This window comes from Centroberyx gerrardi, chromosome 17 (assembly GCF_048128805.1).
Source record: "Centroberyx gerrardi isolate f3 chromosome 17, fCenGer3.hap1.cur.20231027, whole genome shotgun sequence".
Taxonomy (NCBI): domain Eukaryota; kingdom Metazoa; phylum Chordata; class Actinopteri; order Beryciformes; family Berycidae; genus Centroberyx; species Centroberyx gerrardi.
The window spans coordinates 334295-401794 of NC_136013.1; the positions used below are offsets into that span (position 1 = coordinate 334295).

The 67500-nt window shown below is 44.3% G+C and overlaps 3 protein-coding genes across 3 annotated transcripts in view; all 3 read left to right on the top strand.

The window, feature by feature from the left end:
• tyro3 (TYRO3 protein tyrosine kinase) overlaps positions 1-13820 on the top strand; it is a 42546-nt gene extending 28726 nt beyond the window's left edge. Inside the window, 7 exon segments of the mRNA XM_078289604.1 lie at positions 243-323; positions 4827-4919; positions 5501-5622; positions 6455-6564; positions 8075-8234; positions 9584-9720; positions 11954-13820. Coding sequence (XP_078145730.1) covers positions 243-323; positions 4827-4919; positions 5501-5622; positions 6455-6564; positions 8075-8234; positions 9584-9720; positions 11954-12398 — 1148 coding nt within the window. The 3' untranslated portion in view covers positions 12399-13820.
• A 2747-nt stretch (positions 13821-16567) lies between these two features.
• On the top strand, positions 16568-53338 carry mgaa (MAX dimerization protein MGA a). The gene is made up of 30 exons (XM_078289606.1): positions 16568-16638; positions 20126-21306; positions 22456-24349; positions 25997-26108; positions 26222-26332; positions 26557-26685; positions 27593-27715; positions 28254-29215; positions 30144-30420; positions 30607-30734; positions 30933-31010; positions 31518-31614; positions 31978-32558; positions 33277-33556; positions 35371-35619; positions 38177-38491; positions 39344-40257; positions 40433-40555; positions 41066-41177; positions 41312-41568; positions 42398-42513; positions 44551-44671; positions 44900-45011; positions 45260-45865; positions 46240-46377; positions 47476-47601; positions 49421-49542; positions 49743-49895; positions 50027-50135; positions 52209-53338. The coding sequence occupies exons 2-30, from the start codon at positions 20201-20203 to the stop codon at positions 53336-53338; spliced, it is 10581 nt and encodes a 3526-aa protein (XP_078145732.1). The 5' UTR covers positions 16568-16638; positions 20126-20200.
• A 10762-nt stretch (positions 53339-64100) lies between these two features.
• The window catches only part of mapkbp1 (mitogen-activated protein kinase binding protein 1), a 45026-nt gene continuing 41626 nt past the window's right edge, over positions 64101-67500 (top strand). Inside the window, exon 1 of the mRNA XM_078289607.1 lies at positions 64101-64384. Coding sequence (XP_078145733.1) covers positions 64271-64384 — 114 coding nt within the window. The 5' untranslated portion in view covers positions 64101-64270. The remainder of the gene's footprint in view (positions 64385-67500) is intronic.

The following is a 67500-nucleotide window of genomic DNA, read 5'->3' on the forward strand; positions in this document are numbered from 1 at the left end:
TCTCTGCTGGATCAGGCCGGACAAACAGGTCGCTTCATCCAAGCGATCTGATTGGTCAAAGACTCATTATTGTTCACTTCTTTGGAGGAAACTTCAGTCAGTACATGTTGTAACCTGTATTAAAGCCAAAATCCCCTAGATGGTGCTCTTACTGGGATTGTTGAGACTTCAGTGCTGTAACCATAGTAACCATAACGTGTGTGTGTGTGTGTGTGTGTGTGTGTGTGTTTGTGTGTGTGCAGGTGAGTTCGGCTCGGTGAGAGAAGCCTTCCTGAAGATGGACGATGCGTCAGTGCAGAAAGTGGCGGTCAAGGTTCTGAAATGTGAGTTTCACTCGTTCAGCTCCGTGTTTCTCTGCAGGTTTTCACTGCAACCAAACACTACAGCAACTACTGCAACCAAACACTACTGCAACTACTGCAACCAAACACTATAGCAACCAAACACTACAGCAACTACTGCAACCAAACACTACAGCAACTACTGCAACCAAACACTACTGCAACTACTGCAACCAAACACTACAGCAACTACTGCAACCAAACACTACAGCAACTACTGCAACCAAACACTACAGCAACTACTGCAACCAAACACTACAGCAACTACTGCAACCAAACACTACTGGAACTACTGCAACCAAACACTACTGCAACTACTGCAACCAAACACTACAGCAACTACTGCAACCAAACACTACTGCAACTACTGCAACCAAACACTACAGCAACTACTGCAACCAAACACTACTGCAACTACTGCAACCAAACACTACTGCAACTACTGCAACCAAACACTACAGCAACCAAACACTACAGCAACCAAACACTACTGCAACTACAGCAACCAAACACTACAGCAACTACTGCAACCAAACACTACTGCAAGTACTGCAACCAAACACTACTGCAACTACTGCAACCAAACACTACAGCAACCAAACACTACAGCAACTACTGCAACCAAACACTACTGCAACTACTGCAACCAAACACTACAGCAACTACTGCAACCAAACACTACTGCAACTACTGCAACCAAACACTACTGCAACTACTGCAACCAAACACTACTGCAACTACTGCAACCAAACACTACAGCAACTACTGCAACCAAACACTACAGCAACTACTGCAACCAAACACTACTGCAACTACTGCAACCAAACACTACTGCAACTACTGCAACCAAACACTACAGCAACTACTGCAACCAAACACTACAGCAACTACTGCAACCAAACACTACTGCAACTACTGCAACCAAACACTACAGCAACTACTGCAACCAAACACTACTGCAACTACTGCAACCAAACACTACAGCAACCAAACACTACAGCAACCAAACACTACAGCAACTACTGCAACCAAACACTACTGCAACTACTGCAACCAAACACTACAGCAACTACTGCAACCAAACACTACTGCAACTACTGCAACCAAACACTACTGCAACCAAACACTACAGCAACCAAACACTACAGCAACTACTGCAACCAAACACTACTGCAAGTACTGCAACCAAACACTACTGCAACTACTGCAACCAAACACTACAGCAACCAAACACTACAGCAACTACTGCAACCAAACACTACTGCAACTACTGCAACCAAACACTACAGCAACTACTGCAACCAAACACTACAGCAACTACTGCAACCAAACACTACTGCAACTACTGCAACCAAACACTACTGCAACTACTGCAACCAAACACTACAGCAACTACTGCAACCAAACACTACAGCAACTACTGCAACCAAACACTACTGCAACTACTGCAACCAAACACTACAGCAACTACTGCAACCAAACACTACTGCAACTACTGCAACCAAACACTACTGCAACTACTGCAACCAAACACTACAGCAACCAAACACTACAGCAACTACTGCAACCAAACACTACAGCAACCAAACACTACAGCAACTACTGCAACCAAACACTACTGCAACTACAGCAACCAAACACTACTGCAACTACTGCAACCAAACACTACAGCAACTACTGCAACCAAACACTACAGCAACTACTGCAACCAAACACTACTACAACTACTGCAACCAAACACTACTGCAACTACTGCGACCAAACACTACTGCAACTACTGCGACCAAACACTACTGCAACTACTGCAACCAAACACTACTACAACTACTGCAACCAAACACTACAGCAACTACTGCAACCAAACACTACTGCAACTACTGCGACCAAACACTACTGCAACTACTGCAACCAAACACTACTACAACTACTGCAACCAAACACTACAGCAACTACTGCAACCAAACACTACTGCAACTACTGCAACCAAACACTACTACAACTACTGCAACCAAACACTACTGCAACTACTGCGACCAAACACTACAGCAACTACTGCAACCAAACACTACTACAACTACTGCAACCAAACACTACAGCAACTACTGCAACCAAACACTACTGCAACTACTGCAACCAAACACTACTACAACTACTGCAACCAAACACTACAGCAACTACTGCAACCAAACACTACTGCAACTACTGCGACCAAACACTACTGCAACTACTGCAACCAAACACTACTACAACTACTGCAACCAAACACTACTACAACTACTGCGACCAAACACTACTGCAACTACTGCAACCAAACACTACTGCAACTACTGCAACCAAACACTACAGCAACTACTGCAACCAAACACTACTGCAACTACTGCGACCAAACACTACAGCAACTACTGCGACCAAACACTACAGCAACCAAACACTACAGCAACTACTGCGACCAAACACTACAGCAACCAAACACTACAGCAACTACTGCGACCAAACACTACAGCAACCAAACACTACTGCAACTACTGCGACCAAACACTACAGCAACCAAACACTACAGCAACTACTGCAACCAAACACTACTGCAACTACTGCGACCAAACACTACAGCAACCAAACACTACAGCAACCAAACACTACAGCAACTACTGCAACCAAACACTACTGCAACTACTGCGACCAAACACTACAGCAACTACTGCAACCAAACACTACAGCAACTACTGCGACCAAACACTACAGCAACTACTGCAACCAAACACTACTGCAACTACTGCAACCAAACACTACAGCAACTACTGCAACCAAACACTACAGCAACTACTGCAACCAAACACTACTGCAACTACTGCAACCAAACACTACAGCAACTACTGCAACCAAACACTACTGCAACTACTGCAACCAAACACTACTGCAACTACTGCAACCAAACACTACAGCAACCAAACACTACAGCAACTACTGCAACCAAACACTACAGCAACCAAACACTACAGCAACTACTGCAACCAAACACTACTGCAACTACAGCAACCAAACACTACTGCAACTACTGCAACCAAACACTACAGCAACTACTGCAACCAAACACTACAGCAACTACTGCAACCAAACACTACTACAACTACTGCAACCAAACACTACTGCAACTACTGCGACCAAACACTACTGCAACTACTGCGACCAAACACTACTGCAACTACTGCAACCAAACACTACTACAACTACTGCAACCAAACACTACAGCAACTACTGCAACCAAACACTACTGCAACTACTGCGACCAAACACTACTGCAACTACTGCAACCAAACACTACTACAACTACTGCAACCAAACACTACAGCAACTACTGCAACCAAACACTACTGCAACTACTGCAACCAAACACTACTACAACTACTGCAACCAAACACTACTGCAACTACTGCGACCAAACACTACAGCAACTACTGCAACCAAACACTACTACAACTACTGCAACCAAACACTACAGCAACTACTGCAACCAAACACTACTGCAACTACTGCAACCAAACACTACTACAACTACTGCAACCAAACACTACAGCAACTACTGCAACCAAACACTACTGCAACTACTGCGACCAAACACTACTGCAACTACTGCAACCAAACACTACTACAACTACTGCAACCAAACACTACTACAACTACTGCGACCAAACACTACTGCAACTACTGCAACCAAACACTACTGCAACTACTGCAACCAAACACTACAGCAACTACTGCAACCAAACACTACTGCAACTACTGCGACCAAACACTACAGCAACTACTGCGACCAAACACTACAGCAACCAAACACTACAGCAACTACTGCGACCAAACACTACAGCAACCAAACACTACAGCAACTACTGCGACCAAACACTACAGCAACCAAACACTACTGCAACTACTGCGACCAAACACTACAGCAACCAAACACTACAGCAACTACTGCAACCAAACACTACTGCAACTACTGCGACCAAACACTACAGCAACTACTGCAACCAAACACTACAGCAACTACTGCGACCAAACACTACAGCAACCAAACACTACAGCAACTACTGCAACCAAACACTACAGCAACTACTGCGACCAAACACTACAGCAACCAAACACTACAGCAACCAAACACTACAGCAACTACTGCAACCAAACACTACTGCAACTACTGCGACCAAACACTACAGCAACTACTGCAACCAAACACTACAGCAACTACTGCGACCAAACACTACAGCAACCAAACACTACAGCAACTACTGCGACCAAACACTACAGCAACCAAACACTACAGCAACCAAACACTACTGCGACCAAACACTACAGCAACTACTGCAACCAAACGCAACTACTGCAACCAAACACTACAGCAACTACTGCAACCAAACACTACAGCAATTCCAACAACTGTCGCCATAGCCATTTATTAAATCCAGTGACTTTGTTGCCCCCCCCCCCCAGCTGACATCACTTCCTCCAGCGACATCGAGCAGTGTCTGAAGGAAGCGGCCTACATGAAGGACTTCCATCACCCTAACGTCATCCAGCTGATCGGTACGAGAACACACACTTGACTTGGGTTCTGGTGACTTGGGTTCTGGTGACTTGGGTTCTGGTGACTTGGGACTTGACTCTGACTTGTACTTTGATGACTTGAAAAGGTTTCTAAAGTCTTGACTTGAGATCTTGTGTTTGTGTAAATGACTTAGATTGAAAGTGATGAGATTTGTTCCAGCGGACGACTGAATTTAAATTCTGTTTTCTGAATTTGTATGGAATGATTGAATTTATTGAAGTTGAAACTGATTATAGAAATCAAACTCATGATGCTCTTACCAAGTTTTTATCCTATTAAAACCATATTGCATTGAAAAGTCCTAGATATTTAGTTTTCTTTAAGATATTAAATTGATACTGGACTCTTGATTTGTTCTGACTTGACTTGCTGTTCTACATTTAGACTTGAGACTTGACTTTAATGACTTGGACTTGACTTGGATTTGACTTGATAATCTACATTAGACTTGGGACTTGACTTGAGACAGACTGGGGACTTCCAAGGTTAAAGGTGTCTCCACAGTGATTGGAGGAGCAGGTTCAGGTGTGGTTTGATTGACAGCCTGTTCTGCCAATAGGAGTGAGTCTGCACCGGCGGCCCGGCCAGCGGCTGCCGATCCCGATGGTCGTTCTGCCGTTCATGAAGCACGGAGACCTGCACACCTTCCTGCTGCTGTCCAGGCTGGGAGAGCAGCCCTTCGTACGACACACACACACAGAGTCATATACACACACACACACACACACACACACACAGAGTCATATACACACACACACACAGTCATATACACACACACACACACACACAGAGAGAGAGAGACTATTTCTCTCACACCAGTCAACAAGTCCACTCCATTCTGTTCAAGTTAACTGCTGCCTCCTTGTGGCAGAAGGCGTCACTGCAGACTGTTGTGAAATGATTCTTTAAGCAGCTGTGTAATATGTAATAAGGATTAACGACCATCATCTCAAAATAATCCCTCAATGCTTCTCATTATCCTGCTGATTGCATTTCATTCTGTCCTGTGATTGATTGTTGATCAGTTGGATCTAGTTCGGCTCGTTCTGTGTAAAGTCCTGTGACAGACCGGGATGAAGGACTGGACAGATAATGAACCTGAACTTCACATATGAGATTCAGTACAATATACTGTACTGGATCCTGTAGATTTAATTCATCTAACACCTTCCTGTCCACAGAGGAAAGGCTTTATAGACAGACAGAGAGACAAGTCACATTCAGATTCAGATTCAGATTCAGATTTATTGGCAGGTAATCAGGTAGAACTGAGTTTTGTCAAAGCATGTTACAGTACAGGATAAAATAAGGTACAATACAGATGGACATGGAACAATAAAGGATAGACACATTCAGTTATTATAGGAACTCCTTTTTTTGTCCATATGATAAATACAATTATATGCAATACTATGGACTTAGAGACTTAGTCATAGATTCATATGCAAAGATCTTCACTGTTGTCTCTCTCTCTCTCTCTCTCTCTCTCTCTCTCTCTCTCTCCCTCCATCAGGACTTGTCTCTGCAGACTCTGATCCAGTTCATGTTGGATATCGCTCAGGGAATGGAGTATCTGAGCAGCAGGAGCATCATCCACCGAGACCTGGCCGCCCGAAACTGCATGTCAGTCCAGCAGGAAACCGGTTCAGTTAGCTGACTGAGTTAAAGGATCAGTTGATTGATTTTTTCTGGAATATTCTGACAAACAGTTTGGACTCATTGTTGCAGCAACTGACAGCTGACTGGAGACAATACTGTCTGTGGGTCCAACAACTACAGACAATACTGTCTGTGGGTCCAACAACTACAGACAATACTGTCTGTGGGTCCAACAACTACAGACAATACTGTCTGTGGGTCCAAGACTACAGGAGGAGGAGAGGAGTTATATACAGGAACAAACTCACTGAACTGATCCTTTCAGTCAGTTATTAGAGCTCAGATGTAATGACAGAACAGAGTTAGCAGAACTTATTACTAAACTCAGTTGGACTTTATTAATTTCCTGCTTTCCCTTTTCTTATTCTGCCCATTTATACTGTCACTATGTTCATCAGCTGTTCGGTCAGAAACGGGCCGCTTTGACAGCTTCGTTTCTTTATTTTGGGTTTTTCATTTGTTTTTAAATTCAGTCCCAGGCAGCGTTTGTTTTTTCAGATTCTGTCTGCAGGGAGAAAGCAGAGATTTGTTCAGATTTAAAGAGGAACATGTGGAACATACTGGAGTTTCACTTCAGTATGAGCCAATACTGATTCAGAGAGGAAAACTACCAGATCACTTCAGACCGGTGTGGTTCTGGGAAACCTGTGTGTGTGTGTGTGTGTGTGTGTGTGTGTGTGTGTGTGTGTGTGTTGCAGGCTGAATGAGAACATGACGGTGTGTGTGTGTGTGTGTGTGTGTGTGTTGCAGGCTGAATGAGAACATGACGGTGTGTGTGTGTTGCAGGCTGAATGAGAACATGACGGTGTGTGTGTGTGTGTGTGTGTGTTGCAGGCTGAATGAGAACATGACGGTGTGTGTGTGTTGCAGGCTGAATGAGAACACGACGGTGTGTGTGTGTGTGTGTGTTGCAGGCTGAATGAGAACATGACGGTGTGTGTGTGTGTGTGTGTTGCAGGCTGAATGAGAACATGACAGTGTGTGTGTGTGTGTGTGTTGCAGGCTGAATGAGAACATGACGGTGTGTGTGTGTGTGTGTGTTGCAGGCTGAATGAGAACATGACGGTGTGTGTGTGTGTGTGTTGCAGGCTGAATGAGAACATGACGGTGTGTGTGTGTGTGTTGCAGGCTGAATGAGAACATGACGGTGTGTGTGTGTGTGTGTGTTGCAGGCTGAATGAGAACATGACGGTATGTGTGTGTGTGTGTGTTGCAGGCTGAATGAGAACATGACGGTGTGTGTGTGTGTGTGTTGCAGGCTGAATGAGAACATGACGGTGTGTGTGTGTGTGTGTGTTGCAGGCTGAATGAGAACATGACGGTGTGTGTGTGTGTGTGTGTTGCAGGCTGAATGAGAACATGACGGTGTGTGTGTGTGTGTGTTGCAGGCTGAATGAGAACATGACGGTGTGTGTGTGTGTGTGTGTTGCAGGCTGAATGAGAACATGACGGTGTGTGTGTGTGTGTGTTGCAGGCTGAATGAGAACATGACGGTGTGTGTGGCGGACTTCGGTCTGTCTAAGAAGATCTACAGCGGTGATTACTACAGACAGGGCTCCGTCTCCAAGCTGCCGGTGAAGTGGATCGCTCTGGAGAGTCTGGCTGACAACGTGTACACCACCCAGAGCGACGTGGTACACACACACACACACACACACACACACACACACACACACAGGCCAACCCCGAGTTTTGTTCCAAAATAAAATAGTTTGTTGCAAATTGACTGATGCCATTCAGCATGAAGTGTTGCCTCCCTCCTCACTCAGGTTCACTGCTCAGTTACTGCTTTTTGCTTTGTCAGCCAGTATAGTATACTATAGGATAGAATAGTGTAATATAGTATAGTATACTATAGGATAGAATAGTGTAATATAGTATAGTATACTATAGGATAGAATAGTGTAATATAGTATAGTATACTATAGAATAGTGTAATATAGTATAGTATACTATATGATAGAATAGTGTAATATAGTATAGTATACTATAGGATAGAATAGTGTAATATAGTATAGTATACTATATGATAGAATAGTGTAATATAGTATAGTATACTATAGGATAGAATAGTATAATATAGTATAGTATACTATAGGATAGAATAGTATAATATAGTATAGTATACTATAGGATAGAATAGTATAATATAGTATAGTATACTATAGGATAGGATAGAATAGTATAATATAGTATAGTATACTATAGGATAGAATAATATAATATAGTATAGTATACTATAGGATAGAATAATATAATATAGTATAGTATAATATAGGATAGAATAGTATAATATAGTATAATATAATATGGTATAGTATCGTATGGTATAGTTAGCATAATATAATACAGTGTGGTATAGTATAATATGGTGTAGTATAGCATAATAAGGTATAGAATCGTATAGTATAGTATACTGTAATATAGTATAATATGGTGTAATACAGTATGTAGTAGAATATGGTAGTATATATGGTAGTATAATGTGGTTTGGTATAGTATAATATGGTATAGTATGTAGTATAATATGGTTTGGTATAGTATAATATGGTATAGTATGTAGTATAATATGGTTTGGTATAGTATAATATGGTATAGTATGTAGTAAAATGTGGTTTGGTATAGTATAATATGGTATAGTATGTAGTATAATATGGTTTGGTATAGTATAATATGGTATAGTATGTAGTAAAATGTGGTTTGGTATAGTATAATATGGTATAGTATGTAGTAAAATGTGGTTTGGTGTAATATAGCATAACATGTTATAATATAACGTAAACCAGCTGTCAGTCTGCTGGTGATCTCACTTCCTCCTCCAACACGTCGCTCACTGAAGAGACTTGCAGGATCATGTGGGAGAGAAAAGCCCTTCAATATGTTTTTGTAAACACCCATTGACTGTGTTGTGTGTGTGTGTGTGTGTGTGTGTGTGTGTGTGTGTGTGTGTGTGTGTGTGTGTGTGTGTGTGTGTGTGTCTCAGTGGGCGTTCGGGGTGACGATGTGGGAGATCATGGCGCGCGGACAGACTCCGTATCCCGGCGTGGAAAACTCTGAAATCTACGAATACCTGATCAAGGGCGAGCGGCTGAAGCAGCCGGCGGACTGCAGAGACGACATGTGAGACTTAATATGAAGATTCATTTATTCATTATTAATGAGCAGCTGTATGGCTTCATCCCTGTGTGTTTAGCTGCATCTTTATCAACACAAGTACAGCTACTTGCCACTGCACCTCCCTCCTCCCCAAATATTAAATATGTGGGCTGCACATGGTGTGCTCAGCACACTGAGACTCCACTAAAGAGCAGATGTTACACACTTACAGCTTAACGCCACTTTATAATATCCCGTCCGGGTCGGTCGGTGCTTGTGAACTCTTCTCTCTGGATGGACTGACCCTTGAATCTGGCTCTGCTCCATTGACATTGAATGGGGCGCTGACTAGGTGGAGGTTTCTGTGTTCTTTCACCCAAATTAAATTCTGGGTCGTACCTGTTAGCAGCACTAGAATATGAATTTAATTTTGGTGCGACAACTCAACTCAGCATCTAAGGCCAAGTCTATTTCCATTAACAAGGAAATGTTTTTTTTTCCTGATGTTAATCACTGATGTTAATGTGATGTTTTTAGAACCAACGCTGCTGTCTCATTATATTACTGCTGATGGGACGTCCTGTATGAGGAGGCTCTCTCTTCTTCACTGTCTCCTCTACACGTTGACTGCTGTGTGGTTATTGTTTACCCTTGGGCAGAATAAAGATTTGACTTGATGGCTCAACAAAGTCAGATCCCCATTCGTTGTCAATGGAGCCGCCCCTGACTTTACATCCCAGTGACATCATCAGTCTAGAGGGTTCTGGGATTTCCAGCTTCAAGAAAGAGCGCTGCAAGTTCACAACTATCCACTGAACAGAAACATGTGAATTCTTTAAATGGGTGCCATTCCCCTTTAATTACCAGATGGATAATTGTAGTAAAGCAACACATCTCTTAAAATCTTAATGTTATCTTTAATAAATATGGAACAACCCAGAGGCTTTCCTCAGATCCCCATCAAGAAAACATGAATATTCCCTCACAGACTTCTCCTCTGCTGTCTTTTATTTCTTGTCTACGTTTTGGTAAAAGACCTTTAACCTTTAACAAGACATTTCTCACAGCAGATCCACAGTGATGACCCGACCTACAGTAAATACAGTATAGTGTATACAGTGTATGTACTGTATGTACAGGACCTACAGGGACACACCTATCTATCTAGTCACCTTCCTCCAGGTGTGACCTCATCACCTGAATTGATCTTATATATATATATATGTATATATATATATATATATATATATATATACATATATACTATATATATATACTGTATATATACTATATATATATATATATACACATTGGGTCGTCACTGTTTATGCCATGAGAAATGTCTTGATGAAGGTCTTGTATGAAACAAGTATAAATAAAAGACGCAGCGGAGGTGAGGTCTGATCTCTGATGTTCGGATGCTTTGCATTATGGGAGGATTTATGTGCACGTGATGACATCACACCAGGAGGCAGCCATGTTTATACAGTTAGTCCGTATGAATCATATTATCAGGTAGAATGCATGTGTTACTTATTTGTTTCTATATTATATTGTGTGATAAGAGTCTTAACATCACGGTCAGTATTATGGAACTGAAACTGAACCAGGAAATAATGGAGGAGAACAAAATGAGATATTCACCATTTGAAGGAGTATTTTGTAAGCAGAGGCTTCAGATGATTCCTAACTTGAGAATTATTTCTGGCGCAGGTCAAACACCTTCATGGTTACTATTCTGTTGGGACTCATGTTAAGACTTTTGATTACAAAACAGTTCTGTGGTTTGAGATGCTGACTGATGATGTTCAGGAAGCAACGTTTTCCCCAGATGGATGTAGAGCTCAGAGTGAAAGACTTCATGTTTATTAGAGCAGTTTGTGTTGTGTCTGTGGTCTGTCAGTTATGAGATCATGTGTTGCGTGACTGTCTGTCGTCTGTCAGTTATGAGATCATGTGTTGCGTGACTGTCTGTCGTCTGTCAGTTATGAGATCATGTGTTGCGTGACTGAAGCGTGACTCTGTCTGTCGTCTGTCAGTTATGAGATCATGTATTGCGTGACTGTCTGTCGTCTGTCAGTTATGAGATCATGTGTTGCGTGACTGTCTGTGGTCTGTCAGTTATGAGATCATGTATTGCGTGACTGTCTGTCGTCTGTCAGTTATGAGATCATGTGTTGCGTGACTGTCTGTGGTCTGTCAGTTATGAGATCATGTATTGCGTGACTGAAGCGTGACTCTGTCTGTTGTCTGTCAGTTATGAGATCATGCACAGCTGCTGGAGTCCGGTGCCGAAGTGTCGGCCGAGCTTCCAGCACCTGATCGACCAGCTGGAGGCGCTGTGGCTCGGCCTGTCGCCCGCTCCGCCGAAGGAGCCGCTGCTGTACGTCAACCTGGAGGGGGAGGAGGCGGAGGCGGGCGGGGCCTCCGGAGCGGGAGGCGGGGCCCCGGGGCCGGAGGAGGCGACGGCGGCCTGGGGCGTCCCCTGGCAGCACGGGGGGGCGGAGGACGAGGAGAAGGACTGGCTGATGGTGGCGTCCGGCGCGGCGCTGGCCATCGGAGGGGATTACAGATACATCATCGGCCCCTGCGGCGCCTCCGAGGAGGAGGAGGAGGGGGGAGGGGGGAGGAGGAGGGAGTCCGCGGACACCTTACGGGACGAGGCGAGGGACGAAGAGGACGATGTCGTCATTAATGTGTGAGGTCCGATTGGACCGGAGAGCGGCCTATCGCCACGCTCCCTCCTGTCCCGCCTCCTCTGACCCGGTGTGACTTCCTGCTGGGCGACAGACCGTCAGCCGGTCTGAGACAGAAACACTGAACCTGAACCTGAACAGAGTCCAGACCGAAGCAGAGCCTGAGGGGCCGGGCTACTTCCTGGGTACGTGAAGTTCAGTCTACAGCCACTGGAAATGGTTTTTATAATGTATGTTTGAATTTTGCACACGAGTGAAACACAGCGGCGGCTCCTCCCTCCCCCCCCCCCCTCCCTCCCCCCTCCACACAATCAGAACCTCTAATGACCGCACAGACGCACCGGCCAATCAGACGCCACTCTCTCCGATCCAAACAAAACTCTGTCCGATATTCCAGCGGCCGACTATGAGGATATTTCAAACCATCACCCAGCTCTGACGCATGTCCTCTTTCATGTCCTCATTTTGAATTCCTGTCACGCACGGCGGTGCTCCCTCTGAGCTGAGCTAAACGACGTGCTGTAGTAATGAGATTTATTCCTGGTTATGATTCTGACCCGGTAGAGGCTAACCGTCAGCATCACTGCACTGGACTGTTCCTGGACTGTGAATTCATCACCTGAACAAATGCTGCCGTGGTTTTTAGTGCTGTGGATGTTTGGATCTTGTTGTGCGTTTGAATTTTGCTGCTTAAAAAGACTCACTTGTGCTTTTCAGGCTCTAACATGGATTCCCCTGATGAAGTTTAGCACAGTTACTAATAATCTATTTTTAATTTAACTTGAATAAGCATTTCATGGGACCATATTGCCGTAGCCTTGTGAATGATTTTTTTTCTGGAGCATATCACTGAATTTTACACTAAATAATATGCAGACGTCTTATGTATTTGAGTCAAATGTACTATAAAGATGTAATTATGTTGTATTTTAGAAATCTGGGATGTTTTAGTGAAGCTCAGGGCTTGAAATGAACACAAGCTACCAGCCGAACGCTGCTCAGGTTTGGTTGTACCTGATGAGTCAGTAATTCATTTTAGCAGGTAGCCAACAGCCATTTGTTCAGTCTACAATATTTTAAAAGCCACTTCGGCGGCTAAGAAATTCTCAAACCGCTAGTTACTGTAGTCGGTCGACTAAAAGTTAGTTTCACGCCCTGACGTTTGAAATGACTGATTTTAATTTTTTAGCTTTCTGGAGCATTCCTTGTGTTGGGATATCAAGGGACATAAAGTTTTAATATTTCAGATGTTTTGTATATTGTTATAAAAATGCCTTCCAGAGATACAACCTAGATTTATCCAGAAGCAGACTGTCCGTGTTGTGATGTTCTTACCTGTGTCTGTCTACTGTGTTCAGATCTGTGCTGGTTCCTACAGAAGCAGATGTGTAATACTCATATGACAAACGAATAAAGTATTATTTGTGTCGTGTTTTATGTTTTCTCCGGCTTCATATCATACCAACATTTCAAATCCAGTGCAGAGGTAGACAGTCTGCCGATGAGCAGTCCTGAGAGCCAGCGGCAGGTTCAGGCCACCTGGAAAATAAAACCATGTACAACTAAAGAAACAAGGACAGATCCATACAACAGGGAAGAAATGAATGGGGAGCCACTAAGGACAAACTGAAGGTCGTTCTTATAAAAGCAAGTATTATATAACCTACTAAAAAAGCAGTCTTGTAGTGGCAAAAGAGGGTAAAGTAAGACCTCCACTCATAAATACCCAATATAAATATAAATCAATTATACTTTAAGAGATGATTCCTTTAAAACCCCTAACCTCAGAGCTTAGATCAGTTTCATGCTGTATAGTATGACGTTTATTTCAGCTTAAAGGTTCATTAAACTTCCACAGGCCTTCATTTCTGATGTTTAGATAAATTATTTGATTAACTTTCAGTCCGCACCGCCACGTCGAGACTGAAAAAACAGGATCTGAAGGTTACAGTCTAGGTGGATTTCATCTAGGTCGCGGGTAATTAAAAGCTACTGGATCGGGTTTTCCCCATCTGTAATCATCAGAGCTCCATCTTGTATTCCGGAGGAAAACTGGGTCAGGAAGCGCGAAATGTCCTCCAAGAAAACCCTTTCATCTGTTGTGAAGACGGAGAACAGACGCGCCGCCCACCGGGTCCGCGTGAGGGGGTTTTAATGCCAGTTAGTTAAATTCATAACCAAATCATTCGCAAATTAGAACATGTGAAACTGAAAAGCGTCTGTGAAAAGACCTGGAGGACATACTGTGATTATCACCGAGGAACCAGTTTTAATACCTCTAAACTGAATGCAACACCTTTCGAGGGTTTTTAGTTTCGGTAATATGATATGAGACAGACAGCCTGCCACAGACCGCACTGCAGTCACCTGGCTAACTCACACCGGCTATCTAGCTGCCTCCTATAGTTTATCATGGGCTAGCTGCTAGCTGTTAGCCTTGGAGCTAACTGAGCCTCAACGGCCTCTAGATGTCGCTGTATTTACCTCCATCTTCAGTCTGAACGCGGACAATGTGAAAACATTAGGCTGGTCAAAGGTGTTTTGATACCCTGCCGGAGACATATCTATTCAAAAGACACGTTCAAAATGTGATTTTTGTTGTAGAAAACTGAGCAGTCTGCTGTTTCCCATACTACGCATGCGCCGTTGTCCGCCCTGTGGTGGCAGCGTGCAGGCGCAGACCCACATTTAAAAGAAGACTGACGCGGAAAAATAAACGTCCACTGCTGCCAAATTATTAGTTCAAATCTGGATTAATACTGCTAATATTTGAAGGATTATAAAAGCTGCTGTGCCTTTAAATGTTTCCCTTCGTCTGTAAATGACCATAAATAAACTCCAACTGTCAGCCGGGGCGGCTTCCGTCGATCTAAAGTCTATTTCACTCTATTCTTTTGTGTTCTACTCTCCTGTTGTTCTACTCTCCTGTTGTTCTACTCTCTCTCTCTCTCACACACACACACACTCTCTCTCTCTCTCTCTCTCAAACACACACACTCTCTCTCTCTCTCTCTCTCTGCTAACGACAGCCGAGCCGCAGCTCTACAGCCTGACTGAGGCTCTTTGTCTGTTGTAGGCGGAGACCAAATGTTTTCCTCTCTGGTCGCAGTTCGATGAGAATCCATTATTATTACTGAATCATTCTCGTTACAGATCCAAACGTTGCATTGACACGCGTGGGTAAATTATATTAACGTACAATAATCCCGGCGCTGTTCGTCCCTTTCCAGTTTCCATCGGAAGGCTTCTTGATAACATCATGGAGTTAAAGCTTAATGAAAGTTAAAGCTTAATGAAAGCCTGTTGTTACACAATCATAACCCGCCCGACACGATTCATCTCACGCGTTTGAAATGCGGGATCCTGACGAATCACAACGGATCGATTTAATGTAAAACCATCATCATCCACGTCAAAAGCGTCCGACTTTGTCAAGTGGAGATAGGATTTGGGAAAAGACTGCTGGCTACAGACGCTGTAAACAGCCTCCATTACAGACGGCACTGAAACAGACCTGGGTAATGGCTGTCGGAGCGTTTCCCCACACGGCCACAACGATCCAGATGTTAGCATGGGTACATTCTGTCGGATTTAAGTCTATTCAACTATATTTAGCCTGACACTTAACAAACTAAAGAAGCCTATAGGCTTTACTAAAACCCGTCCACCAGCCCTGCCTGAAGCAGTCTGCCTGCCTCCGGTTACAGCGTGTACAGTGCTGACTACCACCGAGCTCACAGTCTATAGAGAACATCACATCCAGTTTATATTACAAAATCTTAGCCCGACCCTCATCAAACTGTATCTGCTATGCTAACAAAACCCAGCCAACAGCAGTCTATCTGATCCAGGTCACGGTGTCTCGTGCCGTCCCGTGCTCACGGTCTTCTCCTCAGATCCAGCAGGTAAACCTGAAATCACGTCCCAGAGGACATCAGACAGCGGTCCCCCTTGTCTCCCCAGACCGCTCTCCTTGTGGAAACAAATCAGATCCTCCAGCGTCCCGGTCTGTCAGGACCGGGGCTTGTTTTGAACCAGGTGGCGACAACAAGATGGCGGCCGAGGCTGCGCAGAACCGGAGAGGATGAGGACGGGCGGTGACGTTACCGTGCAAGGACGCATGCTGTTTTTTTCTCCCTGCTAGAAAATACACGATGTTGTTGGGGTGCTGGACGGGAAAGTACAGGATAACGATTGGATTTAAGTGACACCGTCGAAATACTCGATCTGTTCGGCAATGCAGAAGGTAATCCGTGCGCGTGCCAGAGCACATGGTCACGGTGGGACGATACAGACCGACCGAGAGCTTTGGTGTTTAGGAAGCCATTACTGGGCTCAGCCTGAGGCCTGGTCCTGCTAGCTAGCAACAATGCTGATTAAGGATCACATGTAATCTGTAATGCATTCATGTTTCTACATACTATCTGCAGGATCCACAGGCTCAAACATGTTGAGATAAAACTAATCAGACATGGTTATATTTACACCATCAAATTTAATTGACTTGTTTCACCAATGAGATGTTTAAAGCATAATAGAGCGCTGTTAAATCTGGGGCAAAACAACATTCTGTTTAGTTTATGCATGCATTATCAAGGGATAGTATAATGAATCCAATGCATACACACTGCATCACACCGGTAACTGATTCTGTCATTGGAAATGAATGGACCATTGGAAAGTAACGCATTAAATGCACCATGGAATTGAATTGTAATGGTATGGTGTGCTCATTGTGGCGTGAATCAGGTCATCTTCTTTGGGAATTTCTCTGCGGCTTGTTGGTGTTTCAACCAGGACAGCTAGCTAAACAAAAGAACTATGTAATTGATACTATTAATACAAATGTTTCACTATAATGTAAAAAGTAAACTGAAACAGGGAAAGTCAAACATGGAAGCCCTGCACTTTTTTGTTGGAGACTGTAGGTTGAGTAGTTTCTCACTCGGAAAATTGGCTCTGTTCTTGTCATGTGATCAAACTTCTAGAGCTGCAACATATCTTTATGCTTTGTGCTGCCGATGGAAACATGGCTGGTTCACGACACTTCTTTGTGGTATTTAGTAGCTGTGATGCCTGTGGGCGAAAACAGAAGGTCTACAGGTCAGTGGCTCACAGCTTGAGATATGCTCAACAGGTTAGCCTACTGGAAATTTTAACCCAACGCAACACCACTTCTATTTAACAACGCAACACCACTTCTATTTAAAAAACTTTAAATTTTTTCTGTCTTTTTGATCAGAACTGATCGCAATACTTATCAGTTGAATTACATTACAACTTCAATTTGGAGGGAGGATGCTAGCCTGCTAGCATAACACACGATAGCGATAAAGGTTATGTCTACATGGTGTTGCTTTACCTGAAGCCCCTTTCACACTGATGGAAGAAGCTGGAACCTTCCGACCTGTGAACTCGTTAGAGCCGGCTTTTTGTGCTGTGTGAAAGGAGTACGCCTACTTTAAAAAGCCGTCTTTCTTACACATTATGTGGTATACGTTATTATGACGTGTTACACTATATTGTGAAGATAGCCAATCAGAAACTACTATACGTCATCGCGTATGTTTACCTCAAGCCAAGCTGTTGAACAGCTGAGTGTGAGATACAACTGTTTGGCAGCTCGGTTGAATCTCCAAACCAAAGTAGTTGTAACTGTAACTTCCATTGCCTTAGCGCACTTTCAGACAATAGAAATTATATTAAAAACAAACAAAATTTAATAAAAAGGTGGTGCCATCTTTAACAGCTGATCCCTGTTAAGTCCAGTTTATACTTCTGGAGCTACACCATAGGTCTTTGCAGTGCCGGCATAGCCTGCAGAGGCTGTAACTGCGTGTAGAGCGACGCAGGACGCCGGCTTCCTATTTCCTCCTATCTGGTTGATGTCTGCCGATAGTGAAGACAACATGGAGCAGATCGAAGAGAGACGAGCTGAGAGGCTTCAGATATGTTCATTTGTACGACAGCACATCCACAAATTATAAAGATTACTGAATTTGTGATGAGAAATATCCCAGAACACAAGTTTCAGAGAAAGTAAACACTACTACTGTTGTTATTACTTCCGTATTAACAAAGCATGACACTGCCATCTAGTGTTTCGGTGGTCTATGCGTAGAATCACCAAAATAGAACAACAAATGCTCGCAGCTACAGCGGCACTTTAACACAAAAAATCAACCTTAAAGACGAGATGAAATGAAAAATGCCTTTTTAACCCTTTTAGATCACATCCCCGGTCATACTGTGCACCTATTTAACAATATATGCCAAAAAAAATACCAAAAATCAATTTCATTGTATTCTTATATCAAAATTCAATCATGTTTTCTTCCTGTAAAACAAAATATGCCGTGTGCTTACGTAAGCATGCCCGTAACTAATTTCAACCATTAATATCATGACATCCACCCATCAATCAATCTTCAACTTTTAGCGCACAGAGCTAAGAGGCTAAGATTCATTAGTTAGCTAGCTAGCAACAGCACGGTACTTCGGTGTGTCTTCGGGTGTTATGACACGCCCACTTTTCAACGTTCAAATCAAATTCCTCCCAACGTTACGTCCCGCCTGTCTTTCCTGTTTCACTCGGAAATACGTCACGATACGGAAGTTAGATACTCTCGAAATGCCGTCTCATCTCCACTTTAACAAGGAGACCAGACGCTATGCCAACGTCCGCCAACGTTTCTCCGCTTGTAGAAAATCCTAACTTCACTGGAAATGTTTTGCCAAACCTTAACCTTAAATAGAGAAAAAAAAAAAAAAATTTGCCACACCGTCAGAAAGTGAAAATCAAGTTGGATATAGAAGCTGGAAAATCACATTTTTATGCCGTGTTTGTAGATTTGTGATGTATTAACTTTTGACTTGTATATTTCATTAGCTAGGCTGCTCAAAATAAAGAACAAAAATGAAAAGAAACACCATTATTTACATTACAATGTGATGGGAAACCGCAATATGAACTTTTTAAGCAGCAGGCCTCCAAATCATGCTGTGCTTTGAATTTTGAGCAAGTAAATGTTAGAAAAGAAAAGGTAAGAATAAGTGTTTGTTAAATGATAACTGAGAGCCTCTGAGGAGCATAAAGTGAGGAAGGATGGCTCAAAATAGGAAGACTGCAGCCCAAAATCAACACCTTAATCAGGGTGTAGCCTAAATATAGCTTTTAGATGGACGCGCACTAAACTACGCGCCAATGTTTGGTTTGCAAACAACACTATTTACCAACAAAAATGAATATTGTAGCCTATTTCTCAACTGTTTATCAGATTTTCAACCATTTACACGTTAAATCATAATGTCATAATTAAATAACAAAGCTTCTGAGCTTGTTATTGGTTTTCTTTGATGGGGAGGAAGTTATCTATATAGCATGGTTTAACTTCCATTTCACCCAGTCATGTTTCACTCAGAACTTAAGCATAATATGAATGCAAATACTGACGTTTGGGGTCCAACAAACATGACCCTTCCTGAGTTCAAAGGAGTACATCGATCAGAAGTTTGAGTTATTGGTTCCATCCAAATACCTTTCAAAACTCAAAATGATAGGGACACCAGTAGAGCAGTAGAGTCATATCTCTCAATACCAAGAATTGACGTCTTTCCAACATTTGAATAAAAGCATGACATTGTGGTCTTGCCTTGGTTTTTCTTTAGAAATTGTAGACAATGACAAGTAGTTTATAGTTTATAATTCTAAATAACGGTCTGTTGTTTTTCAGGATGCTGACTTGAACCATCGTACAGATGTATGACAAGCGGGGCCCTCCTGCCCTTTAAATGTCTGTGACTTGTTCATGGCTTCTAAGAAGAAGCAGAAAGGCATGGTGTTTCATGAGGAAGGGGCAACTGCCCCAACAGTGGCGCCTGCAGCTGCCCCTCCACCTACATGCTTTGTTGTCCTGAAACCAGGCAAGGCGAGTGAAGGCGGATTGGAACAAGGTGACCTTGTAACCAACGAAGAGGCAGACATGATGATAAAATCCAACATGTACTCAACAAAGGAAGTCATCAAGGTGTCTGCTATACTCCCCATGATGAAACATCCTGCCAGTTCGAATCCTCAATCGGACAACCTGTCACCCGATAGCATCTGCAAAGGCATCAAAGTGACGCTGGACAACAACAGCATGTGGAACGAATTCTTCAGATGCAAAACCGAGATGATTCTGACTAAACAAGGCAGCAGGATGTTTCCCTACTGCCGTTTTCACATCTCTGGCTTGGAGCCATCCAAGAAGTACTCTCTGATCATGGATATCCAACCTGTGGACAACAGTCGCTACAAGTGGACTGGGCAAAACTGGCAAGTTGCTGGGAAGGCAGAGCGTCACGTAAAGAGTCAGCCATTTGCTCATCCTGAGTCTCCCTCAATGGGGCAATACTGGATGCAGAATCCAGTGTCCTTTTACAAACTTAAGCTCACCAATGACATCTCAGACCAAGAGGGGAACATTGTCTTGCATGTGATGCACCGGTACTTGCCACGACTGCATGTAATACCGTCTGACAAAGCTGCTAAAGACATAAAGCTAAATGGGCCCCATGTTGTAACATTCACTTTCCCCCAGACTGAGTTTATGGCGGTCACAGCTTACCAGAACTCGCAATTTGCTCAGCTGAAAGTTGACTACAATCCCTTTGCTAAAGGACTGAAGGAGGATGGATCCAGTTCGTGGGCATTGAAGCTAAAATCAATCACTGGCAAAGACTCGCACAAAGAGGGAGGTAAAACAACCAACGAGCAACATCCTGTGAAAAAGAGCTTGAAGTCATTGCTTGCAAACCATAAGCCTAGAAGCTCAAAAGTAGTGGACCAGAAACCCCCGACTCCAGATGTCCAGAAAACCTGCACTACAGACAAAGACCAGTCAGCTGCCAAGGCCACTGGAGAAAGTTCTTGGTAAGAGCACCACTCAAGTGGGAAAAATGCCTTGTTCTCCCAACTCTGTCAAACCTCAAATTTGGAGGAAAGTACAAGACTGAAGACCAGCATCTTATGAATATCCGTGTTTTTTTAATGTGCCAAGATCTGATTGCACAACTTGAATGATATAACTTGATGGTGTTTTGTCAGATACTGCATCTGTTGTACTCTTGTTCTCTTAGTCTTCACCTAACGTTGCTCCATATATCTTATACCTTTCACTAGGAGTTCAAGCCCTGTAGGGGCTGAAACCGTTTTGAGTTCCTGTGGGTTTATATTCATATCCAGCCACTGTTATTCTTCTGCTATTGGCTGGTCTTTGGTGCCAGCTGATGTCACCTTCTATAGAGTACAACAGGTGGTGACATCAGCTAGCACCAAAGACCAGCCAATAGCAGAAGGCCAGTTCAGTACCCCAATCCTTTTCACCATTAGATGTCAGGCTTCACCACAAATTTGGATTTGGGGTTTAGTTAGTTTTCCATGAGATGCAACGTGCTAGAGTGTTGAAATTTTGCGCTATGATCGATAATGGTGCCAATCCACTTTACAACCAATATTACTCTTATTTGCCTGATGGGAGCACTATAATGAAACGTCAAGTAAAATACTTAAATAAAAGGCTGTGACTTCCAGACCAAGGGCCTTATGGTTACTCAAATTGGCAAACATCAAATGTCTTTGTCCTTGGTCGATGCATTTTCCTCTTGGACCAGCTCAATGAGACAAACTTTTGAATACAATTAGTCAATGACACAGGGCAATAGCGTGTGGACAATCAATAAGATGCATTATAACTAAATGAGAACTTGTCCAGTCCGCATAAAACCTTGAATGTAAATCTCTTTTCATGACAACCCTCCCCAACACAGATGTCAATATATAAGCTAGTTGGACCATCAAATTAACAGTTTAGTACTTCTGTTCTGAGACCAAGTATTAGTCAATACATGAAGCTTGGTTTTGATTGGTAAATGTGGGTATACCATTATAGTATCTGACAATGTAGTTTATGTTAGCATATTCATGTGGTGTGATAACCTATAGTGCATATTCCAAGTGGATATAATGTTCTGGTTATATGATTGATATCACTAATTTGTTGTTAATTCTTTTTTTCCTCAGCAGTAATGCACGTCCTGCTCAGAAGTTATTTTCTGAACTGATTCGGGAGGCTCATGTTTCACTGAAAAGATGCAATTTGGAGCAATTGTGCATCAATAACAGTACTTCTTGCAGAAGTGAGCAAACTGACATTAAGAACACAGTTGTCAAAAGTAAAGGAAAAGATGTTGCTGATGACAGTTTGTCTCTCAAAACAAATACTGAAATATCTGCAAAGACAGGTGAAAATGTAACAAAGAAAAATGGTTTGAAATCTTCAAAGGACGACAAGCACCATATGAATTCGTTGAACTGCAAGGATACTGTTATGGCGGACTGTACTGTGGTCGATAAGTCATCAGCAGCGCTTGTTCCTGCTTCAGCAGTGTCCCTAAACTCCTCTGTGAACTCTGACGGAAAAAATAAGCCTGAAGCTCAACTTGAGGAGAATGTGAAGCCACATAAACGGCCTGCGCCCTTGCCTCTGCCAGCCCTCGCTCTTTTTCTGAAACAGCATCGACTGAAGCCCAGGCAGCTCAAGACCAGACCGAAGTCTCCTGCAGCATTACCACCTGAATCCCTGTTAGCAACTCCTACTGCGGTGTCTGCTAGTCCACTTATTGATCACACCAGCAAACCAACTGATCCTTCAAAGGATCTCAGAGGTGAAGTCAACACACCGGGCAGCCAAGCCTCCAGTTGCCCTAGTTCAGATCTTCATCCAGCTGGAAAGGTATTGAATGTTATTGGTCAAGCAACTGAAACAGGTCACCAGGCTTCCAGTGCTTCATGTCTTGCTGTAGTTGCCACTACAGATCATGGGGGACCAAGAACTGATTGTCTGGCCTCAGTTCCAGTTGCTGAAAGTCCAGCCCCAGAGCCAGTGGTACCAGATAGTGCACCAGTGTTACCCAACTCGGATCAACCAGTCTATACCCCTGGGACAACTGTATCTACCATCTCCTCATGTCTTACTACCTCTTCTGCATCTCCCATGTCGTCACCAACCTTTGACACAGTGTTACCTATCCCTAACACACCCCAAACACAGACCTTTAAAGAGTCTACCACACTACCATTAAGCCCATCCACCATGAGGCCTGCCCCCTTGCTCCCTGACTCTGAATGTTCACCGTTTGGCTTTGAGCCTTTGTCACCTGCGAGCTCGCCAGAACCTTTACCCTCCCTGCCTTCTGCTTTAGCATTAGAGCTTAACCCTCCTCCCTCGGTACCGACTCCAAAAGTTGTACCACCTGGACAGTTACCACACAGTGAAGATTCTGCCGCATCTGTGTTTAAATGGCATACAGTGTTACCTCTACCTGACCCATTCTTAACCACATTTACATCATTTCAACCCACACCACAACCAGGTCCTCTATTATCTTCCAGTACTCAACCTTTGTTGCCTTCCCAGACTTCCTCGCACCCTGATCCGCAGGCTCTTGGCACTGCCATATCCTTGCCTTCCTCTGACCCAGTTACATCATTTCAAGAAAACGATCAGTCGCTACCCTTTCCAGGAGAATTGTCTCCCCTCGCACTTCAGTTATCACTGTCTCCAACCTTTTCTTCATTAGATGGAGAGGGATTGTCGCCCACGCCTTCAATTGCAGACCTTGTGCACTTTTTTTCTACCGATGATGACCTTGGAATGGAGGTGGATTTCTCAAACACTGAGGCAGCGCCAATTCCCTGCCCAACTCCTAGTACGTTAATAGCCAGTGCACAGGGTCCCTCTCAGCAAGTACAGCCATCTATAGCCGATAAGCCCCAGAAATGCAAGAAGAAATCGCGGCGGGGAAGGCCCCCTCAGACAGACAAGGCTCTGAGCAAGGTCGACGCCACCGATACCAGCATGCAACCCAACCTGGAGGAAGTGGAGGAGCAGTTATTTGTCTCTTTCACATCAAAGGTAAAATCAAACTGTTGTATTTGCTAGTGCAGTGGATGGTGGATTGATGTGCCACCTAGTGGTGTGAAAGGTGAACTCCATTGTATGCCACCAGATGTAGAAATACAGCAGAACTCTTTGGAATTTGGTGTGCTTGACACCTCGTACATCATTTAGTTAATTCAGGCTAATTAGATGCCTGCCATTTCAAATTATCTTGCGAATCTGCCTGAATGTATTTCAGTTGCTCAAATCCAGACCAGTGGATTGATTTATGAAACAGGGATGTAGTTATCTTGGATAATTTCTCAGTCCCGTTTTGAAATAAAGGGAATATGAGTAGAGAGTTGAAACCATTATCTGGAATCATAAGATTGGCTGCCATGGCAGCATGGCTAAAAAGAAAGACACTTTTTTTTTTACTGCAGCTGAGCAAGAGAGGAACATCAATATCTAAACTTATGTAAAAACACATTTTAACTATAAAATGCAACACTGTCAAGCCTCTAAAATGAGAGAGCAGTCGTAGGACAAAATTGGAAGAAAACTTGTCTTTTATATAAAAAATGTTGAGTTAGTCAAAGGAACTCCCTGATCTCTCAATACACACTCTTTTCTTAAAGCTTGTCTAATAGCACCTTGGAAATGTGTTCATGGATGGGGTAAGCTTAAAAAGGCATGGTCATAGTGTCAGAAGTCCTGCCTACCACCAAAACATGCCTGGACTCAGAAGAGAGTTACACAGTGGTGATTTACCATAAAGGCGAACTAAAAAAAAAAAATTCTTATTAACAAACAATGACAGAACCTCACTCCCAAAAAGATTTCTCATTTTTATCCCCAAACTTACAATTTCATTTAAAATCTACACAACAGAGAGGGCAAACAGTGTGGAAGTATTACGTCAGTGCCTCAGCTAGGTGGTGGAGAGAGATGGTAGATGCAATGGAAAGTAAAGTAGGGTGTCTGGATCTAATGAATCTAGATCTAGTGGATCTAATCTAGCCTTCCAACATTACCTCTCCAACTGGAGAATGTACCAGAGATTGTGAACAGGCATTGACGTTATGCATCTGCGCTGTTTGTCCTCTCTGTTGTGTAGATATTAAACAAAATTTTACATTTGGGGATAAAATCAAAAATTATAATTTTCTATAGACTGATATTTGGAAAACATCGTTTTGGGCGTGAGGTTGTGTCAGTGTTTGCTCATAAGAAGATACAGACTTTTAGTTTTTCTCTATGGTAACTCTTGTGTACCTCTCTCTTGGCAGTTGGCAACATCCAGCTAACTCTGACTAAGCCTGCGTTTTTGCAGGTTTGATTTTAAGGAGTTGTTGCTCTGGTAACAAGTTAGACAAAGTTTAAGCTTGCTTCAAGAAAAGAAAATCCCAGGCTTATGTCAAATGGTCAACTAACTTATCCAGCTAACACAGTTATCCATGTGTGAGGAACGGGGCCTGGCTCTTTGGTAACCCTCTAGTTTTTGGTTTGTTTGAACTGCAAATATAAATTTGGTTTTATCTCATTCAGTTTTATCTTTATTGCAATCATCAGCTTGCCTATGATGTTAATGTTGTTTGTAAGGAATCATTTAAGGTCTCACTTAATAACATGCATAACGCATAACATGCATACAGAGAATTAAAAGCTAAAGTCACATTTCAGGAAGCCCTTAGGCTTCACCTGGGGGATTCCTCTGAAGGCCCAGAGACGATCGCACAACCTCAGCAGTCCGCTGTCGCTGAACCACAGCAACTCACCGAGGCAACTCAGAATGGTAAGCAACTATTGGTAGACATACTGTGACAGAAAGGTTTATATTCCCAGTGGGAAGCGGTATATTTCCCTTACTTAAGTAAACATGGATCTTAAAAAGCTGTTTTTCTCCAGTTGAAACTGCAGACAGCCTAGAGGAGAGAATAGCTGCCTGTGAGAAGCTTCTTTTGAGGGACGTGAAGCTGATGAAACACAGACAAGTCATCCATCCTGTGTTGCAGGAAGGTACGCTCACAGTGGATGTGGAATTATGGAAATATGTAACTACTTGGATAATTAGTCGCATTTTGCAGACCAAGATCGTAAAGTGTTAGTACTCACTTATATATGCTTAATAAAGGATTGGCAGCTTGACATCATTTATTGTACATCATTTAATTAAATTAATGTGATTTCCTACAGTTTAATGAATTGACAGCATTTTTCTGTCCATTATCTATAAAATCCAGTTGGACTGAAGATGAGCTTGCTGGATCCGACACAAGCCATCGACCTGCAGTACCTGGGAGTTCATCTGCCGATCCCTCCGCCCGGAGTCTGTCCGGAGCCGCCGTCCGAACCGCTGGCACCGCCGCAAAGTTAGCAGCCTCATACTAACCTGCCTCCCATCCAGCTGAAGCTTGACATGGTCATACTTCACTTGCTTGGGGGCTGATATGTTTAAAGAGTAACTAAACACCAAGCCGAAATCTGTGTAATGCCTGACATCTACCTCCACCTGTTGTACTCTATCGAAGCTGACTTCACCTGGCACCAAAGATCAGCCAATAGCAGATGGCAGTTCAGTAGCTGTTTACCTTTTAAATGTAATGCTTCACACAGATTTGGGTTTGGTGTTTAGTTAGTCTTTAAAAAATACCTTTTTACATTTAACATGCAAAAAACATTTTTATTTTTGTTGTGTGTTTTTATATTAAAATTGCATCACATTTACCACATTACATTTTACATTAAAACAGTGTATTTTTAACTGTGACCTCATGTTGCACCAGGAGGCGACATAAAAATTATGGCCAATAAAACATCACAGATTTTTGAACAGTCCCGCCCCTCCGCCCCTCCGCCCCTCCTATCAAATCAAGCTGCCTTTCTCTCCCTAACTGATCTCCCATTGGTTTACACTTTTACATGATCCCTCCTTGCGTTACGTCCCGCCCCCACATCCTGTTTCAACAGGAAATACAGGACAGAAAAAATTCCTCCTATGATTCGAGTGACTGGAAACAAAACACTAAAATTCCAAAATGTCTTTTAAAATTTTTAGTGTTTTTCATTGAACCCAATAGGTTAGCTGGAAGCACGCTAGCCAGCAAGAAAGGCTAACAATACCATGAAGCCATTTTATAGTAGCTGAAGGACAAATGTCTGAACTTTGTAATATAATGTGACAAGCACTAGTCCAGATAAATGAACACTAAAATGTAAAAAGTAGTCATCATCAGTATAAAGTTCCATCAGGTCTGACCATGTTCCTGTTTGTTCCAGGTGTTTCTGCTGCGTTCGTGTCCAGGACAGGCAAGACGACAGATGTCACCCAGATTAAAGGCTGGAGAGACAAGTTTGCTCCATCAGAGTCGTTGCCAACTCCTTCAACATCCAAACCTGAAGGTAATTAAGTTGTTACCTCTGCCAAGGAGGTTATGTTTTCGGTGCCGTTTGTTTGTCTGTTTGTCAGCCGGATTACGGAAAAACTACTGGCCCGATTTTCATGAAACTTCGTGGAAGGGTGTAGCATGGGCCAAGGAAGAACCCATTAAATTTTGGAGCGGATCCGGATCCGACTCATGAACAAGCAGTAATAGCACGAACCTTGGCGGAGGTCTGCGCTCTCCGAGTGCCCTTCTAGTTGATTTATTGAATGTTCATTAATCAACGGGTATCTCAAACAAGCAATCTGATTGATCGAAGACATTTCAAACGTGATGTCACTTCTTTCCATAACGCACAGCTAGTCGGGCCTTATTAGTTGCTATAACTTTGTTGTAACCAGTGAGCTAGATAGTAATATTAATTTTCTCCTGTTTTTTTAATTCTTAAAACCTTTCAGACAGTACACGTGTTGGTAACCATTGTATAAAAGCCTTAATACCGTTGAGGACATTTAGTTATATTTAATTTTATTTCTCATCTGTGTTATGTTCTCCAGCTGGTCCCAGCTCAGATGTCCCCAAGAAGAACTTGTCAGCTTTCTGCAGTGACATGCTGGATGAGTATCTAGAAAATGAGGGCAAGCTGATTGACGAACGCGCCGCCAGCTTCTCCCAGGCGGCAGCGGAGCCGGTGGTGTACGAGCTTCCCACCAGGAGCACCAGCTACGTCCGCACGCTCGACAGCGTTCTCAAGAAACAGACCCTCGCCTCCCCCACCTCGGCTCTCATATCTGGCTTCGTCCCACCCTCTAAGAGACCCAAACTGACCCCCATGGGGCTGAAGAAGTCAAGAAGAGGAGACAGGAAGCAGAAGGCGGCGGGTTCTAAGCAGAACCAACCCAAACCAGGAATCGCAGTTGCTACTATTTCAACGCCTTCACTGAGTCCTGTTTCAGCGGCTGCTACGGTGACACCTGCCCCTACACAACAAATGGACCCGTCCCCATCTCCCATTAAAGCCATGAAGACCCAGGCAGTCACACCCCCATCAGAACACACAGCTCCCTTTACGGACTCGCCAACTGACCAACTCAGATCAATGAAATATCTCAAAGCCAGGGCTACAGAGGCTGATGACACCAACCACACCAAGTCAGAGACAGCCTTACCCCTGTTTGATCACACAGCACCCATCACCCATGATTCAAGGGATCCCAGCTTCAGAAAGAGACAAAAACGCAAAGCCAAGGCCTCATCCCAAACCCTCAGTCCCTCCCCGTCAAAGACCGCACCGCCGGGGGTTTCGGAGGACATGGCTCCGCTGGAGTCGGACTCTGAGCTTGGTGACGCCGCCGACCAGAGCGGTGAGACGCCCAAACCCAACGGCAAACCCCTGGTGACCAAGGCCCTGCTGAAGCAGAAGGATCTGGAGGACGGGGTGGTGTGGGAGGGCCGGCCCAGGACCTGCATCACCGAGGAGAGGGCAGCCATAGCTCTGACCTCACTCTTCACCTTAATGGTAAGATAATATAGCGGTAATCGTCCTCTCGAGTGTTGTCGTTATTTCGGGGTTTTCGGAATCTGTCCGGATCCATCTTTTTTTTGCCTATGGTGAAAATGAATGGGATTTTTGGATCCTGTTTGCAAATCGTTCTATTCTTAGAAATTACATGTAACTACGTTATTACAAATTCTAATGTGTTACTGAATTTTTTAAAAAGATTTTGCTAACAACCATGGTGCAGATATCACAGATATCACAGTTATCCTCGCTTCACAAAGCCACAAAATGTTGGAAAGCTAAGCTACACATGGCTAGCAATTTTGTTTTTTATTGCTAAGCCAGCAGGCTCATTTAGCAAACACACTGATGTTAATGTGAACATGCTAACGCTAGCTACTACTAGATGCGTTAGCTAGTGTGCTAATCAGATGTGTTAACAACAAGACAGTGATGGTTAGCTGACCAGATACTATGGTTAGCTAGCTAACAAGCTGACATTATCTAATCACTAAATCAATCAGATGGATCAGTGATGAAATGATCAGTTCAGTCAAAAACAGACAGAAATTTACCATGTCTATGATAAAATAAGAAAAGATTAAATTTAAAGCAGCAATCTGCGATTTGTGCTGGATTTGTGCTCGTGGGCCCTCTGCCGGCCGTGGAAGAGGAATTACAAAAATATATGACCTAGAATGTAAACAGTGTTTTTTTTCTTAGCAAAATCTAACCTCGCTGGCTAGCTAGCATGCTAGCTAGCATTGTAATGACATCAAAAGTTGACTTACTAGTCAACTGCTAGTGTAGCAAGACTGCACTGGAGTTTTTAGCGCTCTTGATTTGACGAAGGCTGAGTTGATATTGATCTGGTATCGGAACACGACACTGTTGCACCGCCGCCCGTCCTCTGAACCGAGCTCTGTACCTCCTCTCCGTCCCTCAGGGCTTCGTCTGTGAGAATCCCACCGCTCCCATCCAGCTGGCGAAGCGGCGCGCTCCTCCTTGCCTGAACGAGTTCTGCCGGCTGGGCTGCGTCTGCGTCAGCCTGGCCCACAGCTCCAGGCTGACGCACTGCGGACGGGTCGGCTGCATGTTCGGCTGCAGCTGCCTCAAACAGAAGGTGGTTCTGCTGAAGAACCTGGACGGACCGGACTCCAGCCCCTCGGACCAGGGGACGCCCAGGAAGAGGAAGAGGAAGAAGAGGATGAAGATGGCCTATGGTAAGTTCCTGCACCAGTGCTGTCTGGTTAATTGGTAACCGGTTATGGTCAAATTTTTACTTTGACCGGTAACCAGTAGTGTAACGATTTACTATTTCAATTTATGCAGTCGTGTGTACAAGCGAATCACTCTTATCAACATATTCACTCAATCCATGTTAACTGACTGTTGTGTTTCACTTGTAGTCCTGAAGGAGGCGGACAGCGTTTCCCAGCCTGCTCAGCGGGTCCGGACCTTGTGGAGGAAAGACAGCGGAGACAGAGATCCAGACCCAATCCACGCTCCAGAACCCGTCTGCCTGCCCTGCTCCGCTGTAAGGACACTCATATATTTTCTTTTTGATTGATTTTTATTGTAGTGCATTACACCCAGTCCTGGTGCCCAGCTCATATAGGTTTATAAGACACATTTACATGAAACAGAACAGAAGCAGAACCGTCTAAGATTGGTGGTAAAACAGTTAAAGTGTCTGGTGGATGAAAGCTGTCTTTCTGCCCTCCTGTGTCTCCAGGAGAGCAGTGTGGACGATAAGAGCTGTGCCAGGGTCAGAGGTTACACGAGCAGGAAGACACCACAACACAACCAGAAGGTAAAGCTGCTAATTGGCTGGTTGAGGGATAAACACAAAATAACATGCAGGACTTTAACTTTGAAGTAAGCAGGCCAGTCATATTGCGTTGAGTGCTAATTAGTATAATTTGGATGGAGAGCTTGTGAAACTGTGATGGTCAAGCGTCTCATTTGTGATTACTACAGCAGAATAAAATGCAGCTAATATCACCATTCATGTTCCTGACCCACATTTTTGTATTGAGATATATTGATATATAGTATATCAGTATATCGTCCCATCTCTACTATTAGCAACAGCTTTAAAATAATCACAACTTTTATATGTGAGTTTTCAAAGCAACATGAGGCAACTAACAGAGATCCAAAGAGTTGATGCGTTGATCACAAAAACTGCAGAATTATTTACTTAAGATCTTGAAAACCAAAAGACGTGGTTGGTAAATAAGACTAGATATTGTGGAATAAATGTGAATGAACTGGTTTTCCAGCGAGGTTTGCTAACAGACTGAAGTGTTTCCTCCAGGAGGGGCGTGGCCAGGCGAAAGAGGGCCGGACTAAAGCTGGGAAGAGGAAAGACGCTCCGCCGAAGAAAACAAAGATCAAATCCTCCAATCCACCGGGTAGGTTTAATGTCCAGGGATAGGTAGACACTTTACACTCTTCTTTCTTCACTTCCATCCATCCTTCCTTCCTTCCTACCTTCCTTCCATCACTCCCTAGGGGGAAATTGTGTCCTGATGTATTTTCTGACTTGTGAGACCAAGATGTTTTCACTTTTTGGCACATCCAAGTGTAGTTGAAGGCTACTAAATCCAATAGTGGATTTAGTAGCTTTTTTATTGCTTATCCTTACATTAGATGAGTTGAGATGCATCAGTATTATCAGAAGAAGGAGCAGTAACACTTCCCTCTCTAATGACCCTATTCCCATGTATTAATTCCCATGTATTATTAAGTTTTGAATTTCTGTCCTGACGCTGTAGCCGACCCCCATCAGCCGGCACAGTGCGACCAGCCGGCAGAACGTGACCCGACGCCGTCGAAGCGGCTGGCCATCATGGCGGAGTGTCGGTGGCGCTGCGACGCCGACCGGAACCACGTCCTGAAGAAGGTCTGCGAGGCGATGGCTCAGGACCGACTCGGCCAGCCCTTCTGGGTCAAAAATTACCTCATCAACCCGCTGAGTCAGTCCGTGGAGGGGGACGGCGTCGAGCGCTGCGTCCATTACAAAGTCCACATCTCCGAACCCAGACTGGGCCGGGAAACGCCACCAAAACCGGCAAAACCGCAGGAGCAGACAGGAGAGAGGGAGGCGGTGAAGGAGGAGGAGGAGAGTCTGGAAGACTGGCAGAGGGAGGTGGAGGAGGGAGATATTGAGGAGGAGGAGGACTTGTCAGACGCCAAGGAGGATGATGGGAGAGAGAAGAGCGGAGAGGAAATGAAAGGGAGAGCAGAGAAGACGAAGCGGAGGAGTATGGCGCTTCCTTTCCTGACCGGGATCTCCCCCGCCGGATTCCTGTCGGCCAGCAGGAAGGAGCCGGGCGGCACGGACCACCTGGTGCAGGTGAGCGCTCCATGTTTGGTCCTGACTGCAGATCCCACAGGCCTTGAAAATTGTTGAAAGTTTGTGGATTTGAGAAAAATGAAACGAGGCTTTAACAGTTTTTGAAAATGAATGTATGGCCTTGAAAATTTTAAATTTAGCGCCCAAACTGCCTCAGTTCTCTCCGTCCCATCCTGAGGAAACACCTGGGATGGAGATCTGCAGGTTAAACATGAAGCATCTGACCAGGATTTCTTGACTTGACAAGATCAGAGTTTTCATTTCAACCAATTCTACATACCAATTACCAATTTTGAGTCCTTAAATTTCACCCAACACCTTGAAAGTCATTGAGTTTGATGTCTAAATGAAACCCTGTGACGAGCTCAGGAGAATCAGCTCAACTCACAGCATGAGATGACAAACTTTAATGATAATTGGACCAGCAGCAAATAGTGACAGGATACAGCAAAGAAAAATAGAATATAAATAAGAATAGAGAAAATGTGGTTGTATTTAAAAACAGCACAAATTACATGAATTACAGCGTGTAGGCAGGGTGTGCAAAGTAACAGCAGCAGAACATTTTAAGACAAAGAATTAACAAATGGAAAATATGTTAAAAGTTATGAGCGATGGAAGTAACAAAAATTTTAATTAGCTTCATAAACCCATATCAGCTGAACCCTACCCAGGTGCGGTGACCCTGCAGTCTGAAATGTTCCTCTCCTCTCCTCAGGTGAACGGGAAGCTCTACCCTCTGGCCAAGATCCAGCTGGGGGAGATGGGAGCGCTCCACCCGGCGAACCGCCTGGCGGCCTACCTGACCGGCCGGGTGGGAGCCGCCAGGCAGCAGCGAGGTCCGACTCTAGCCTCCTCCTCTTCCTCCTCTTCCTCCTCCTCCCCCTCTAAACCCCCACAGAGCCAGATTCCAGGACCGAGCTCTCGGACCGCCGCCTCCGCCCCGGCCGACGCTCCGCCTGCAGGCGCAGCGGTCGCCGTCCCGCCTGGCTCTGCAGGTGAGGAGAAAACCTTAGAACACACGTCTGACATTTGGTGCCAGATGATTTTATCCAGAATGCTTTGCAATACCATGAAAGTTTGCCCTTTAAAGTATAATTCCAGTGTGATTTCAGTTTTTAAATCAGTGTTGTCAAAACTCTCAGCTCATTCGCTCCCATTCAATTCCAAACAGCAGAGAAAACAACTGGAGACTCTGATTCAGTCGGTAAAGGTGATCCAGCAACAATCTGCATCAAAACGCTGATATCAGGCTAGAAACTTTTACATTTTGAAAAAAGTTCCAGTCACCCTTAATATTAAACGCATTAAACACAATATTGAACGCATTCGGGAATCCGGTTTCTGTACTCTGTAAACAAGAAGAGATAAGATACCTCTTCCAGGTCGCTATTTGCCCCATTTCCATGTTTTCCTCTCCAAAATAAAACTTTCAGACAATAGCTAACATTCTCTGTGGTTACGTAAGGCCCCGCCTCCTGTCAATCAACCCAGTCAAGCCAACAGACAAACCAAAGCAAGACTCTCCCGCCAGCTATAGTCCGTAAAATGAAACTGAAATTAATGGTAGATATTACACAGTTCCAGCTTTAAATTGCTGTCTTTTTCTTTACTGGGAGTAACTTGCTAAATTTAGACAGCGTTTGTTAAAAATATTTACTTTGAAAAACAACAGGAAAAGTAGCAAATATCTTGTGATAACATGATAAAAGCTGGAAAACCATCTACAGTGAGGGAATGCAGGAACTGTCCTTTGAGTCTGGGTGGAGCATCAAACCCTGGAGGTCTTGGTGCTTCGCATGGTGTTGAACTCCTAATCCTGTCCGGACAGGAAAGGTAAAGTTCTGTACCCATTTTTCAGATGACTGGAAATGTTGCGTCGTATAAAGTGCTTGCAAATTCACAGAAATACAAATGGTAGTACAAACAATGGGAAATATGGAAAATAGTGGAAATGTTCTTCTTCCAACAAATGACTTGTGGTAAACAGGCTATGAAATGACCTCCGGCCACCAGACAAACACTGGTAAATGTTTGTTATTGTCTGATAAGTTCGTCTTCTCTCCAGGTGACCAACCGTCAGGAGTCCTGTTGTTCTAAACATCTAGTTGGCTGCTATAATGGTGAAAGCAGCTGGTGGGTTGAGGCCAGCTGTCCCTGTGGCCGCTGGCTGGAAAAGTTAGTTTCCAGTCAGTGCTGTCGTGTTGCGTTCCAGAGAGGCTGGAAAGTAGGAAATTCTGACTTTCTACAAGAAATTTGCCATGGATCGGCCCTCGAAGTTGGAATTCCAAGTAGGAAACACGGACGAGATTTCTCAGCCCCGAGGTTTCTGAGATGCAGTTACCCGACGTCACGCCAACATGGCGGCAAACACTGTGAACAGTTCGTAGCCTCAGATTTTACATGTTTATAATAAAAATACACCTAAATTTGATGTTCAGCGCTGGTTGTCCTAAAATCTATCAAAACACCTGTGGTAAACGACTAAACAGATAAATTTGAATAATAAAAAATGAAAACATAATTTGAAATGGAAAGTTGCACTTATAGTTGCTAATATTCCAAGGTGACTAGCTAGCAAGCATTGCCAAATATCATCGACACAATGTTAGCATTTACATGGGGAACAGGATTTTACGTTGGCGAAGAAAATCTCTGTCCATGTTTCTGGTCTGGTTTTTCCAAGCTGGACTCCTGGAAGGCATCAAGGTTTGAATCATGACCTACCAGCTGGATTTCCCAGTTCCAACTTAGAATGGAACGCAGCATCAGTTGTAGTCTTAACCGCTCAACACCCGTCTCTGTTTCACAGTGGCTCAGCCTACAGTGGGGAAGGCCGACCAATCAGGTTCAACCTCCACACAACCCCCTCCAGCCCAACTTGCCCCATCCGCCCCTCTCCAGGCTCTTGGTGGGCCGGGGGCGGGGCTTCCTCTGGGCCTGGGCCAGCACCCGGGGGTGGGGCACCGGGTGGTGACTGTGGTCTACCCGGCCGCTCAGGGAGGGGCTAGCCACATCAGGGTGGTGCCTGCAGCCTCTGTTAGCTCCGCCCCCACGGCAGGTATTATTTAAAGCCTGGCTTGGCTCAGAGCTGAGGTGGAGTATACAAGACAGCAGAAAAACTGCCTCATCAGGTCAAACAGTAAAGGACGCCATGTTGACACTGAAGTTCATGGATTTATTTCACCTGAATTCACAGCCTCAGCATAACAATAGAACATCTGCCATTTAGTGAAGGTTTTAATCCAAAGCATCTTATAGTACTATGAGGCAGTGTTGCAGCCGAGTCACCATACCTCGAGTCCAGATCGAGTCCCAAGTCCTCAATGTTCGAATCTGAATCCAAGTCATGTCCGAGTCGAGTCTCATGTCCTCAGCAGTCAAGTCCAAGCCTGTGTCCAAGTAATCAGTTTGAGTTCAAATAGTTAATGCTGGAACAGTCTTTTTCCTCAGTTGTCCATTAACATATTTTATAGCACGCTCACCAATATGTTCCATCATCCCATCAGTGGTTATAAGATAAACTTTCTACATCTTGTTAACCAACCAGATGATCAGGTACAAATTTAGGGTAACGCTGATGTAGCTGATGCCTACGGTGATCGAGTCCCAAGTTCAGTTCCTCAGTACGCAAGTCCGAGTCCAAGACATCAAAATTGGGACCCAGTGTTGATGTCTTGGGACCCAAGTCGGACTCAACACTGCTATGAGGGAATACATTTTAGCATAGGTGACCCCAGTGGGAAATTAACGCCAAAGCCAGACAATGTTAGTGCCGTTGAGCTACACAGTGCGAGTTCCCATCTGCTGCGAAGTGAAAACCAACCAAAAGTTTATGTAGAGATGTTTTAAGTAGAACAGTAGAAGGAGACAAAAAAGATGGAAGCCTGTGAGGATGATCTGCGACCAAGGTCATGCAGACCTACGGTGTCAGTAGCTCCTGACTTGCCCACCAATCTCCCATGATGCCCCACTGACTCCTCCATACATAACCTATGACCCCCAGAACCCCGGTGCCAACATGGTGTCTTGTTCTTTGGATTACTGGTCTTGTATAACCTCTGACCCTGGCTCGACCATGCTTCATGTGTGGTTTGTGGTCTTCTAGGTGTGGCAGCGAAGTGACACCTTGACAGTTTGGATTTTAGTTGGTTTAGTCGGTTGGTTTATAAGACAAATAATCCAACTAAAATTCAAAATGTGAAGGTATCTCTTCAGGTATCTCTTTCAAAACCACGTAGCCCAGGACCAATGAGTGGTGGTGATATTACATACTTTTACATATGTCCTCCATTTTCCAGCTTGCACATTCCATAGATTCCATGATCACACTTTATAATATATAATATTTATAATGTATTTATGTTGCTGCAAACTACATGCAGAGTTGTAAACAAGGATTCTGTGACTCGGATTGATTACAGTAATACTACATACAAATATAGATTCTACATGCAAATTCGATTCACTTATGAAAGGTTTTCATCATTAGTGAAAACAGCAAAACAACATTCAGTTTAGTTCATGAATGCATTATCAACATTAAAGTAGAGTAAATCCAATGTGCAACACCTGCTGCACCGCAGTGACGCAGCGCTAACAGATTCTCTCATTTGAAATGAATGGCCTTACGTTGTCCAACTGCAATGCATTCAATATATTGAGTGTGATCTTGGGGTTTTAAACTGCATTCTGTGTCTTAGCCCCAGACCTTCACTGTCTGTCTCCTGCTTGGTCCTTCTGGCTGTCGTCCACTTGTCATTTTAATGTAATTCTGAAATCTAATTCTAAACATCTGATTTTTAGAGATTATATCGCTGAATGTCCACGCTTGGCCTGAAAATTGCTGTCTACTTCACTATTTTGCACTAGTTCCACCAAAACATCTAGGATGAGTTCAGCCAAGCATGCTCAGAGCGGTTTATCTGAACTCTGCAGCCTTTCCTCCTTTATTTCGGTTGGTTTGTCCAGGTAAGAACAATGACCTTTGAACTCTGGTGCCGTTATCTGGTGCCACCAGAGTTCAAAGGTCTTTGTCCAGGTGAGAACAAACCTTTGAACTCTGTACCAAACCGCACCGAGTCTCAGTGCGGTTTGTTAGGAGTGAGAACGTAATCCGACCAACTACAGGAAACCACCCCAGAACACAAGGGATTATGGGTAGAAGGAGACGGATGCGGTTCCTCATGCTTGGAAAGCCTAGCAGAACAAAATGAAGTCTGGACTGATACTCATATTCAGGTTTTTCATGTGCTCTTCTTCTCTGGTATGAACACCAGAGAAGAAGAGTGCAGACAAGTCCATAATGCTTAGCTAAAGTTACAGATTTGTTTTGACTCCCCGCCGCCAAAATCTCTGACCTGCAGGATGACAGGTGACCAAAACTCTGTCCAATAAACAAGCTACTTGTGAGTCATGTGACTTGTGTTTACAAGCCCTGGATGGTTTGTAATTGGTCGGTGTGAACCGAAGCAAACCGAATACAAAACTTCTCCACTCTGGTTCAGACCAAAGAAAGCCAGTGGGAGGTGGGATCACAGGCTTACTGTACTAAAGTGATTCTGACTGTTAATCCTAGATCTCCTCACTGCATCCTCCTGTCGCTCTCTGAATTCCAGACTCTAAGGTTGCAGCTGCCCAGCTGACCCCCACTGTGGTGTCACCTGTAAATCCGTCCCCAGCGACCGCAGCTCCCAACAAGCCTCAGGTGTTGATGGTTCAAGTCCCGGGGACTGGCGGGACGGTTCCGGTGCCGGGCCTGCTGACCCGGCCGCCGGCTCCGGCGCTGTCCACCGCAACACAGAGGATGGTCCTGCAAACGGTGCGAACAGCGGCAGGAACCCAGATCTACCGGAAAGTGGACGGTAAACTGGTCCAACTGGTTCCCGTTAGCCAGCTGAGAGCCGTCAACCCAAACCTGATGGTCCAGAGAGGTAAGTCCTGAGGAGAGATCAGTATGTCAGTAACCAGAGATCTGAGATTTCTGGGTGTCTTGGTGGCTCCGTGGTCTACACAACATGTAACCGCAATGTCCTGGTTTTGAATCGGGCCAAGGACCTTTGTCACGTCATCCCCTTCTTCCTCTCATCCAATCTTTCCTGTCTCTCTACTGTGAAGGAAAAACACCAAAAAATAATGTGGAAAAGAAAAGAAAAAGATCTTTTATTATTAAGCACCATGGGATCTCCCACTTTTTGATAAAGGAAGAACATAAGAGGTGGCGATGAAAGGATGCGTCTAACCAGTTCCGGCCTAGTGAACTTTGTCCTGAAGATCTGTGTGTGTGTGTTACCTATTTACCTTTGGGTATTTGATGTTGGAAGAGCATAAGAGGTTTTCCAAATCATTGGGTTTTCATAGACTCGAGGGTCAGATTGAAAAGATAATTCAAAGGTGCAGCCATGACCTCGGCATCCTGGTGACTCAGTGGTCTGAGGCACACACCATGTGACCTCGGCATCCTGGGCTCGAATCCAACCTGGGACCTTTGTTTCTTCTCTCTCTCCCCAATCTTTCCTGTCTCTCTTCACTATAGACTATCGAATAAAGAACAAAAAATATCTTTAAAAAAGGGTCAGCAGGCTTTTTGAGGTCTAAAGTGTCAAGGGTCTTGGGAAACTCCTTCACTGTAACGAGTCAAGCTGAGTCCAGCATTCCTTGGCGGTTCATCAACATGTTATAGCACAAGAATCGGAATCAAACTTAGAGCCAGAGGATGCAAAGTCTGTATTTTTGTTCCCTGCCTTCTCTGACGGTTTGTCCTGCTGTGCCTCCCCCCCCCCCAGCCCCCTCCTCCACCCCAGTCCTCCCCATCTCATCACTAAAGGGTGCAGCGGTCTCCATCAGCAACCAAATCAAGCCACTGACTTCTGTAACAACCACCATGGCACCAACCTCCCTGTCCGGCCTGCAGGCCTTCTCTGTCCCACCGCTCTCCGCCCCCCTCCCCCCCGGCTTGGGCTTCCTGGGCCAGAAGGGGACGTGCACCGTGAAAATCGTCCCCACCACCGGCAACAAGGAACCTATAATCGTCACCTGCCCCAAGGTTCCTACCCAGCCTCAGACCAAGGTGGTGACGGCGCCAGGCTCCTTCACCCTCCTCCAGCCCCCTCAGCTGACCTCCACGACCCTGATTTCCCTTAAACCCTCTGGAGGTCAAGGGGCGGAGCTTGGCGTCAAAACGGTGGCCGTCTCCACTGTCCAGGTGGGTTCTGGTGGAGCGATAGACTTATCCAAGCTGGTTCGTTATAAACCGACCCAGGCCTCGTCTCAAGCCTCTGCTGCCCAAAACCCAGCAGGGCCGGCCCCGCCTCCTGACCTGTCTCCTGCCCTGTCTCCTGCCCCGCCTCCTGCCCCGCCTCCCGCCCCCCCGCTGGGGTCTGAGGTCCTGGCGGGCCGGAGCGTCACGCCTTCGCCCCATCCCTCCATTGACCTCACCTCCCCTGCGAGCCCGGAGCCGGCCTCTGACCTGGTGGACCTGGACATCGTCTGTGTTGACGATGAGACGGAGTGTATCGATGACGAGCCTGTGGGCGGAGCTCCGACCGACGGAGCGAAGCCCTCGCTGGACAGAAAGCAGACGAAGGACGTGGAGGTGGTGGACTTGGTGGAGGAGTCGAGCGACGAGACGGACAACTCCTCAGACATCGTGGACGACTCGGACAACGACGGCGAACAAGATCTTGCTGCGCATATCAGTGTAAGAGCAAGTTACAAAATACGTTACGCTTTAATTTACATCTGTATGGGAGAGTCAGGTAGGGGAGAGGGGAGCTGTGGAGCGCTTGTTGAAAAGATGAGTTTGTTGTTGGTTGTCGGTATGTATAGGAGAATAAAGTTATCCTGATGAACCGTTTTCCCTTTCCTCGCTACAGAAGCGGATTCACAACGCCTTGGAGAGGAACCGGCGGGGCGAGTTGGCCCGGCGGTTTCATGGCCTGAGGAAGATGCTGCCGCTGTCCAGCGAGAAAACTCCAAAGATCAACATCCTGATGAAGGTCAGCAGTAACGACTTTATCTGTTGTAAAGGTGCTGACTCGGCTGGGCGATATCCAAAATGTAATATCGCAGTATTGTCCTGCCAAAATATCGCAATGTACGATATTATCGCCGTTCGCAGGGTGGGGGGTTTCTATATAAACAAATTAAAAGTTAAAAGTTCGTCTTTTACACAAAGTACCAGGAAAAGGTGCTGGTGGCCGACAGTAGCGGAAAGTAACTAAGTACATTTACTCAAGTACTGTACTTCAGTAGAATTTTGAGGTACTTTACTTGAGTATTTCCATTTAATGAGACTTTATACTTTTCCTCCACTACATTTCAAGTGGAAATATTGCCCTTTTTACTCACCTACATTAATCCGCGCTTGGCGGAGTTTGGACAAAGTATAACACTACAGCACACAGATGGGAGACCGTCCTTAAGAACGAATGTTTTTCTGAGCTTTGCTTTAACAAAATCTCGGTCCAAACCAAAAACAAATGTGAGCCGGTGTGTCGCTCTGCCAGGCGGAGCAGGAGATCCGCCTGCTGAGGAAGACCTGGAGGAACCTGAGGGAGAAGAAGAAGAACCTGAGGAAGACGAGAGCAGAGCACATCGCCGCTATCGCTCAAAGGACAGGTGAACTACAAAACACTTTCATATCATCATAGCTGGTCTGGGGATTCAAACGGGCAACCTTTCAGTCACAAGCTCTGTAACCTCTTGGCTTGCATCATCAGTGTGTGTTGTTTTGTGTGTGTGTGTGTCTGCAGGAGAGAGTGCTGACATCATCTACAGGAAGGTCCAGAGGTCAATCTTCACTCAGAAGTTATCTGAGTCCATCTCACAGCTGTCAGAGGAAACGCCCGGTGACAGCTTCCTGCCAGGCGGGACAGGAGGTACGACCCCATTGGACGATAATCTGACAGAAGTGGTGGATCTGTTGGACGAGACGGAGGAGCAGACGGACAACTCCTCTGACGAGGAGAACGTGGTCGCCACGAAAAACAACGCCATCGACATCAGCAACGTAAGGAGGATTACACCTGTGTGTGTGTGTGTGTGTGTTTTACTCTTCCAGTGAGTAAAAGGAAAACTCCATTAAAACACTGTAGCTGTTGAAAGCATCAGCTGTTGATGTTCTTCTCATTTCTGCCTCCATTCAGTAGTTTGTTGTGTTTTTCTTCTTGGTGGATAACCGGCCAATCACAGACGAGGTGACGTCACCTCCAGATATTTCCAGTTTGATATGAGAAAATGTTTCAGGATGTAAAACATCAGCGGTAAACGTCAGGTTTTGGTGTCAGTCCCTCAGAATCAAAGAGCGAGGGCTTCTTTCTAGAGCCGCCATTTTGCACCAAGAGACGTTCAACAATCATACAGGGAGAAATCCATCGTAGAAGAGGAGAGAGACCAGTTTCTCCACCAAAGGAGCAGGAGAGAGACCAGAATGCACTGCAGAAGCAGGAGAGAGACCAGAATGCAATGCAGCAGAGAGGCGGCCGCCATCATAGACCCCTAAAACCAACAGCTGAATGATCAGAAGCTCTTTATCTGCCTGTAACTTCAGGTTTGACTGAAAGCAACAAGTTCACATCCCTTGTCTGCGGGTTGTAGGCATTCTGGGAAATGTAGGAAATCACTAAGTACAGTAGAAGTAGACGAGGCAGGTTGAGGGAAAGTGGGCACAAAAAAATAGTAAATGACACTTCATCACTAAATAACACTTCTCCTGATATGACCCGAACGCAGCACCAACCAAACAAAACCAGTGCATCCAAAGTTTTCCACCACCAAACACCGCGACCTCCGGAGCCGGTAGCCATGTTGCTTCACCCTGCTTCCTGTCTTTGTCGCAGGATGATGATGTCAGCGACGCGGAGAGCGTGGACATCGAGACGGTGGAGGAACGCAATCAACTGTACCCGGCTCAGAGAAAAATGATGTTGCTGATGAAGAAGAGCCTGACCTCAGAGTAAGTCCAAGTCATTAATGTCAAGTCTCAAGTCTAAATGTAGAACAGCCTGTTGGTAATGTGTATTACCAACAGGAGTATAGGGATGCATGTATCATGGCATTCACAGAAACATGGCTTGACAGTCAGGGTACGGACTCTGACCTATACATAGAGGGATGTGGTACACCTATACGTCTGGACAGAGGTAAGACTACCACTGGCAAGGAGAGGGGGGGGGGGGCTGTCTGTCTATATGTCTATAAACCCAAAGTCCTAAATGACCTGAGACCCATTGCCTTGACTTCACTGGTGATGAAAACCCTAGAGAAAATCATCAAGTCACAAATTGTTATTTCCGTTGAACCATCCCTTGATCCTCTCCAGTTTGCGTACAAACCAGGGAGGAGTGTGGAAGATGCTAAACTATTTATTCTAGACACTGTACGCAAACACCTAGAACACAAAAGCTCACTTGTCAGATTACTCTTTGTAGACTTTTCGTCAGCATTCAACACCATGCAGCCCCACGTTCTGGTTGAAAAGCTGATTTCCCGTTTTAAATTGGACCATCGACTCATAAGATGGGTTATTAGTTTTCTCACAAACAGAACTCATCTGGATCTCTCTGTACAGCCACTGGCTCTCCACAGGGTTGTGTTCTCTCTCCCCTACTCTTTATTTTATATACAGATGATATTCGTAGTAACTATAAAAAACACCATATAGTAAAATTTGCAGATGACAGTGTCTTGATGTCACTCCTTACTCTGTCAAATCAGTCACATGGCCTGTACTGGGAGAATCTGTAGATTGGTGTGATAAGTCATTCCTGGTTTTGAACGTGTCAAAGACAAAGGAAATGATCATTTCTCCAAAAAGTAACAATAGTTCGCCAACAATTATTCATGGAGGAAATGTTGAAATTGTCCAGAGTTATAAATATTTGGGAACTGTGTTTGATAATAGATTGAGATTTAATGAGAATACAGAAGTTATTATAAAAAAATCCCAGCCACGTTTGTATGGACTACGCAAACTTAACTCTTTTGGAGTTGATAGGACAATACTGAAAACATACTATACATCATTTATTGAAAGCATTTAACATTTTCTTCTATTTGTTGGTTTACATCCCTCAGTCAAAAAGACAGGAACCAACTGCAACGAGTTGTCAACATTAGTTCAAAAATGATTGGTGAAACACAGAGAAGCCTTGGACAGGTGAACTCTAACAGACCCTCAAGAAAGCATACGCTATTATTAATGATCCATTACATGTCTTACACAAATCTTTTGTATTGATGCCTTCAGGAATGCGTTTCAGAATAATAATAATAATAATAATAATAATAATAATAATAATAATTCAATAAATTCAATCATTCCATACAAATTCAGAAAACAGAATTTAAATTCAGTCGTCTGCTGGAACAAATCTCATCACTTTCAATCTGAGTCATTTACACAAACACAAGATCTCAAGTCAAGACTTTAGAAACCTTTTCAAGTCATCAAAGTACAAGTCAGAGTCAAGTCTCAAGTCACCAGAACCCAAGTCACCAGAACCCAAGTCAAGTCAAGTCTCAAGTCACCAGAACCCAAGTCACCAGAACCCAAGTCACCAGAACCCAAGTCACCAGAACGCAAGTCAAGTCAAGTCTCAAGTCTTCTCTTCATGCATCAAGTCAAGTCTCAAACAATTAAAATTGTGACTTGAGTCCAAGTCATGTGACTCGATTCCCCACCTCTGGGGAATACTGATCCTGATCGTCTGTCTTTCTCCAGCATTTTTCTATCATCTTGATCATTCTCTGGTCACAGAAATATTTGTTCCATCTGTTGTCTGGGTGCTGTGACCTCTGACCTCTGACCTCTGACCCTTGACCGGCTTACTGTTGGTTGCTTGTAATGTCGGTGATGTAGGAATTGAACTTCATTCTACCTTTGCAGTCATTAGCCATTATGCCAAATAACACCAAAAAAACCAAATGAAACCATCTCAGCCTCAGCAGTCTGACCCTGTGGAAATAAATTACTTGTCCTTTATTTTCTCAGCAGAAGCGGTTCGAGTGTGAAGAAGAGTTTCTATCAGCAGATGGCGGCTGGTTTCAAGGCTTTGAGTTCGGCCATGAACATCAACACTAAACACCTTCCCAAGGTCTTCCTCCTGGAGCAGGTAAGACCAGGAGGGGTTACCGATGGTTATAATGTACATGCCGCCATGTTGGCCACTACCTGCCAAACCTTACTGCATCTGTGAGGCGAGGAAGCCACGTGAGACCTCCTGCTCCCCTCCACCCCTTCTCCTCTGACATCCACAAGGGAGAGTGGCACTTGCTGTGGATTGATAAAAAGAGCTGAACAATTCAAGAAAGAGTGGTGTTTGGTGTTTGCTGCCTTTCAGGCCTGTAAGGAGATCCAGTTGCTGCAGAATCAGGCAAAAAGGCTGGAGAGTCTGAAGTCCTGTCTGAGCCAGCAGAGAGCCGCGTACATCAAGGAAATCTCCCTTCGGTCCGGTAAGGAACGGCATCTAGAACCAGGAAATCCAGACATCACAGTGAACACGTTTCAACTAGACCGCCATGATGATGATGATGATGATGATGATGATGAAGGCTGTCTAATTGAAACATGTCCAGTGTGACTACATGGGGGACAATTTGTTGACTTGTTTAATCATTAAAGATCCAGTGCAGTGATTCTGATCCTGAAGTTGCCACCAAACTAGGAAAGTTTAGCAAAACTTCTTCTGTCTGTCCTGCAGGGAAGAGCGAGCAGCGAATTCTGAGGAAGCTGCAGCTTCTGTCCGCCAAACAGAGGAGGCTGGAGCAGGAGCAGGACAGAGTCAGACCCCCACCAGAGGGCGCTACAGCCAAACCACCAGGGGGCGCTACAGCCAAACCACCAGGGGGCGCTACAGCCAAACCACCAGGGGGCGCTACAGCCAAACCCCCAGGGGGCGCTACAGCCAAACCCCCTGGGGGCGCTACAGCTGACAAACCACCAGAAGGCGCTACAGCTAAAAAAACACAAGCAGGCGGAACAGCCAATCAAGCACCAGGCGGCGCCAACAGTCACAACGCTTCGAGCCCCGGACCTCCAGCCGCCACCCCGCCGCTGGCCCAGCAGGCTTCTGTAATCCCCAGCCGGACCTCCGCAGCCCCGCCCGCCCCCCCGCCCGCCCAGCCGTCCAATACGAACAGCCAGAGGGTCGTGCTCGTACCGACGCCCCTCCTGGCCCCTCCCAGTCTATCCCACAATCCATCGGCGGTGAGGGACAGGCCGAGGACGGTTCCCAACATCCTGTCTCGCAGGAAGCCGCCGCCGCCGCCGCCGCCGCCTCCCCCCCCGCACACGGAGCCTGTCGAGGGTAAGACCCCCGAATCAGGGGAGGACTGTCCCCCACGATGAGGGACTGTGGACGTCCGTCCGTCACACACAGTATGTCCGACGCCACTGATCACATTTTGACAAAACTTAAGGATGTGTCTCATTGCTTCGGCATTTTCAAAATTGCACTAATTGGCCGAAGGGAGCCACAGCATTCATTTAATTGTCTGTACATCACACATAATATCAATATCCTGGACGCCAGTGAAAAGCACCTCCTCTTCCCCTTTCCCCGCCGCAGACAGTCAGTGTCTCTAAAGCAAATCTGAGCTTTTGAAATGTCGACTAATGAATTTCAGGTAGGAAAACAAGCCAAACTGGGGATGCACTGTAGTGTTTTTGTGTTTTTTCCAGACGACCCCCCGTCCATCCAGGCCCTGGTACCGGCTGAGGTTCTGTCGCTGGTCGGGGCTTCGTTGCCGGGGCAACAGGTCCTGACCCTGAGCCCCCTGGTCCCGGGTCCGACCCTGCTTCAGACCTCTCCCACACCAGGTACCGACTGCTTCAGTGCAGCTACTTACACTCTGAGTACTGGTACTGAAAAAGTACTGTGGTATTTGATTGGAGAAATGGTAAAATACTACAAACTATATAAATACTACACTATTTTCCAAATCCAATACTCAAGTTTGTTGTATTTCTTGTATTTACTATGGTCAGTCTGCATGAAATTTACAAATGTAAATGCTTGTAAAAAACAGTTTTACACACAGATTAAGTTTACATTTGACCAGAAAATCATACTCCAGATGACTTTAGATCATCATTAGTCTCAATAAAAGAGAGAACATATCATGTGTTTTCAAGTATATCATGTATTTTTCCCTGTTTTGGTATTGCCTTTTATAATGTTATGTTTTATCAAGTTCACACAGCTAGCTAGCAACCGCAAATTAGGTAGCGTTAATCAAACATCAAGAAAAAATTCTCCAAGCTTTGTTTTTGCGATGTTTGTTCCTATAGTCTTTCAAATAAAAGTTGTATAGAGTATAGAGCTATTGTTCATGAAGCGTACTGACATCAGGGGAGGTTACAGACACTCTGGGTGCAGCCATGTGACTAGCGAGGGAAGCTGAATGCTAGCTAACGCATGGCAGGTAGCCGGACACACACCGTGTAACATTTCTGATCGGGACTTTAAATGTTCAACAGGAGACTGTTTTTGTAGTTTCAATTCCCCCACTTCAAAAGAATTCACAGTTTTATGGGAAAACATCTAAATTACTTACTTCTTGTAACTTGCTAGCTGCATTAGCATAGTTCAGCGTTCTTGCTAGCAGCTCTGGTTTTGGAATAGTTTGAAGCCGCCATCCGCCTTTCCTTGAAGTTCACCGACTTTTCTTTGGATCTAAAGTGTTAGAAGTAAAGCACACTTTGTAGCACTAAAAAAACAATGTTTTGATTTGATTTAAGGGGAGTTCAGGGAGTTTTTTGGGAAGCTCCTTTTCACACAGCCATGCTGTTTAGCGGTTCCCACATGACTCTAAATTACTTGTATAATTATTTTTGTTCATTTTAAGCAGCTCCAAGTATTTTTTTTTTTTTTGGCGTAATGTAAAGCCATGTGCTCTTCCTCTGTGGACTCTGCAGGCGTGGCGTCGGTCACCCTCAACATCTCCAATCTGACCAATCAGCAAATCCATCTGACCTCACTGCCCCACCCCCCGCCCGGTAAGATCTACAGCAGCACAGCCCTGCTCACTACTAACCTCACAGGTAACTCTAACTACATCACCTACTGGCTAGCTAGCTGATTCACTGACTAATTAACTAATGAGTTAACTTAAAGCTAACAGACTGACAAACTATTAATTAATGAAGTGAAAAACTAAACGACTAACAGCATCTAGTTAATAAATTGATTGCATAATTAACTAACAAATGGACTGACCAGCTAATCAGCTGACGTACATGCTAACACCAAATAACTGGAGCTGATTAGATATAGCTAATAGATCAGATATCAGATGTGTATACTTTGTGTGTATATATACATTTAATGGATGTACAGTAAATGTTCAGGACTTTAGTAAGGTTGGACCTGCTGCCTTCATATTCCACCACGACTCAAAATATTGCTTCATTCTTCATAAACCATCTTACCCAGTTTCCCCAGAGGGATCAATAAAGTTTCAACTTGTCAAACAAATACAGATTCAAATGTATTTAAAACTCTAATAACTAATGTAGTTTGATCAGGAACACATCCATTTGGATGGTGAAAAACGTCTTCAGTCTGATGAATCAAACCATAAACAAATCACTGATTTGACCTTTGACTCATTGGCCTTATTCGCAGTAACATCAGCTGATGCACGTCGTCTCACTTAGGTCGCCATTATCCAATTAATTAATGAACACCAACTGACGTAATATTCACGCCACTAGGGGGCGACGTTCTGCAGCTGCCGCGGAGCTAAGTTAAAGTCATGATGAAATGAAAAATGATTTTTTCACCTCGTTAGCTAATTCTCTATATCATAATGTCCCCCTATTTAACAATAAATGCCAACAAATTTACATTTTTATTTTCTTGTAATTTTACATCAAAATCCCATTTTGGGGGGGGGGGGTGGTCTCTGTCTGTCTCTCTGTCTCTCTCTCTCTGTCTGTCTGTCTGTCTCTCTGTCTGTCTGTCTCTGTCTCTCTCTCTCTGTCTGTCTGTCTGTCTCTCTGTCTCTCTCTCTCTGTCTCTCTCTCTCTCCCTGTCTGTCTGTCTGTCTCTCTCTCTGTCTCTCTCTGTCTCTCTCTCTCTCCCTGTCTGTCTGTCTCTCTCTCTCTCTCTTGCAGTAATCAACACAACACGCTCTTCCTAGATCTGTCTCTGTGTTTCTTTACATGTTGTGAAGCTGAAGATCGTTCAGCAGCTGATGTTTCCAGTCTGGAGAGCTGCTGTCTCCCGTCTCCTCCCACTGGTTTCACTGGTTTAACTTAACCTCTCTCTCTATTAACTTGCATCTTAGTTTATGCTTTAGCTAACATGAGCGTTAAAATAGCTAGGGAGACTAACGTTACCTATAGCTAGTTTATTGACATATTTCTTCTGCACATGGTGATGTCGCTCGCCACTGTAAACCAAGTGTGGAGGAAGATGGAGACACAGATTACCTGCACTTCTTGAATCCTGCTTTTGCCTCAGTAATACTGTTTAATGTTTGCTTCACACTATATTTACAGTTTTCTACCTTCCTCTAAAAATCTAAAAAATGTTTGTTCTTGTTTTTCCTTGGTGGTGAACCGCTTATCGCTCATTCCAACGCTAGACTCAAGTTAAAGGAAATAGGCCGTACTCTTTGAACGCAGTGAAATCTTTTTCGCATTAAAAGTCAAGATCAGGATCAGCAACCTCTTCAGTTTTTATGTGGGAGAAAATTTTATTTAATCCTCTTGGATAAAGGAGTAGACGAATCCCCGGCGTCGCCTCGCCTCCGGCAGCCCGCACTTTTGACCGGAAGATCGTCCGCTGGATTTCAGGTCTGAAATGCTCGCAGAGTTGTAAAGGAGCGTTTGGTTTCATCTGTTTTTCCACGTTCAGTTCAGTCACAAAGGACGCAGCCGACTGCAGAAACTACCGGTGTTTCTCAAACGGAGCAGCTATCTAGCAAGAAACCGGCAGAGACACAAGCAACCTGCGGTCCGCGACAGAAGCTTCGAGAGGTAAATCAGTCTGTCGACCGGCTAACCGTCCCAACGCACAGCGCTAACCTGTGTTGACACGTGTGTTGTGTTTACGTACATGTTGAGGAAAGTTACTTAGCTGTATTTATCATTAGGAAACATTACGTACCAGAGCTTTGTTGTGCTACATAACATTTTCAAAGGAAAGTTCACCTCACCTTGTTTCCTTTTTGTTGTAGACAACAGAAGTGAGGACAAACATCAGGGACGTCCCGTCCACCTCGACACAAACCCTCCAGCCTGCGGACACGGGGACCCGGTCGGGGGTCCAGGAACCCAAACCTGCTGACACCCAGTCAGAGCCAGCGAGCCCGACACAAAGGTTTTTGGAAGTAAGTTTCATTTTTTCTGAATAGCTTCTCTGAAAGAAACATGTTTGTGTCTCAGAACAGACTAATCCAGACAACAAACTCTGAAACGGTTAAAGGTTCACGATTTCAATCAATCTTTATTTTAATTCCAGGTGTTTTCTGGAGTCCTGAGCACGATGTTCCCCACATCTCAGTCGCTCCTCCAGAATCCACCGACCCAGGAAACTGCAGTTCGTCTCCAGTTGAAGACGATGGAGATTTGAGCTGTAGGTGTTAATCTGCTGTTATTTTTGATGGCAGTTATCATAGCTTCACATAGATAAGTTCACATAAATTCACTTAAGTATTAAAACAGATATCCACATGGGATGTTTTGTACATAGTTATATGAAATTACAACTTGCTCTGGCTTCATATTATTTGCTTGTTTACCTGGGGGCAGGTGAAGATGACCGAGGGAAACCAGGAGCAGAGACAAAGTCTCACAGGGAAAGAGCGACAGGCGGAGGAGGGGATCAGAGGATTTAGACGCCGTTTTATTATCGTGAAGATGCAGAAAATTGGAGTCCAAAGCCAATGCAGGATTTACTTTTTACAACCAAAATGTCCTTTTTTTGGACGAACCTGACAAAATTAATTTCTGCAGCAAACAGCGTAACCTTTAGCCAGGAGAGTTTCACTGAGCTGCAGCCGGTCTGACTCTGTTCACTTGTTATTTTAAAAAAAATTAAAAGTGTGTAAAACTGTACATAGTTGTTGCTGTTGTAAATCAAAGTATCGACTTAAAATGTAAAATTTTTAGATGCAAAGCTCCTCGTGGATCCAGAAAGTAACCCACTCACACATTCATTCATTCATTCATTCATTCACTCGCTCACAGTGAGCCTGCCAGCCCCTAGTGGCCGCTCCGAGGCATGACACACCGAGCTGAGACTGTGTGCTTGTATCTCTTGTATCTTTTACATCTGTATATCTTTGGATCAAAAACAATAAAGAAAATGTGCGCAAGTTGTTTGAGTATTGAGGTACTTTTTGTGCTTTGATTATTTTCCTTGCTGAGACGAAGGCTTTGTTCAGACTGCCGGTAAATACGATTTGTTTCTCCAGTCCGATCCTTAGTTCTGACTGTCCACACTGTTACTTGCTGCAGACTTCCTCCTCGCAGCAGAACCTCAGCGACGGAGGAGAGTGAAATATGCAGCGATGCTTTGTTCTCCATTTTGGTTTCTGGCGCTCTGGATGTGACGTACAGGACGGTCTGAAATCCGTCCGGAGCGTCAGACTGAGACGATCTGAATACAGATACGACCTCATACAGATGTGGCTTAAATCTCATTTGTCTCTCTGTTGGCTTGAACCGGTCTGTCCGTTCTCCTCTGACCTCTGACCTCTGACCTCTGACCTCTGACCTCGCTCATTAACAAGCCGTTTTCTCTGTAAACTCTACAGACTGCAGCTGTTTCTGATGCTGACCCAACAGACCGCTTCACCCTATCTGCTGCTTTACAGTACTGTGCAAAAGTCTGTAAAGTGAAGATGCTTTTAAAAATAATGAAATGAAAAGTTTCTAAATATCAAAAAATTTACTATAAAGAGCCGTCTGCTGACACACTAACGCAGAAAACAAAAAAATAAACATCTAAGACAAAATTTATATAAAAACTCTTGGGTGCCTGAGACAGTACTGTGCAAAATAATCTTGTAAAGAGGTGTTCAAAAAACAAATGTCATACAGGTTCAATCTCATTATTGCAAAACACACATTTCACATCAAACAGCTGTAGTTTTCAACACACTAACATTCATGATGCAGTTTTGACGCTGCAGATCCTTAAACTCAGATTTAAGAAATATAAAATACAGCAGCAGAGTTTGTATTTCAACTCAGATGTTCACCTAAGAAACTATGATATTAAATGTATGTTGTTTTTGTGGTGTTACCTTCCTTTAATATCAAGATCACATCAGATGAAACTTTATTGATCCTGTGGGGAAATCCGGTCGCTGCAGCAGCAAAAAAAAAAATAGAATATAATTAAGAATCGAGGAAATGAGAGGTAGTAAACATTTAGAAATGTAAGACTGAAAAGTATGCAAAAATAAATGAACCATAGCTTTATGAGGATTGATTTATTGATTTATTGATTGATTCATTCATTCATTCACAGTCAGCCTGTCTGCCCCCTAGTGGCCGTTAGGCGGCACGGTAACATTTACAGACGAGACTGAACCAGGATCCTTCACTCCTCTTCTTGTTTGAGTGTTTGGTGTTTTCTCCTTTTCTGTTCTCAGCTTCCTGCCTGCAGCTGATCTAAATGTTTTTCTCTCCCACAGCCCGCAGCTTCCCCACCATGCTGCATCTGGTTCAGCCTCCGTCTCCGCAACCTCAGCAACAAGAACAACTGCAACAGCAACAACTTCCACCAGGACCTCCGCCGCCCCCCCGGCCTGCCTCCAGTGAGTCTGGAGGATTTGAGACTGTTAAGACTCTCAAAATGTATCCTAAACTTCTTATCAAGGTCCAGAAGGTCCCAACTCAGGACCAGGACCAGGACCAGGAGGAGGACCAGGAGGAGCCTCTGTCCCAGACCCAAGTCCACAAACCTGGGACCTCCTCACCCTCCGGCCCCTCCGCTCCAGGAACCGAACCCTCACCCTCACCGGGCCAGAACGCTGGACGAGGGGCCGGACCTCCTGGAGCAGGACCTCCAGAAGAGGAAGAGGAGGAGCAGGAGGAGCAGGAGGTGACGGCGTCTGAGAAGATCCTCGGCTCCTCTCGCTGTCAGCAGCTCAGCTCCTCCCAGGAGGAGGAGGAGGAGGAAGCACACGAGGAGGCAGCAGACAAAGAGGAGAAGCAGCTGAAGGACGATGCGGAGGAGGACAGCGATGCAGAGAGTCTGACGTCGCTCCTGAACGAGCTGGTCTTCCTGAACCAGCAGATCTGTGCAGCGGAGGGCGGCGCTCCGGCCTCGCCGCCCCGGAAACCCTCCGCACCGCCCGGGCGGGAGGCGGCGGGAGGCTGGGCCCCCGTCCCGGACCTCCAGGACGTTCTCGCTTCTCCCGGAACAGACTCTGCGGGAGGAGCGGAGGAGCCGGGGCGTTCCCAGAGTCCTTTGCTCCTGGAGCTGGATGAGGACCTGAGTGGGAGCGCCGCAGAGAAGGAGGTGGTGCTGAACGGTCACACGGAGACTCGGGCGAGCCGCGATCTGCAGGCCGAACAGTCAGGATCCGACTGCTCTGCCGACGGATGCGGTCAGCTACAAAACCCACAATGCAGTGCGAAAGGCGGCGCCCTGACCCCGCCCCCGCTGCTGCAGATGAAGGTGGGCGGGGGCGGAGGAGGGGGCGGAGCCACGGTGGTGGAACCCAGCAGCGAGAGAGCAGGAGGGAGGGAGGGCGGCGTGGCGTGGAGGCCGATGCCCAGGCTGGTTCCTCTGGGCCTGAGGAGCAACCAGCACACCTGATCCACCTAGATCCACCTGATCCACCTAGATCCACCTGGGTCCACCTGATCCACCTGATCCACCTGGAGGAGAAGACCATCATGGTCATTTTCATGTTTTTACTTTAGTTGAAGGATCGCTTTGGTCCAGTACGGGTCAGGAAAGTTCTTCAAAACCCTTTGGATCGACTTGAAGACACTTGGTGGTTCAGCTCAAAACCCGAGGCTGTTTTTTTCTTTTTTTTTCTTTTGTTTTTGTTCTTTTTTTCTTCTTCACTCCTGAAAAATCGACATTTTAGAGATGCGAGGTTTTCACCCAGCAGAGGCGATGTGTGAGCGGACCTCCTGCCTGAGGAAACGTCTCCAGCCGGTCTGAGAAGATCAGATCAAAACTCTTCATCAGAACTCAGCAGCAGTCGGTAAACCGGACCTGCTGCTGTCCGGACTGTTGCAGCCCGCGAAACTACAGCTTGTTGTCTTTTGAATTCGATTTTCTTATTTAATACCGGTTCATGTTCAGGTGCAGCAGGTGCAGCTGCCTCGCTAGCAATACTACAGTCTGTGTTCATTTATTCATATTATTATTCCTTCATTTCTCAGTGTGTTGACAGTTGAGTCAGTTAAATATGTTAAACTAGACGCTGCTCCCATCGTGACAGACTGGCAGAAATTAAGCGAAACATCTGATTTTGGTTTACTGACGAGTGTGAACCTGCATGTTCACTTCTGTTTTTACATGTATTTATTTTTCTGCTTCTCTGTGTTTCTTCTGTGCTCTCCAGCTGAGTTAATACATTAGATTGTGTAGAAACAGTTCAGCTCCATCCGCTCCGTCCGGTGGCTCAGAGGCAGCAACACACAGGGCAACTTTTGGGCAACAGTTGCCAAGGAGTTGCCTCAGCGTTGTGGCTTTAATCCCATAGGAACATCTTGTTGCCAGGAAATATTTGACCCTCTGTTTCATGTTGTTGCCTGTTGCTGGGGGCATTGCCCAACTACATTGCCCAAAAAATTGCCTTGCTTATCCCCACACTAACTGTTGTCAGCACCTTCTCATGTGGCAATCAGGGATCAGACAACTGATGTGAAAAAGTTAACGTCACTTTCTGTCTGTTTTTTTTTTTTCTTAGGGCAGCGCTCATCTAGTGCCTCTTATATCCAAAGAAAAGTGTGTGTGTGTGTGTGTGTGTGTGTGTGTGTGTGTGTAAGGACGTCAGTAATGTAAACGGCAGTCTGTTGCTCTGGGAGACGGCGCCGCCTCTCTGTTCGACTTTTCACCTTTTCTGTTTTGTTTTTTTATTTTTGTCTTTCTTCAGAAGAGACGCTGCGAACACAACAAACTACCTTCAACTAAACTCGACTCGTTCGTTCTGTGTGATGTTGTTCTGTGAGTGATTAGTCGTGTCTGACGGGTCGACCCGTCCTACTGAAACTGAGATTACTTCCAGTCAGGCTGGGAGCTGAAAACTGACATCTGATCAAACTGATTCAGTGTCAGAATCGATTTCCAGGCGTCAAAATGCACCGAAAAGCTTCAAAATGTTGATTCCTGCAGAAGAAGAAGACAAGTGAACTTCTGGTTTCTGGTCATTTTCATTGAGAAAATCAGTTGAACATCGTCTGGCAGCGTGTACAAACCTCAGACAGATAATAATTTACTTTCTTGCTTGATGAAATATGCTTTCATTTAACAAAGAAAGGTATGACTTGATAACCGATGTCAAACTTGAAGTATTGGAACAGGTGTAAGTAGAAGATTGAATTTCCAAAATGCTTTATTTCCAATTTTGGAAAAGAAAAACTAAATAATACCTGAATCATTCAGTCTGTGTAAAACCTGGAGGATCCGGGATGTAAAACCGAGGACTTGAGTTCAACACTATCTTTTAATAAAACACTATTTGTTTTAATGTCATTTTATAAGAGCAGGTTTCACTCGTTTCAGCGGAGGATCATTTTGGAGCCAAACTCTCCAGAGAGATTAATAGGAAAAGTGTAATTGCACCCAGGAGAGTGAAGAGCAGCTCTGACATTTTAACTCTCTTCAGCTGCTCAGTGTTCAGACTCGGACCGCCACAGGGAAACAAAACGCCGCCGCGCGTTTCTACTTCCTGTGAAGAGAGACGGAGCTGCAGCTCCAGCTCCGGGCGGCTGGGACTGAGACCCTGTTCGGGTTTTTCTACAGAGTCTGTCCAGTTCTCTGCTGGGTTTGAGGTTTTGGATTTTCTTGAAAACTGGGTCTTTTTTTCTGTTTTCTGTTGTTGTTTTTTCCTGAAAAGACATATTTGTATTTTTGTACATGTTACTGAACCGTTCTGATGTAAATATATGTTGGCTAAAGGAAGACGCCTCGCAATACAATACTCTAATATAAATAAAGTTTGAATATGCATTTCTGACAACTTGTTTTGTTTTGTAAGACTGCACAGTTTCATGTTTACTGTTAAATCGACAATTAAACTTCTCTTCAATTTACTGAGATAAGAATTGAAGGGTTTCATTCCATAACAGTTTCCATTTTGGGATTCATCAACCAATTTTATTATTAAAATATAATAAGTACCATATTAATATGATCATATAATAAATGCAGAGATTCTATCCTGAAAAACAAAACTATTTCTCAAACTATTTTGTAATTAAATGTCTTTGATGACTAGTAACTGACAGAATCTGCTTAAATTTCATGTTAGCAGAGGTGTGACCAAGTCAACTTCACTCGAGTCCCAAGTCAGGTTCGAGTCTCAAGTCAAGTCTCAAGTCTAAATGTAGATCACCAAGTCAAGTCCAAGTCATTAAAGTCAAGTCTCAAGTCTAAATGTAGAACAGCAAGTCAAGTCAGAACAAATCAAGAGTCCAGTATCAATTTAATATCTTAAAGAAAACTAAATATCTAGGACTTTTCAATGCAATATGGTTTTAATAGGATAAAAACTTGGTAAGAGCATCATGAGTTTGATTTCTATAATCAGTTTCAACTTCAATAAATTCAATCATTCCATACAAATTCAGAAAACAGAATTTAAATTCAGTCGTCCGCTGGAACAAATCTCATCACTTTCAATCTAAGTCATTTACACAAACACAAGATCTCAAGTCAAGACTTTAGAAACCTTTTCAAGTCATCAAAGTACAAGTCAGAGTCAAGTCCCAAGTCACCAGAACCCAAGTCACCAGAACCCAAGTGAAGTCAAGTCTCAAGTCTTCTCTTCATGCAGCAAGTCAAGTCTCAAGCAGTTAAAACTGGGATCTGTGTTCAGGATCGGAGAACCGGAGCTGCTGTCCGATTCCAGTCAGGTTCTTCTTTCTTGTCGGGGATCTAGAGATTCCAATGAAATTATGAGATTTTATCTGAGGTTTTGGTGTATTTCTGCTCATGTACATGGTTGTATGTTGATATCTTAAGGTTCTTCTATGGCATCACTCCGTAGAACTATTTTCAGTTCCAGTTCGTACCTTTATTTCCCTGTGTGCCAGGTGACTGTTGACCTGTGAGTTTCTCTGGAAGATGTAAATGAAAGGTGAGAGGATTCATTAAGACTTCGTTAAGCTGTTGTTCTCTCCCGTTTGTTCCACATGACCTTTCTCAGATCGGTTCTCGGTCAGTTCCTCTGACATTTCGGATGTTCCTCCGGGATCCGGACGCCGTGACCCGAAGCTCTTCTCCCTCCGCCCGGCTGCGGTCCTCTGAGGGAGGACCGTACGTCTCAGACCTTTCGGCTGGTTAAAGGATGGAAGCTGCAGCTGCTTCAGTCGGACAGCCGGACTCTGCAGGTAAGAAGCTGAACAGACTTTACTGCCAGTCTGACCCCGCGTTACTTTGTGTGAATGTGAATGTTGTTGGTTTTGTTTTTTGCTGTTGTAGAAGTCCGACTCTTCACTGCTGAACGGCACTTATAGGGAACGGTCTGGTAACTTAACCAATTTTATTGTATTGCAAGTTTTTGTTTTTATGGTTTGATAATTTTTCATACTCTTACTATTTCTTTGTTTGTTTTATCACCTATTTTTTTCTATTTGAGTGCTTCTAATATACTTTAGGTTTCTTTTTCCCCAACATTAAAACAACTAATAAAGTTTGAGCAAATTTCTTGGAACTATTTCAGTTGACTTGTGATTTAGCTTTTTTTTTAGCGAACGGTCTGGTTGAGAGACCAGTTACTAATTGTTTTATATTTTGCATTTTCTATATTGCTTTTTTGTTTTTATGGTGTTTGTACTGTTTTTTAATGCCTATTTTATTTCTATTTGTCTATTATATAGTTGTTTTTTTCCTGAACTTGAACTTCTTGTCTTAACTTCACTCAGTTTTACATTAAAACAACTAATAAAGTTTGAACTACTGTGAGTCAGTCAACAGGAAACCTGTTTTTAAGTTGAAATGGCTTCATATTTTTGCAGAACTTATATTTATATTTACTTCTACTACACAAATTATCTGTCTACTTGCTGCTCTGTTTTTCCTCTGGACTTTTTCATTTTTCTCTCTCAAAGTGATAAAATTGTCTTCAGCATACAGTAACTTAACCCCACAATCTATTTTATTGCTTTTATTATATCCCTGAAATAACTTTCAGGGATATTATGGATTCACCCAGATCCTCCGTGTGAACGTGATAACTTGAACAGTTTTTATAAGAATCTTTTCAACTTTGGTATGGACATTGACGACCCCTAGAGGAAGAACTCTATTGATTTTGATGTGTTTAATGTTTGATGATTATTATAACTATTATTAATTAACTGATTCAATTCATGTCCATGCTATTTAGACCCATATCTCACCAATGGTGCATTATATTGTATTGAAATTTGTCAAGAGAATTGTTCAGGCAATTATGGAGATGAATTGTATGAAGTTGCATGCAAGCTTTATTATTATGAAGATTAGCCCAGAAGGAAAAATTTTATTATTTGGCGAAATAAAAAATTGGGACATACAACTAATATAATTGGGAAGATTAACCTTGGAGTCTTATTGTGTGATTATTGAATTGCTTTTTATTACATTTGACTTAATGGGGCCTTCGAGGATTGGGGAATTTCGGGGATAAACCCTCGCTGTCGCCCTGACAGCATCCTAGTTGTTTTTATTGTTTTATTATATTTGCCATTCTTAATGTTTCTACTGTTTTTATCACCTGGATAAGAGCGTCGGCTAAATCACTAAGATGTAAATGTAAGTTGAGAGGATTCGTTAGCAGAAGACTTCGTTAAGCTGTTGTTCTCTCTGGTTTGTTCCACATTACCTTTCTCAGATCGGTTCTCGGTCGGTTCCTCTGACATTTCAGACATTCCTCGGGGATCTGGACGTTCTCTGTTAGCCGAGGCGACCTGAACACTTCTCTCACTTCTTTGACTGCTTTTGGGGTTGAGTTTTGGAGAGTCGGCCTGTTTGGTCAGAATCATTCAGTATGAAGGAAAATATGTTCCAGGTCAAAAATTGCCAGAGTTATGTTCTAAGTGGAGCAGCTAAGTCCTAATCTCCTCTATTCCATTCATGCTGGTTCCTGGGTCTCAGAGTTCCTGGGTCTCAGAGTTCCTGGGTTCACAGAGTTCCTGGGTTCTCAGAGTTCCTGGGTTCTCAGAGTTCCTGGGTTCTCAGAGTTCCTGGGTTCACAGAGTTCCTGGGTTCTCAGAGTTCCTGGGTTCACAGAGTTCCTGGGTTCACAGAGTTCCTGGGTTCATAGAGTTCCTGGGTTCTCAGAGTTCCTGGGTTTACAGAGTTCCTGGGTTCTCAGAGTTCCAGGGTTCTCAGAGTTCCTGGGTTCACAGAGTTCCTGGGTTCATAGAGTTCCTGGGTTCTCAGAGTTCCTGGGTTTACAGAGTTCCTGGGTTCTCAGAGTTCCAGGGTTCTCAGAGTTCCTGGGTTCTCAGAGTTCCTGGGTTCTCAGAGTTCCTGGGTTCACAGAGTTCCTGGGTTCTCAGAGTTCCTGGGTTCACAGAGTTCCTGGGTTCACAGAGTTCCTGGGTTCATAGAGTTCCTGGGTTCTCAGAGTTCCTGGGTTTACAGAGTTCCTGGGTTCTCAGAGTTCCAGGGTTCTCAGAGTTCCTGGGTTCACAGAGTTCCTGGGTTCATAGAGTTCCTGGGTTCTCAGAGTTCCTGGGTTTACAGAGTTCCTGGGTTCTCAGAGTTCCAGGGTTCTCAGAGTTCCTGGGTTCTCAGAGTTCCTGGGTTCACAGAGTTCCTGGGTTCTCAGAGTTCCTGGGTTCACAGAGTTCCTGGGTTCACAGAGTTCCTGGGTTCACAGAGTTCCTGGGTTCACAGAGTTCCTGGTTCTCAGAGTTCCTGGGTTCTCAGAGTTCCTGGGTTCTCAGAGTTCCTGGGTTCTTGTTAACAGAGTCTCCGCTGCCTCCTCTCTCTCCCTGCAGCAGTGTGAACGGAGTCATGACCAACAGCTCCAGCGGTTCCTCTGGCTCCTCCAGTATGGTTCTCTACCTGCCGCTGGTTCCGTACGGAGACTGTTCCTCCGTTCAGAACCCCGCCGCCTCCGTCCTCCCGCCGCTCTTCCACTTGCTGTCGGTGCTGGGCGTGTTCGGGAACCTGTGCAGCCTGTGGGCGTGCCTGCGGCCGTCGCGGCCCTGGACCATCGGCTCGATCGGCGTTCTGAACCTGGCGCTGTGCGACCTGGCCTACCTGGCCTCGGTGCCGCCCATCGCCGTCCAGATCGGCGCCGGCTACGACTGGCACCTGGGCCGCTCCATGTGCTTCCTGTGCCTCTCGCTGCACTTCGTCGGCTTGACGTCCAGCACCATGTTCATCTGCGCCATCAGCATCGACCGCTTCCTCGCCATCGTGTTCCCGCTGGAGTCGCGGATGGTCCGGACGCCTCGCAACGCGGCGCTGGTGTCGCTGCTGCTTTGGGCGATCACGGCGCTGCTCATCTACCTCAGCTACCCCAACGTGGTTTACTGGCAGCGGCGCAGCGGCCTGCGCTACTGCGGCACCGTGGTTCACTCCCGGTACAAGTCGCAGGGCGCGACGTACAACCTGCTGTCCTACTACTCCATCCAGGTGTCGGTGCCGTTGCTGCTCATCATCCCCTCCTACGTCAAGATCGTCAGCCGTGTGCGGCAGGCGAAGCGGCAGCGGCCGGGCGCCGGCGGCGTGCCGGGCCACGACAGAACCATGTGGCTGATCGCCGTCTTCATCGCCAACTTCCTGGTGTGCTGGGTGCCGGGCCAGCTGCTGCACATCATCGCCTGCATCATCTTCTTCGTGACGTACGAGCGGGCGGAGCGCTGCCGCACCGCCGGCCTCGTCAACCTGCTGCTGGAAACCTCGAAGCTGCTGTACTGCCTGAACGCCTGCCTCGACCCCGCCATCTTCCACATCCAGGAGGCGGGGGGCGGGCTGCCGGGCCGCTGGCCCCGCTGCTGCCGGAGGAACTTCTGGAGAGCGGAGCGGCGTGACGGGACGTCGCTGGCCGTCAGCGTGGTCAACATGAAGACTTAGCGGCCGACGCTCCTCCTGACCTTTGACCCCAGGACGCTGATCGCAGCTGTTTTACTGATTAATTATTGGAAGAAGCCTAAAGGCTGCAAATATTATCTCACAAGAAAAAGGAAAAGAATAAAATCATGATAATAAGATTAGATGAAACTTTATTGATTCTGTGAGGAAATTTAACAACAGGATTCAGCAAGGAAACAGAAAATAGACAATAAGCACAAGAAAAGAATCTAAAATAAGAAATAAAAGTTACAAATGATTTACATAAAACCATAAAAGCAGTAAAATATATATAAGCAATTGTGTTTTTGCTGTTCAACAAATGTTCAGTAGACTGTATGAGTGGGAAGAGAATTGATAACTGACATGTATGGAAGTAAATATACAAGTATGAATAAACATATTTACTATATATGTATAAATATAAGTAGGTATATAAGGTATAAGGTATATATGTATAAATATGTATAAATGCTATTAAATATCAGTATGTATACTGTTGGAAATAGTGGCGCCATAATAAATATTGCAACGTGGCTCCAAAGTTTCTCCTGTAACAGACATTTCTGACTGGAAAAGATTCATATTTGAAAGTAATTTTTTTTCCCTTTAAGGAACCAAACGTGGCGGGACGGCAGCCCTGAAGGGACAAATATCGACAAATAATCATGTTGCGATTATTTTGCTCACAAATTGACACATATTTTTCAATATTTTAGATCTATTGCCAACAAGAAATATTTTTAATAGGTAACTGACACTTCTATAGAAAACATTTGCAATGTACAAAATAAGGCTTTTATTTTCAAAACAATTGACCGGAAGTTGTTGTTTTTTTTCTTTTATTCTTAAGAAATATTATAGACAAGTTGCTTAATATTTGCTGTTTGAATACAATGACAATACATTTTTTTTTTTACAATTGAATGTATAAGTCAGAAACAGTTTTCAGCAGCAGAACAGAACAGGCTGCAGCTTCTTGTGGTTTGGAAATTGAACTGAAGTTCATATTGTGATTTTTTTCAATAAATTCTGCAGCTCTAACATGGAAACACATTTATGTCTGTTGGGGAACAGAAGAGTTCCTTCCAGAGGCGGGGACTCGAGTCATGTGACCTGCACTCGAGTCACATGACTTGGACTCGAGCCACAGTTTTAACTGTTTGAGACTTGACTTGACTTGGGTTCTGGTGACTTGGGTTCTGGTGACTTGGGTTCTGGTGACTTGGGACTTGACTCTGACTTGTACTTTGATGACTTGAAAAGGTTTCTAAAGTCTTGACTTGAGATCTTGTGTTTGTGTAAATGACTTAGATTGAAAGTGATGAGATTTGTTCCAGCGGACGACTGAATTTAAATTCTGTTTTCTGAATTTGTATGGAATGATTGAATTTATTGAAGTTGAAACTGATTATAGAAATCAAACTCATGATGCTCTTACCAAGTTTTTATCCTATTAAAACCATATTGCATTGAAAAGTCCTAGATATTTAGTTTTCTTTAAGATATTAAATTGATACTGGGCTGAACGCGATTCCTAATCAAAGTGTCTAAAAAGTTTTCTCCTTGACGTGATTGTTCTGTTTTATATTTTATCACATGTAAAACTTTTGAGTCTCAGCTGAAATCATATCATGAATAAATTTAAACTCAAGTTTTTGTTGTTAATTTGACAAGATGAGTTTTAGTAGGCTACTAAAGAAGCACATTGAATATAAATCTCTGGATTAAACAAATATTAAACATTAAAATGTTTTAGATGCTTCGTTTTCATCTGCATTGTTTTTGGTGTTTTTTTATTTCTCAAATGAAACTAAACTGAGCTGAACTAAATGAACAGAACCGCGGTGCGTTGTCAGAATTTCGGTTTCATGTTATTTTTGCATTAATTTTCTATATATTTCAACATTTGTCAAACTATACTAATTCAATGCTGAAAAAATGATCAAATATGTTTTTATATTAGTCTCTGGTTTTAATCCAGTTTGTTTTCCTTGACAAAGTTTTAGATGCCTCATTTTTCTTGCTTTGTAGTAACTTGTTACAATAAACTAAACTAAACTCTAAACTAATCTAAACTGAACTAAACTACCAGAGGTGCAGTGTTACAATTTCAGATGCATGTTTCTTTTTTTGTTTGTTTGTTGTTGTTTTTTTAAACTTTTTTTTGTTTTGTTTTGTCATTTTGTCATTTTTTCTCTTTCTTTTCTCTCTATGTTTTTGGTGTCTTATTTTTCTATACGTTATACTTTATACATTTCTCAAACTAAACTAAACTAAACTAAACTAAAGCAACTTGACTGCAGCTTCGGTACCGGCCAATCATTTGGTTCGCTCATTATCATTTCTGTAAGAAATAATAGACTAACAAAGTGTTTTTTTCAAAGCGGTCGAGCGGTCGTCATCGTTTATTACCGGAGAGTTTTCCCTACCTGTAGCCGCCGGGCCGCGGCGTCTCACGTTTCGCTCTCGAAACGGTTAGCCGATCGGAACGGAGGGTCGTGAATATTAATGAGCCTTAAAGACACGGAGACAGAAACGGCCTGTTCTTGGTAAGGCTCAGAGAGATGCTGGAAAATGAACGTGGAGAAATGGATTGAGAGTGTTTTTGGTTCATGACACCACACACACAGCTTTGAATGGACAGAAAGACACAAAATAAACTCTGGACAGAATATGGAGCTTTAAACCTCCAAACCTCCAACAGTCCAGTTAAAACCAGTGAAGTTGCTGGCTGGTTCTCGCCGCTTGGTGGCGCTGCGGGCTCACAGTCTGCTGTCCGGTCCGACATCCGGCTTCACACTGTGGAACTGGATCTACTGGATCCACTGGACTGACAGCATGGGGACCGGTCCCGGTCTCTGACCCTCGTGCTGTCTGTCTGTCTTCATATTATGGGATGTTGAGGTTTCCCCGCGGCTCTTCAGCCTCGCTGCTGTGACGAGGTTCTGATCACAGCTGCGTCAAGTTCACAGAGTTAGAGCGAACAATACCGGAGGTTAGCAGATTTTGCCTTCAAAATAAAAGCATGGAATTTGTCAGGTTTTATGAAAAAAGAAGGTTCAGTACAGAATACTGACATCATCATTTTAATTCTGTCTGTCCGGTTTTATTTTGGAAAACATTGAAGAGAAGTTGTGTGTGTTTTTTATTCAGTCTGGTTGGTTTTATTTTGTAAAATACTGACGGATTGGCTTTATTTTGGAATAAATGACCGGAAGTTGTATTTCTGAGCGTTTGGTGAGTATGGCTTTTATTTTGAAAACCCTGACCGGAAGTGTGCGTGTTATCGTTGCGGACGGTTCGTGCCTCGCGCTTCAAACGGTCTGGACTGAAACCCGCAGCGTCTCTTCCTCTGCGGGTTCAGGATTCACTAAAGAGACACGATGCGGGCCAGGTCCAGATGAAACCCGGCTCGGCTCGGCTCGGCTCGGCTCGGCTCGGACAGCATGACAGCGGCAGGCTCGTGCTCGGCGGCTCAGTAGCGCCTCGCTCTGCATCATGACGGCGGAGGGAAACACGATCCGCAGCCGGATCAAAAACCTGCTGCGATCCCCGTCCATCAAGCTGAGGAGGAGCAGAGGCGCGAGCCACAAAGAGAACCCGGCGGACAAGGTGGGCGCGTGCACACACACACACACACACACACACACACACACACACACACACACACACACACACACACACGCACACACACGCACACACGTGCACGCAGAATTAGGAGCCATAATAACAAGACACAGTACAGCAATTAGGGTTTCTATGTAGACACACACACACACACACACAGTTCAGTGCTTTCATAATGCTGTGCCGGCATATTACACACACACACACACACACACACACGCACACACTCTCTATGCACATTCATTTTAATTTGCAGCAACAATAGTAGAAAATCCCTCGTTTATAGTAATGTTAATATACTTTATGGTATTTTATATTATTCTTCTGTAGAATCACTATGGAATTCCTATAATATTACTATAAGGCTATAACTATAATATCTAATAACTATATGGATATTTGTATAGTATCTTTCTAAAATGTATTATAGGATTGCTATAGTTAATATAATGTGCGGTCTCTGTAATATTTATAATATTCTTATAATTTTCCTATAGGAGCTTGTAATGTTACTGTGATATTTGTATGATATCCTTGTGATATTTCTTATAGGGTTAATACAGTATTTGTTTCAGTAGGAGACACGTGTGATATACTGTAGACAAACACACACACACACACACACACACACACACACACACACACAGGATCAATACACTTTAATCTGAACTGATCATATTCAGGAAAACAAAACAACACCCAGCAGAAACAAAAATCACCTTCAGGTTCATCACTGACTGAGTTCTGTTATGAATCCACTTCAGATGGATTCATGTCAGACTGAAAACGCAGATCAACTCTATTCTGTATTTTGTACCGCTGAGGAGCTTCAGCACCTACAACACAGTGAGGTCAGGGGTCAAAGGTCACAGCACCTCCACAACAGATGGAACAATAATAAGCAGAAAGAAGATAAACCACAAAAAGGTTACTGAACAGCTCACACACACACACACACACACACACACACACACACACACACACACAGACGTACAGTTGAACAGTTGAACTTGTCAGTCAGGTTCTTCCTGTCTTGTTTGTCCCAGCAGGGACATTAGCTGTCTGGTTAGTGGTAGTTCATGCTGGTTAGCATTAGCTGGACTGGTTAGCATTAGCTGACTGGTTAGCATTAGCTGGACTGGTTAGCATTAGCTGTCTGGTTAGCATTAGCTGGACTGGTTAGCATTAGCTGGACTGGTTAGCATTAGCTGACTGGTTAGCATTAGCTGAGTGGTTAGCATTAGCTGTCTGGTTAGAGGTAGTTCATGCTGGTTAGCATTAGCTGGACTGGTTAGCATTAGCTGAATGGTTAGCATTAGCTGGACTGGTTAGCGGTAGTTCATACTGGTTAGCAGACTGGTTTCAGCAGCTAGCTGTGTGTCGCACCAGCAGCTGAAAGCTAACATCAAATATCTCAGCGTTATAAAGAAGCAGAGTATCGACCATTAAAACTCCCAGAATGCCTTGTGTTATGTAACAGCTTTTATTCCTCCTATAGAGACGATAACAGTCAGCTCTGCTCTACAGTCTGTTTAGACCGAGCTTCCATTATATGAAGAGGCTTTCCTTAACGAGGACTCAGCTGACTGTGTGTGTGTGTGTGTGTGTGTGTGTGTGTGTGTCCTCTCCATAGCTAACAAAGAGTGGAGCTGAGCCAGATGTAAACATTAGATTAGCATTGTGTGTTAGCAGTGTGTGTTAGCGGTGTGCGTGTTAGCAGTGTGTGTTAGCGGTGTGTGTTAGCGGTGTGTGTTAGCAGTGTGTGTTAGCAGTGTGTGTTAGCGGTGTGTGTTAGCAGTGTGCGTGTTAGCGGTGTGTGTGTGTTAGCGCACACTGCTAACTGATTTTAATTCTCTTCCCTGTGAGGCTGGAAACAACAAATTACATTTTCTCTCTTAGCTTTATTGTGAATTTGAGTGTGTTTTGACTTGTGCTGCAGTTTAAATCCAGTCCAGACTGCTGGACCGTTAGCTGAGCTGCCAGTCAGAGACCTGATGTCCAGGTCTGACCGACCTGCTGTCGGCGGCACATCGGGTCGCTCAAGTCACTTTTCTTCTTAAGCTGCGTTCCGTTGAAAGTCGGAGGTCAGAAATTCCAACTTCCTTCTGCGAAAAATGCGACAGTTCGTCCGTTCAAGTCTGAAGTCTGAGCTGCAGCTCTCTGTCGTCACGGCAACATGGAGACAGACTGTCAACACTACACAGCTTCACTGTTCACATGTTTACAGATGATCAGCATCACATGACCTGAAGTCCAGCAGAACAGCTGGCTGGAGAACGCTTCACCTTTTAGAAGTTGTACTGACAGTTGCTAACATTCAATGTTAACTCGCTAGCTACTGGTGTCAAATATAACTGACATAGCATAAGCTGTTGCACACACACACACACACACACACACACACACACACACACACACACACAGAGCTGGTTCTGATAGAGGAGCTGCTGAGCAGATAATAAATCATCTGACTGTTGACCTCAAACCAAAAAGATGAAATGGTTGAATTCCTACAGTGAAGGAGGAGTGTCTCTCTCTCTCTCCCTCTCTCTCTCTTTGTCTTTCTCTCTCTCTCTCTGTCTCTCTCTCTCTTTGTCTTTCTCTCTGTCTCTCTCTCTCTTTGTCTTTCTCTCTCTCTCTTTGTCTTTCTCTCTGTCTCTCTCTGTCTCTCTCTCTCTTTGTCTTTCTCTCTCTGTCTCTCTCTCTCTTTGTCTTTCTCTCTCTCTCTTTCTCTCTCTCTCTCTCTCTGTCTCTCTCTGTCTCTCTCTCTCTTTGTCTTTCTCTCTCTCTTTCTCTCTCTCTCTCTCTCTCTGTCTCTCTCTGTCTCTCTCTCTGTGTCTCTCTGTCTCTCTCTCTCTTTGTCTTTCTCTCTCTTTCTCTCTCTCTCTCTCTGTCTCTCTCTGTCTCTCTCTCTCTTTGTCTTTCTCTCTCTCTTTCTCTCTCTCTCTCTCTCTCTCTCTCTCTCTCTGTCTCTCTCTCTGTGTCTCTCTGGATAACAGATGGAGTCAGACAGAAATATTGTCTCCCTTTGTCTCAGCTGCAGATCAGATAGTGTGTGTGTGTGTGTGTGTGTGTGCGTGTGTCAGTATTACTACACTATG

What these genes read in the sequence shown, in the direction of transcription:
- mgaa (XM_078289606.1), top strand. Translation starts at nt 20,201, where the DNA reads ATGGCTTCTAAGAAGAAGCAGAAAGGCATGGTGTTTCATGAGGAAGGG. An exon ending in GAGGATGAAGATGGCCTATG is followed by an intron (nt 30,421 to 30,606) that starts GTAAGTTCCTGC and finishes TTTCACTTGTAG; the next exon opens with TCCTGAAGGAGGCGGACAGC. An exon ending in ATCTTGCTGCGCATATCAGT is followed by an intron (nt 40,258 to 40,432) that starts GTAAGAGCAAGT and finishes TCCTCGCTACAG; the next exon opens with AAGCGGATTCACAACGCCTT.